Below are 72,089 nucleotides of genomic sequence, written 5' to 3' on the forward strand. Positions count from 1 at the left end.
GCTCGCACCGGGTAATTTTGACGGGCTCCCGATGGGGGCCATGTGGAGGTGTGACTGGCACGGCTGAAAATAATGCGCATAGCCGCAATCCTTGAGCATGAAATGCAGGAGGCATTCCTGTGCACCTCCGACGTGTGCGCAAAGACATTTGCAACAACGATCAGAGAGTCTGATTGGTGAATAATAATCCGGCCGCATAGCCCAGTGATCAGCCGGTTGAACCCGGCTAGGTGGGGATTTGGATGCTATAATTGGCGCGTAGCTTGCCTTTCTTTTTAGAAGGCCCCCTGTCATACCGGCACCAACGCACATCCCCCCGCTTCCGTCTGTGTGGTGAATCTATTCTTCCAGTGCGCACTTTCTGTCCGGTGTTACTGCAGCGAGGCCTCCTGAGATGGGACGCTGTGCTTGCCAGGGCCACTATCGCTTCGCCAGGAGTGAATGCTCTATGGATGCTGAGCGCCGACCACCTGACGGACCTAAGCAAGTACATCAACGAAGAACTGTGGGAGAAGGGCCAGCTGCCGTCGGCTTGGAAACACGCGAACATCATCACTATCCCTAAGGCAGGAAAGCACTATAGAGAGTCTCCGTCCAATCTCCCTCACTCCTTTGCAGGGAAAGGTCTGTGAACGAGTAATTCATCTGAGGCGTCCAAATGACATAGACGAAAACAACCTATGTCCTTCCTGCATGCTGGGCTTCCGCAAGAGACTCTGCATCCAGGATGTCTTCCTCCCTATCAAAGAAGTCATAAATACCATCCCCAAACACGGCGAAAACATCCTACTCGCAATAGACTTGAAAGCAGCATTCGACAATTTAGGCCACCACACAATATTACAAGAATTAATCAATATCAACTGCGGGGAGAAAATCTTCAACTATGTGAAGGCATTCCCTTCAGATCGCACATCCACCATAGGAATTGGAGAGATCCGATCACCAATGGTACCCATGCACAAGAAAGGCACGCCGCAGGGCTGTAAAGCCACTCAAATGCTGTTCAACACAGGAATGCTCAACTTAACCAAAAAGCTCTTAACCCGCGAAGATATCGGCTTCACCTTCTACGCGGACAATATCGCCATATGGGCTACACAGGGATCCTTGGCGTAGAAGGAAGAAGCTCTGCAAGCAGTTATAGGTGTACGGTCGAAGAATTTGCCGAAGAGGCAGGTCTTCATTGCTCCCCGGAGAAATCCGAACTTATCAGGTTACAAAGGAAAAATAAGTCCCTAGGAGAGATTCAAATCTACCTACGAAGCAAGAAAATTCAGGAAAAAGAAAAGATCAGAGTTTTGTGGCTGTGGTTACAAAGCAATCTGAGAGAAGATCATGCAGTCAAAACTCTCAAGGCCACGGGCAACCAAATATCAAGATTGATTAGAAGGGTATTCTGGCATTGAAAAGGAATGAGGGAGGAAAACACCCTCCGCCTAGTCCAAGCCCTATAGTCGTAAGCAGGATTACCTACGATTGCAATCAAGAGATAAGAATCGTTGATAGGAGGGCCATTATTGATGCCATAAGGGGAGACTATAACACTGACCTGAACATCCTGCCAACGACATCAACGGAACGTCTTTTGGCACTCGGGGTACACAACACCTTCGAGGAGCTCAGGGAGGCGGTTCTGGAGGGTAAAAAAAACACCTAACCACAACACAAGCAGGTAGAGATATTCGGACCAAACTGGGGCTATGGCAGGCACTACGAACTAGTGAGAGCAAGTCCAAAATTTCGACACCTGCAAGAGAAAATATCTATGTAAACCCGATACCCAGACACATGCACTGTTATAAATCGGGTAGCATGGCCGGTTGGTTCGATGCAGAGTAGCGTTGTTCGGCCGGAGAAAGGATGAGGAAGGATGGAAGCTGACATTTGGGGAATGAAGACACGAACAGGGCTGCCACCAGTTGTTATAAATCGGGTAGCATGGCTGGTTGGTTCGATGCAGGGTAGCGTTGTTCGGCCGGAGAAAGGGTGAGGAAAGATGGAAGCTGACATTTGGGGAATGAAGACACAAACAGGGCTGCCACCAGTTGTTATAAATCGGTTAGCATGGCTGGTTGGTTCGATGCAGAGTAGCGTTGTTTGGCCGGAGAAAGGATGAGGGAGGATGGAAGCTGACATTTGGGGAATGAAGACACAAACAGGTTTACTGCACTTAGGGAAACTTATTCAAATATATTACGAAAGAAAGAACCAACAGTCAAGAATTAAAAGTTCCTAGTGTCGAGCGACGGGATGAGCCTGTCGCCAAGGCCCAGAGCCACTGGATGAGCCATCTCGCTAAGGCCCAGAGCGATCGTTCGTACTCAGGACGCTAGTTAAATACACTGAGGCTTCGCCTCTTTCACCACACAAGACACAGGTCGGAAGAGTTGCCGACCGCACGTAGCCCGCAGAGCCCCGTGGGATTGGGAGAGGAGGATTCGGAGGTCAGCTGCTACTTCATCCGAAGCTGTCAATCACGGCCCGCTTCCCCCTCCAACTGTACACCTTCGGCCGCGTCTTGCGAGGAACTGCAGACGAAGGAAAGGTAATCTCCCCCTCTTCGTGTGCGTGGGAAAGATGGCAGCGGCTGCTTCCCTGGGAGGCACTTTTTTTTCGCAGGGGTCCTCGTGGGTCAACGGTCTGTCGAAATTTCCGCTTCCACGTGGTCATCCTGGTCGTTGAATTTTCGCTTTAATCGCTGCCGGGCGATGAATCTTCGTTTTAATCGCCAGTGTGGATCCCGTTCATAACGGCACTACGAGCGGCAGAGTCAAAGCACTGGCAAAAAAAAAACTATCAAATCAGCTAGGCCACACCGCCGCTGTCACCGGCCTCCCCCGCGCCAAATTTCCAGCTGTAGAGTGTGCAACTCCTCACGACGTCGACGCTCCTCTGCTTCGATTTCTGCACACTGTGACCGATGACGTGCTTTTTTTCTCTCTCATTTTCCCCATTCACTGTATCGTTCGTCAAGGTAACGGCCATCGATAATTTCAAGGGGCTACACCGCTGAAAACACCCGTAGTGTGTTTTTTCTTCATCTCCTTCATAGCTGCACGAAACGAGAGGAAAGGGGGGAAAGAGCGAAAGGCTAACATGCAACGGACCGTATATCGTTATGCCGGTGTAAGGTCACATGTCCCCGAAAGTCGTGCATGCCAATAGCTTTCAGGGCGCTTGGAAAAAAAAATTAGGGGCACAATTAAGCTCTGCCTTATGGGTATGACGCGACAGCGTTAATGGCTCCCTCCAGCTGCCTGGGACCCTCTTTGCATATCGCTTCGCAGGCTGAAGCCACTATACATTTTACAAAGCAGTTTTGGAACTTTTCCCTGCTTTTTTTTTCTTTCTACAATTCCACAGCACTTTAGGGTAGGTAGAATAAATAAATATCTAAGGAGCACCATTCACATACAACTGCTTGTGCAAATTGTGCACATTCTTTTTCTTTCTGCCGGGAGAGTCCCCGGTTCGTGGTATCACTGGTGGTGCACGGTCGGACCGGCTCGGACCAGTCCATCTTGGACATTGTTGAGGCCAACCCATTCAAGCACCTCGTCTACCTCTCACTCAAGCTGTCTCGTGCACCAGACGCGGTCATCCGCAAGCATTCGACGACAACCATGCACCTGCTCAAGGTATGGGCTTGGAAGCCATGCATCTTTTGGATTTGTCTGCAAAGCTATAGTTGCGTGCATGGGCTCCTGCATCGCGCCCATTCCTAGTTAACGTATTCTTACTCATTTGTCTCTAGTGTGCATCTTGCCTCCTGAGCAAACTCTTCTTTATTGGGCAAATATGTACCTTAAAAGAAAGAACACGCGATGGCAGAGATTGTAGTGACAATAATTTGCATGCCTCGCTGTTATTGGAATGAGAATGGCCATGACACTGTTGACTGCACTGTATTTAAACACAACTTGGAACATTCTTGATAGTACATTTACATTGTCCAAGGCAGTTCCAGACATTGCAGGAGTGGTCACGCTTGACAACTGTTCTGAAACGATCTAAGCACGTCTAGTGAGCCTGCGCAAAATAGTGGACCCCACGTGATGAACAGAAAATGACTGTGTTGCATGCGAATAGCAGTAAACAAATTACCACTTGAATGAAAGTGAAACAGAACTCATCGCATTATTACGCGGCTTGCGCCCTTCGAAACCAGTGTACTGTGGTGGAATTTTTCTTTTTGGACATCTGGGGCTAAACCACTGCACCAAGCACATTCCATTAACAACCACTCCAATGCCCTTAATGTCATCATCAATGTCCGGAGCTTGAATCGAATTATGGAAAAAAATATTGAATTTTTGTGCAAAAGCACTACTTAACAGGGTCAAACCCAATGAAGAATCTTGTGTGAAGCCTCAGAATAATATGGGTAATTGGGTTAGATTGGAGGAGCGTTGCACAAGCTGCAAACAATGGGAGGAAGCTCAGGTAAGTTCAGAGGAGCGTCACGCCAGCTGTAGCCAATGGGATGAGGGCGTAGCGCCAGCTGCCGCCGAGTGGAGAGATGGTGTGACGATGAAGAGCGAGAAGCGTGGTTTCGCGCACGGGCAGATGCCCGAAGGAAGAGGCGAAGAATGAACTCATGTTTTCACACGTCTACTCAGTTTAACTAAGTTAAAACCCTACCAATTTTTTAACTCCACATTTTCTGGGAATAAATATATCTTTTCCGCTGAACAAACTGCAACAAAGCCTGCATCTCTCTTAAAGTTTTTCTTTTGAGCTGTGGACGCTGGCTGGTATTTTACCCTTGCGATCCTCCTCCATTCAATGACGAAAACAGAAGGCTCGAGGCGGCACTGAGGACCTCTGAGACGGACTTCCACGCACGCCTGCACCAGTACCAAGAGGTGACGACGGAACGGTCACGGGAGCTGGAGCATATCCGCTCCCTCCATGCCTCCCAGCTGGCTTCGCTGCGGGAGCTGCACGAGCGGGAGCTCACAGCCGAGAGGGAGCAGCACGAGCGGGAGCTCACGATCGAGAGGGAACAGCACAAATGGGAGCTCACGGCCGAGAGGGAGCACCACAAGCACGAACTGGCAGCCGAGAAGGAGAGTGCACGCAAGGTTAGCAAACCAACAAAAGGGGGGCTAGTCATTAAAATTAGCAGCGTAAAAACAGGCAGGCGCAGAAGCAAGGCATAAAAAAAGACAAAGGTAGGTGCTGACTAGCAGCTGAAGTTTATTCTACAGTCGAGCCCGCTTATAATGAACATGAGCGTCACGCGGCATCCGTTCGTTATATTCCGAAGTTTGTAGTAAGTGGCACAGCTTTAAAGAGAGTTGCTTGTCAAAAAACAAATTTTTTTCTTTGCAAGAAAGTCCGTGATGGACGTCTGTTTTTGCAGCGCAGATGCGATGAGTGAGGTTTCCAGTTTATTTAAAGGAGAAGCGTGCTCTTCGCCGAGGCACTTGGCATAGACAAGTTGTCTGAGGCCCTCTATGTAGGCCATTGCTACGGGCGCGCTTATGGACGCTGGCTCCGAAGTTTCATCCTCATCCGATTCCTCCGCGTCACTCTCGTTCGCACTTCAGAAACAATGTCCTCGCTTGTGCACGGTTCCGCGGTGCCGGCGTTGTCAGCGACAGAAATAAAATCATTCCAACCGACGTCATGACTCCCCATGTTGGAGTCGACAATGCGCTGCCACAAATCGCCGCCGGGCTGGTCATCTTCTGAAGCATCAGGCTCGGCATCAGACACTCGACGAAGCCGGCCTTGCAGAAACATTTCCGCTCGCCAGTGGCCGTCACCTCCGTCCAGGCCGCTTGCGTCATCTCTACCGCTGAATACAATGGAAATGGGCACGGTGTTCCCGTCCGCCATCCCGAATAACAACCAGGGCCCGAGATTTGAAAGAAGCCAACAAAACGTCCGCACCACAACAAGAGGGACCAAAAAAAGATATCTTTTTTTCCCTGCGGGTATTTTTCCTGTAGACGCAGCATCTTCTAAAATCACGATCCGTTTGAAGGCTTTTGCGCCATTCCGCTTACACGGCCAAATAATTTTCTATGCTTGAGACGCTGTTCAATCCATTTCTGGTCTTGACGAAGATGCTCAATAATGCCTTCTATGCTCCTCTTCTAAAAGCTCCCATTCTCTCCTTGCTTCTAGACATTCCTTTCTATCGCTTAATCTTTTATGAAGGGCTGAACCAGCGCTGGTGGAAAGTCAAAATGGTAGCAATGCGAGGGCACTGTTCGATGGCATAGCTGCACAGATTTTTGCTGGCTTGTTTGTTTATTTTTACATACAGCCTCGAATGAAGCTATGGGGGAAGGAAATAAAAAATGTGGAAACAAATCAAAACAATTCGCGGAATCTGAGATACAGTTGAATCTTAATGTAATGAAGGGGCCCGGTGATTACTTCACGAAAGCCGTAGCTTCGTTATAGCCCGCATTGACTGAGCTTGCAAGGGAAATCGTCATTACTTCGTTATATCCATTACTTCGTTATCAACCGTTTCGTTATAACGAGGTCCGACTATAATACGGAAGCACTAATAAACGCACAACAAAAAGATGGCAGGTACAAATAGCAGAATCGAAAAAAACCCTTCATAGGCAGAGCATGAGTAGGGCCAGAGCGGGATTTCCAAACTTCTTTAGAGCACAAAAAAAAAACTATCTGAACAAGTGATTGCAAGGACTTAAGGTTGATGTTCAGTGCGTGATAGGCTCCTAATTGTGATGGTCTATAGAGGTTTCCAAATGACTCGGATCGCGTAAGGTTTATTAATGTGTTCAAAAAGTTTGGACATTCAATGCAATCTCGTAAGTAAAGTGAGTCAGCCTCAGATCAGACAGATGAGAGACCAATGAATTAATGTTTATTAAGAGAGGATTTGCAAACATAAACGGCATTAGTGGATAGCACGCAATGCAATTACGTCTGAAACGTTCTGAAAGAAGTGTATTGCTCATTTTTGGTCTAGAGTCAATCTGCCAATGTCTAGTATGCCAGCCTTCAGCGCCGTATTGAACTGCTCGGCAAATTCCACGATGAACCGGACACGACGGTGTACTCTTTGGTGAGGCTGACTTGCAGAAGAAACAACAAAGCACCACAGCGATGTTGGAGACGCGAGATATATCCTCGTCCACTGTTACATGTTTCTGCAAAAATAATGGGCTGCATGGTTTTCCTGCTTAGCGTTTTTTTGTTTGTTTTTCATGGTTGGCTGTTTACAAAACACCGTAAGAAATTATGAGGCACCCATTCAGACGAAGAAAAGCAGACGTTTGTCAGAAGCAAAATTACGCTTTATGCTCAAATTTATCCTGTGAACAGATACATGCGTAATTGCAAGTTTTAATATTTCTGAAAATTCGTGCCTTAAAATATTTCAGATTCTGCAACAAAACTAAATTCATAGTTGTGTAAACTATGATCGGATGGGGGGCTTAAAGTGGATGACGCCGCAACTTCAGAGGACTTAATGAATTTCTTCTTAGGTTACGAGAATTTTGCGATATTCTGGCGCATGAAATAATGCCACATATGAGTGAGTTTATTCAGAACGAAAGGTCCTAGGCCACTGGCTGGCAGGCACGTAAAATGTAACTGAAAATGTGAGCTTCTTCCATTTAAAATGACCTGGCATGTGGATTTCAAAATAATTTTGTACTTTGCTTTCGTTGCAAGGCTATGGTTTATTAAAAATATATTCACAATTTCAGAGCAATTATTTCTGAGTTTTCGTAGAAAGTGTTGTGGTCAAAATTAACCAATTGCTACTGTACTCAGATACAACTCAAGAACGTAGCTGCCAATTGCACTGGAAGGAGGCACTCCGAGTATTGGTGTGGACCTATTTTCATGCCGTAGTGATCGACCACCTTGAAGTCTACGTCATTACAAGATATATACATCGCAAGGGTAGTTTGTGAGCAATATAAATGTAATACCCCTGTCACACGGACACTGTAAAGGTACTTTGAACTAATGCTCCATTACTCTAAGGACGAACGCGCGCCGCCACACGGACGCGCCAAAGGACACCTAGCTCAAAGGAGCTTCGAAACAAGGCAGCTCGAGTTCGTCCTTTGAGGCTTCAAGGGAGTACTCTCTCTCCCAGCGAGTTAACAGCATAAATAAATTGAGAAAAGCAACGTTCAGTTTTCATTTTATAAATTCACTTCATAAGATTAGTGGTGTTTTAAAATATAAGATCATTTGTTTTGTGGCAATATCACCACGCTATACTCTCGTTCCAAATATACGAGCGTCACGGTAAATATGCCGCCATGTCGGCCATGTTGTTTGTTGTTTGTAGCGAGTAGCGACGGAGAGCAGCTCGTCACATCTGCGGTGCTGTTGCCACTAGACTCAGGTCGCCACTGCTCGCCCACGATTATCGCACATCAAGACTGCACTGCTCTTTTTTTTTAATACAGTTTCGTGCTTGTTTTTTTTGTGTGTGTGTGTGCGTTGACAAAATGAGTGGCGGTGAACCTGCGGCGTCTGGCAGTGCCAAACCGATAAAACCGCGCGCCACGTGGACCGAACGGGAGACTTGGGCTCTCATCGCGATATGGGAAGAGCATTTAGATAGCCTCAGGGCAGAGAAGAGATACGCCAAAGTATATGAGGCCATCGCGCAAGGCCTCGCCCGAAGCGGGATTAATAAATCACGCAAACAAGTGCAATCGAAGATTGACAACCTCACCCAAGCATACAGGTAAGTCCTTTGTTGGTCTAGACTTTGGTGTTCCGGGCTGGTTGCTAGTGCGTTTACAGGAATCAATGCGGAGGTGCTGCACGGTTTCGTGAAAGTTTGCGGAGTGAGTTCACAAAGGATTGAGGCGCATTGTAGTCGCCGAGAAGTGGGGATGAAAGGTTTTATTGGAAGCGGCATCACAGTCAGTTATAAATGAATGTGCAACTGCATTTAATGTCCTGACCCCCAACCCGATAGCTATATTACGCTGCTCTTCCGAGATTGCCTTTTCACCGTAAACAATTACATTTTGTACCTAGATCTTTTTGCATGCAGCGAGCTCTTACCACTCACCATTTCCTGCTTATTCTGGCGCTTATGTGCAAATAACAAATGACTTAAACTGTTTCAGGAACTGTGCCAAACAAAGGACAACGGGCTCAGCGCCAGTTGCATGGATTTATTTCTCAGAAATTCACAGGTTTCTGGGCAGCCTGCCAGCCAATGACCATTCATTGGTTGAAGAGAGTATGACAGTACAACAGGTGGGCAGCAGTTTTTTTCGGCACTGCATTAATGCTTGCAATTAATAACCCAAGTGAACGAAAATGCAGTCCATGCCACTACACTCACTTTTACATCAAACCTTGTGCACATTATTGGTTGTATAGCAGCACAGAAATGACACCATATATTAATAGGCACAGAGCACTTCCATGGTCTCCTACATACATTTCCAGACTCATACATTCACTGCTTTCTCCAAAAATGAAATTCTTCATTAATGCAAGGAATTCCGCATGTTGATGTGAACTTGTTCCCTGCTGAAAATGTTATACGATTACTGTTCCATACAAAAGGCTGTTTGTATGCTACGGGTACAGTGCAATAATTTTTAATTGCAATTCAGTGCAACTCTTGAGAAGAAAGTCATTTTTTGAAGAAGTCTGCACAAAAGTAGTTACGTCGAGAACGTTTTGCTGCTTTCATTGCCACCAATACATGGATTATGATAAGCACATGTTAATTCTCTCACATTCGTTTTTTCAGCTCATCGCCAGCATGGAAGCCCGCACAAGCCCCTCTAGGAGCACAACTGAGGATTGGGATGCCCCAGTTTCACCGCATACACCTGCCTCTTGCGCAGCTGTATGCGAGGACAATGCTGAAAATCAGGAGCCAGCAAGCAACCAGAGGCAGCGATCACGCAAGAGGAAAGCTTATAGCTCAAGCTTCCAGCAGCAGCTGCTTGAAGAGCAACGCCAGCTTCTAATTGCGCTGGCAGCTGCCTCAGAGAAGGAGGCTCAGTTAATGGAACGTCACGTGAATGCACAAGAAAAGCTTGTAGATTTAATGGGAAATTTTTTTAATAAAGCTTAAAAGGAGTAGGCGCACCTAATGTTTGCACGCTTTATTTTTGTTCTTTCAAATGATGCTTTAAGCATTACATAGATCACCCCGTGGTATTTGCCTACATCTGCTATATCATTTATAATTCAATTTCTTCTTGACACTGTTTCGGTTTCATCAACCGAACAATGGCTGCGATGTGCAGTTTGTGTTTAGGCCACGTGATGCACGAAAAAACTGCAATATAACTGCTGCTACGTAGTTTGTCATTATTCCCGTTCTTGAAGAATGCTGGTCAAATGTTCCAATGAATTGTAACTGTGTATCAGCGATTATATTGCACTTTTTTTTTCTGCCCCGTCACTTACCATACACACATCACAGCCATCGCTCGGTTGATGAAATCGAAACAGCATCAAGTTCAAATTGAATTTAAAGTTATTTAGCAGCTGAAGGCAATAAGCCACACCATGACAGATGTATTGAAATGTATAACCCATCATATGAAAGAGAACATGCAAATAAAGTTAGGTGCATATAGTCTTTGTTTCCATTAACAGTATTCAAGTCGTGTAGTACATATTTTAGGACTCGAATGACACTGTAGACAAAGTACAAATTGGACCTCAATGTGCAGTACACATGGATTTGCAGCCTGAATCGGCAGCAATTCACAAAGCACCGCAATGTGCCACGACAAAGAAAAAATTACAAAATCATGGCCCACAGCACCAGCAACATGCTTTAGAACAAACTTGTGTTGCCCAGCCTCTGCTCTTCACAGCCTATGTTAAGCAGACACTGAGTACAAATGAGTTAAAAAAAGCTTTGGGACAAATGAACATGAAACAGTAATACTAAACGTGCGTGTTGTTTAGCCCAACTCTCCATCAGTAGGTCTATTATTAGGCACTAGGCAGAGAGATTAATTGAAAATCCCTTATTATGAGATGAAGGCATAAGGCCACTGTGGGGGCAAATGGGCATAGGATAAAAATCTGTTGAAGACTACATTATTCAAACAACACAAAGAATGACACATTCTTTCCGCAGACATGTGTGCCAAAACAAATATTTCTAGTGTTGTTCAAACTGCCGGTAGTACTCGACAAGTGCTTCCCTAACATCTGCACCATTTGCAGTTACAACATCAGAGGAATGTGCAGGCTGCACATGCACAGCGTCATCAATTTCTACCTCGTGCAACCACTGTTGTGCCACAGAGTCATTAAAATGCTCACAAATATTGTGGAGCACGCAACACGCCCTTATTATTTGTGCCACACTCTTGACGTTGGCATCCATTCTTTTTGAAATGAGCCTGAACCTTGCTTTAAGCCTCCCAAATGTGTTTTCCACAACCCTTCTGCACTTGGACAGGTGGTAGTTGTAGCTCCTGTGCCCATCGCAAGTATTCAGGCTTCTGAATGGCTTCACTAAGTTTGGTGTCAGTGGAAATGCTTGATCACACAGGATCAAGGGTGGCACAATCACTCTGTTGATGGTGGCAGTTGGCGCACTGAATATCGGTGACTCAACCATCGTGGCCAACGTGGAGTTCTGGTATACATATGAGTCATGGCACCGCCCCGGTGAACCAGCGCTCACGAACCGGAAATGGTACTTGTGGTCAACAAGGGCCAGTAGAATGACACTGTACCTGTAAAGCACAATATTTCATGACCATACAACAAACTGCATTCAGAAAGAGTCATCAAATATGTACTCTCATGAGGACAGCAATGAAGGAAGAATATTATAAAAAGAAGTAACACGATGCGCACATGGAGTGCTTCAAATTGCTTGCTAATGTCACAAGATGCATTCCTGCCGTTTTTTCATATGCTTCCACATCAGTAGTTCATACGTTTGTTCTATCCTATCTTGACCATCAAACAATGACCTCAACACATACGCTTAGAAAACTCACATTTACAATGGCTATATATTGTTTTACAGACGAAGAGCACAATATATGTAACCATGAAAAGATGGACATTTCATTTACAACTGCTATGAGTTTTTTTTTCACAAGTGGCAATGAGCATAGTATGTGAGAAATAAAAACGCGGCGTCTCCAATGTATGACTGCTACAAGTTAATTGTGCTGGTGTCAAGCAGCACAGTACATGCAAATATAGTGGACGTCTCCGGCATGATCCTTTCAATAATATCAGAACTCGTTGACTACTTACCATCCTTTGTAATTATAATAGTCACTGGCATGCTCCTTCGACCCCGCAGGGGGGCGCCTGCAGCTTGCAGGCGTCGCGACGGTGAGCGGCGACACCGCGGGTTCCCGAGCATCCGCATGGACATCCCCGCAAGGGGATGATGGTGAACTGTGCATCACCACGGACCCGAGCACCCGCGCCTCGCCGTGCGTGGCACCGCCGTGTCCGGGGAAAGGGGATCCTGGTGGTTGAGCCGATGCCGAGCGTTTGGACCCTTAAGGCCCCTTGGCGGAGGCAACACACCACTTTGGCCCCAGCTTCCTGCAGACGGCACCTCCGGCCTGACCCGACCGGGGGGAATCGCAGTCGCCTTTTCCTATCCTCCTCTCCATCTTTCACTTTCCTATCTCTGTCTCACAACTCTCCTATATCCTACTCGCTTTTTGGTTTTTCCTTTTTTCCTGGCGGCGAGGGTTAACCTTGTGTGACCAACTACCCTGAGTTGCGTCATATTTGGTTATAGTTGAGGTGTACAGCTTGCGTGGGCAGGACTTGCTGTCAAGTTCCTGTCCCGTCCCCTTGTTGGACTCCGTGGTGGGTGGCTGGCACCATGACCGAAAAACAATTTTTTTATGGCTCCCCAACTTTCAAAACCTGATCGCTCTCTCAAAAGAGGGCGGAACGAGGCAGACAACTTCTTTTAAAAAAGAAAAGTAACTTTCCCCAAATATCATGTGATCCACAGTGAACAACAAGATAAACAGGCAAGAATAATATCCCCCTTCCTTGTGTCAAAGTGCTTGACTGAAACCTTAGGCATTGGCTATAAGCTGTCAAAAATGGCCAGCGGCGACTTATTGCTCGAACTGTGTGACAATGTCCAACAATCTAAGCTCTCCAACCTAACGTCCATAGGGGAAATCCCGGTCTCCATGACTCCTCATCGCTCACTTAACACTGTCCGAGGCGTAATATAGGAAAATGATTTTCTTCACATAACTGCAAAAAGAAATGCTCGAAGGGCTCATCGACCAAGACGTCATAGATGTCCACCGAATCAAAATCCGGAAGGACAACAAGGAAATAGACACAAAACACATGATCCTGACGTTCAACACCAGCACCCTGCCCGACACAATCGACGTGGGATATTTGAAAATCAATGTAAGACCATACATACCAAACCCTCGCAGATGTTTCAACTGCCAAAGGCTCGGGCACGGCTCACAGAGCTGCCGCGGTCGCAAAACGTGCGCAAAATGTGCCTCGAACGATCACCAGTCTGATGTATGTGACGCAGCCCTGTGCTGTGCAAACTGTGAAGGAGAACGTGCTGCATACTCCAGGGCGTGTCTGTCCTGAAAGAAAGAAAAAGAGATAATCACCATAAAGACAAAAGAAAACATTTCTTTAAAGAAGCGAGAAGGCGTTTTGCGCTTACAAACACATTCTCCTTCACAGCAAAACAAAACTTCGCTGATGTGGTGCGCAGGGGCGTAGCACCACACAGCACTCCGGCACCTGCCAAGGCCGCTCCCACCGAGCCGATGGCAGGGCCATCCATGCCCCAGGCAGGGTCAGCGAAAGCTGCCCTGTCATTGCCAAAGCAGGGACCGCCGGTCCATGGGTCGGCATCCCGCAGGACCTGCCCTCGTCGGGAGAAACCTGAAACTAACACAACCGCGACTGCGCGGTCCTCCAGCACCTCTGTTGAGGTGATGGATACAACACCCACTCCGCCTCCATTACAGCGGCGGAACAGCTTTCTTGAGCGAAAAAAAGACAGGCCCCTCATAATGGGCCCACCACATAAGTAAATCTCCTTTGATTTTCTCTCAAAAATACAAGCATGGCTTTTTTAATTCAATGGAATTGCAGAGGACTTATGCGGAATTATAGTGTCAGAACACATATTTTAGGGTCAATGTTACCCATAGTTTTATGTCTTCAGGAGACCAATCTTGGTCCACAACATGTGCATATCCTGAAACATTATCAAACTTTTAGACGCGATCGAGAGCAGGCAAATCGACTCTCAGGAGGCGTCGCAATTGTCGTCCAAAGCGGCGTCCCTGCTCGAGAAATCAAGCTCAATACAAAACTTGAGGCGGTTGCAGTCAGCATCGTCAGCTATAAAACACTAACAATCTGTTCCGTATACATTCCTCCACATTTTACATTAACAGTCCATGACCTAGAAGAATTGATAGATGAACTTCCAGAGCCATATCTGGTAGTTGGGGATTTTAACGCTCACTCCCCTTTTTGGGGAAGCGAGCGCTGCGACTCTAGGGGGCAAACAATCGAAGATTTTATCCTCTCAAATAACATCTGTCTTTTAAATACAGGAAAAGCAACTTATTGTTGCTCAAGCTCGGCAAAAATGAGCTTTCTCGATTTAGCTTTCGCATCACCATCGCTTTTTAACGATTTTAAATGGGATGTTTTAAATGACCCTCTGGGAAGTGATCACCTACCTATTATCATCAGCTTCTCATCGTCTACTGCAGTCATCCCCACCAGACCACGGCGCTGGAAACTTCACCTCGCCGACTGGTCACTTTTTACAGCAAGTGCCACACTAGAAAAAGAATTTTGTGAAGATCTCAGCATAGACGAAATTAATGGAAAGTTTACTACATGCATAATATCGGCCGCTTCACTAGCCATACCACAAACAACAGGACTCGTACACAAAAAACATAAAGTATGGTGGACACAAGAATGCACATTGGCAAAAAAACAACAAAATAAAGCTTGGGGCTCTCTGCGTCGTCGGTATCCCACAGCGGAGAACTTGATTGCCTTTAAGAGGGCCAAGGCCAGAGCGCGATTCGTTCGGAGAAATGCCGAGAAATCCTCGTGGCAGAAATATGTGTCCTCAATAAACAGTTCAATAACCTCAAAAAAAATGTGGGAAAAGGTTCGAAGATTCAGTAGTGACCATACCCCTTTCACACTTCCTCTATTGACTACACCCGGGACACAAACATCATTAGAACAGGCCAACTACTAGGTGAGCATTTTGCTGAAGTTTCCAGTTTGTCCAATTACACAAACACGTTCCAGAAGTACAAAGCAATAGCAGAAAAACAAAAACTTCCATTTGCAGCAGGTATGCACGAGGACTACAATCAACCCATCACACTCCAGGAATTGATTAGGGCATTATCTTCTGGTAAAAAAGACAGCAACATGCCCAGATAATGTGCATTACGCTATGCTTGCCCATCTGAGGCTGCCGTGCAGGCATTGTTGAAATTCTTTAACAAAATATGGACAACTGGAAATATACCTGAGGAGTGGAAGAAAGATATAATAGTACCTTTTCTGAAACCCGGAAAACAACCAACAAGTCCTAAAAATTACAGACCGATAGCCCTCACCAGCTGCATCGCTAAATCTTTCGAAAGCATAATAAACATTAGACTGACCTTCACACTTGAATCTCGTCGACTCTTAGATTTACATCAATGTGGATTTAAGGAAGCATGCTCGACCACTGATCACCTTGTCCGCCTAGAAAACACCATCCGGGAGGCGTTCATCCACAAACAGCACTGTATCGGGGTCTTCTTCGATTTGGAGAAGGCCTATGATACCGCGTGGAAGTTCGGCATCCTCCATGACCTAGCAGAGCGAGGGATCCGCGGCAGGATGCTGAACTGCTTGAACGACTTCCTGACTAACCGCACATTCAGAGTCCGCCTGGGAGCAACTCTATCAATGACATTCACCCAAGAGAATGGCGTACCCCAGGAATGCATTTTAAGTACGACACTCTTTATAGTAAAAATGAATTCTTTGGCCAAAGTAATACCTAAGTCCGTAATGTATTCAGTTTATGTAGATGACATACAGACTGTCCTGCGAGAGACAAATACAAATCACACTAAATAAACTGGCTGCTTAGGGAGAGAAAAATAGATTCAAGTTCTCCCCTCAAAAAACGGTAGCTGTTTTGTTCTCATTACGACGAGGCCTACAGGTCGATCCCAATCTGTGCTTGAATCAAACCACACTGCCAGTCAAACAGGAACATAAATTTTTAGGCGTCACTTTTGACAAGAAACTTACATTTCTGTCACTCATTAACAACCTGAAAAAGAAAGCATCCCAAGCCCTCAATGTATTAAAGGTACTCTCGCGAAAACGGTGGGGGTCCGATAGAGCATGCCTATTGCAAATATATCGCTCTTTGGTGCGCTCCAAGCTGGACTAGAGGTGTGTGGTATATGGTTCGGCAAGAGCATCCTACTTGAAACGACTGGACCCTGTTGATAATCTTGGTTTGCGCCTATCAACTGGAGCATATAGAACATCCCCGGTAAATATTCTTTACGTTGAAGCTAATGAGCCCACACTAGAGGATAGAAGAGTCACACTAACATGCACGTACATCCTAAAAACCCGTTCTTTCCCTAAACATCTCTGCTATCCCATTGTTACCAAGTGCCCATCTAGGAGATTATTCAATAATAAACCACATTTTATCAGGCCACTAATAATGCGCTTTGAAGATAAATGTGAAGACTTAGCAGTGCTGGACGCCCTACCTAATATTGCACAAAGACATGAATATCTACCACCGTGGTACAGCCTTCCTTTCGGTATGTGACTTCACATTGACACACGTAAACAAAGAGAAAATAGCACACGAGCACATACTGCAAGAGTTCTTTGCACTACAAGAAAAATATGACTCACGGAATTTTACACTGATGGCTCAATAACAGAAAGTTATGTCGGAAGCGCAGTAATTCAAGGAACAAAGGAAAAAAATGATACGATTGCCACAGTATGCATCGGTATTTACTGCGGAGTGTTATGCCATCATTGTAGCTGTAGAACAAATAGTAAAACAAAACATAAAAAATAGCATAATTTACACCGATTCACTGAGTATGCTAAAAGCGCTGCATTCTACAAACGCTGCTGAACCCATAATAGGAAATATCATAGATAACATAGTTAAAATTACAAAGCAAAAACATAACATTATATTCTGCTGGGTCCCTAGTCATGTTGGAATTTTAGGTAATGAGAAAGCAGATGCTTGCGCAGCACAAGCTAGAATTGGCCATATAAAACAAGTTAACATAGCACAGAGGGATTTTTCTAAATTACTGCACAGCAAACTCAGGAATAAGTGGCAGATTTCATGGGACGAACAACAAACTACATTCTATAAAACCTGTTTTGGGAGAATGGAGATCATGTACACATCAGGAGCGTTTCATAGAAGTTATTTTGTGTCTACTACGCATTGGACACACACACCTTACTCACAACTTCTTACTGACAAAAAAAGACAAACCTCTCTGCGAAATGTGTGGCGATGAACTCACGGTAAACCACATTTTAATTGTATGCAAGAAACTGGAACAACATAGGAAAAAATATTTCACAACATTGTACCATGAATACATCCCACTACACCCCATGTTACATTTAGGAGATCAAGCACTGGTTGATTTTTCAAGCATTTTTAAATTTCTCAGAGAAGCCAATGTTTTATACAAACTTTAGATATAAAAAGCGTAACCTTTAACAAAAGCTCTAACCGTGTGTTTGGCGCATCATAGCCTCAGTTGCTTTTGCGCCATTAAAATCATTATAACTAACTAACTAAGCTCCTTCGGTGGCGACACTGCGATGTGACATCCGTCCAGCGCTCCAACGGCTTGCGGGAACCCACACATAGCTTCAAATTCTTTTATGTGAGCACGCATGTGGGCATTTTCACCCACTCGTGTTCCAGCGTAGCCACGACAGTCTCACAGAATTCTCTGTAGAGCTCGTTGACTGTTGACCGCCCAATGCCAAAGACGTCAGCGACAGCTCTGTCCTCTGCGCACGAGCAGAGCTTGTACAAAGCGACTGCGACGCGTTTCTCTACGGGGATGGGCTCACGCATGTTTTTGACTTGTCGCTCCATTGCTGGTCGGCAAACATCTACAAGATAGCGAAAACTTGTCTCCGACACGCAAAAAGATTGCCGGAAGTGTCGGCTACCTAAACCAGGCAGCGTGTCTTCAAACCACCGTTCGTTACGGGGGTATGCCCACACTTGCCGCCGCACTGTGCGCCGAGACGAGGCCAGTGCTATAAGCTAGGCGTTATTCGCCAATAGACGCCGCCTTATTTCACGCACCTTTCGCCTTGATAGCGCAAGATCCACGGACGACGACAAAACCACACTCATTGCAAGCGCAATTTCAAATTTGCTCTCGTCGTCGCGTGGATCGTCACTCATTTTGATGGAGACCGCCGAAAACAAGGCACACCAGAAAAACGTGACCGCAAAAACAACGATCGCAGGGGCAAAAGAACCAAAGGGAACAACCGAAGAACGAAGCTGAGCCTGAGCCAGACTGAGCGAGTAGGGCTCAGTGTGGCCAGCACTGTGATGTTATGCTCTGTACTTGGAAAGTCATGTCATTATTGCAGTTAAAATTGCGTTGCTATAACACAATACGGTTATAAAAGTAATTTGCTAAAAAAATGTGACATTTCTGTATTTCCATCTGCAGTGAGGTTTGCAATTTTAATAACGCTTTTCGCCGATGAGGGCACTAAAAACTTCTTGCGAAGGTCGTTCCGCGACCGTGTAGCACGGACGAACTCCCTTGAAGTATAGTGCTCCTTTGGGAGCGTAAAGGAGCATTAGTTCAAAGTGCCTTTAGAGTGCCCGTGTGACAGGGGTATTAGAGGCACAATCATAGCGCAGCGAAAGCTCCAGCCAGTGTTGTTCACTGCTGTCACTCGATTGGCGATGGCTTTCTATAACCGGTACGAGTCTCTTAGGCCCCGCTGTGTGAGCCACGTGAGAGAGATTAACATTGCATTGTTCCGATAAGTCCCGTTTGAACACACGCACAACATTCCTACTGATGTGATTTCCGGCATACAGTCTTGGAAAGCAGTTCTTTCAAGAATCCAGTGCCACTTGCAAGATGCACGCACAATGGCATCTCCACAACTGCCAGAAGAGCAAGTTTTGCTTGCTACCTCATCGAATTTGCCGTACCGCTAAGTATACAGAGACTCTTGACAAGAACTTAACACCAGGGCGCGCTAATATACACAGAAAGCATAGTGAGTCCCAAGCTGAACGTATATCCTGACTTGAAAAAGCTCTTGAAAATGTATATCCCGAAAAAGCTCTGCTTGCATCTAGTTAGCGTATCACAGGTCAGCAGCGGCAGATGCAATTCGAAGGCACCTTGCAGAATTCCCACAGGATATTTCACCCAAGACTAACAGCAATTTGAAAAAAAGGGCTTTCTGAGTTACAACAGCGCTTTGCTTTTTTGCATGACATTGTCAGCGGTGCAGTGCATCACAATGCAGCTAAGACATGCTTACAAGAAGGCTGGTTAACTAATTCTCATTAGTTAATTTGTATTTCTAACTCTGACTATTAGGCTTCTTTTTTCCCAGAGGCTTGACGCAAATGATTTCTAATATCTCTAAACACTTCCACTCACATCTTCGTAAGAATTTGCGTATTTTTAGGTCAGCGGGCAACAACTAAGCTTTTCCAGTGATCAGCGAAACGTCGACGGTTTGCTATACAGCTACGGTGACAGTCGCGCAGTGCTGCAAGTATAAACTCGAGGTGACCTCTTGCCAGAGGTGACCGGCTGCAAAAGAGGACCACTTTTGCAAAAAACAAGTACTGTTACTGGATGTTATTGGGCTCCCTTCGAGAGTCCTTCGAGGGCATCCTCTAAGAAAGTATTATTCGTAAATAATACTTTATGCCAGCAGGCACACTGTCGCAATAAAAATAAACAAACTTCCTACCCTGGTTCTTCTCTTTCGCGTAATGCCTGTTTTCTTCCTCGTTTTATTGTAGTGAAGTTTATATATCGGCTACGCACAACTGCGTAACACCGATCTGGACAGAAAAAAAAAGCAAACGATTTTGAGAAGCAGTAATTTGCTCATGGTGAATTGTTTATTTTATTTAGATCATACTGTTAGCCTCGTCAAAGGCTGTTACAGGAAAGTGCAAAATTGACAAGCAAAAAGCACAGAAATATACGAATGTAGGTGCAGGAATTTAGCAAAATAAATAAAGAAAAGACATTGCCACCGCAAAACAAGACAGCGTTTCGAGTGCCAAGGCCAAAGTATATTCAAGGGAGGATTGATGTTTGAAATAAAAGGGTACAATGCCACAATTGCACGAGGAAAATTGAGAATAAAAAGAGGTGTTTCTGGCAAATATTCAAACAACAAAAATTACACTAATGAAAATGCTGGGAGAAATAATACATGACAAAGGTCAAGAAGGATGAGCGGTACTTAGACTCGGTAGAAATTCATTTACTGACGGGCTCCTGATTGTATCACTTCTTAGTGAGTTCCATTCCCTGACTGCTTGCGGGAAATAATATCTAAATGTGTAGCGACCGAATCTAAATTCAGTTAAATTTTTAGAATGACTTCTGCGTGTGTTTCTTGTTAATGACTGGGATAGGTGTTGAATTACGCCTAATTTCAGGGCTCCACTCGAAAGTAGGTAAAGAAACTTCAGGCGTGAAAAACAGCGGCTACTGATAGTGGGAAGACAAGCTTGATGAAGCGATGGTAGGCAAGAACTGTACGTCAAAACGCTCGAATATGTGCAAAAGGCCCGGTAAGTACCGAACTAAACGGGTAACATATTAAATAGTGGGTTACCGATATTTCTAGTTAGTGTGTCTTCGGTGAGCTCTTGTTAACTGGGCCTTTCAAGGATAGTAATCTGTAACGGTTCTTTTGGCTCTTCTACCATTGGTATATGGTGAGGACTTGTGACGTCATGATTCACAGCTAAGCAACCAACCTCACTGGACTGTTCCTGTATTGGAGGCGGATCTGGCCAATGCCGAAGAAGCGAGCGAATGAATCGCGAAAAAGGTCCTCCGCCGAATACGGCGCGAAACGTTATATAGTTCGCTGCAGCCTTCCATTGAAGCTGTTGCTGTTGGGTGTTCGCGCCCGGGCAGAACAAAAAATTCGAACTGCTTTTTATTATTATTTCAAGCAGGAAACGCTTTCAGGCCCTGTAGTCTGCATAATCAAGTGACCTTAGTCTGGAAACCTTGCCGAACCTGAAAGCACCAAGGGAGCCCATGAGCGCTGCCTCTATCCAAGAACACAAGCAAGCGAATCAGCAGCCAAAGGGTCTAACCAATTTAGACGAGTGCGGCAACGGCCATCGATGAGCTCCTTCTTCAATGCACTACACCTTTCATTCCATTCCATCCTTACTTCTCTCGATGACGAGAGCGACTAGAACAGGCGACGAGGAAATATGCATTAGGCGCGAGAAACCTGCATGGTCTGCTATGATGATCAGAAATGTGAATACAGGATTATTAAAGAGACACTTAAGACAATTCGATAGAATTTTCGTTGTTAGTAAAAATCAATTCTGTGCCTCTTTCTAACTACGTTGATGTTTGGCCGGCAGCGAAACAGCCATTTGATGCTGAGAAAATTGCATTTCAATCTCTCCGCCACGGGATGCATTCTTGTGGCGTCTACGCCAAAAAGTACTCCGTGATTACCGTGTTAAAAAGAACGCCGAGAAAGGCTAGCCTCTGGGATCGGAGCTAAATCTGTCATACTTGCGAAATCGCTCGGCAATAACGACAAACGGCTTAATTTTTTTTCTCCGTTTCAAGGTTATTAAGGCTTCGTTTTCAGTGAAAGTAATGTTTTATTCGTTAGATTCAAGTAATCAGTCAACATAGGCAAAGTTCAGGTGAACCGTAGGATCCCTTTAAATTCTCATGACATTGTCACGGATCGGAAACTTTAGTATATGTACCACGTATTCCAGCAAGGATTGGTTTGGTTTACGGGATTTAACACCCCGGTGTTCAACAATGAGTTACGAGGCAAGCCGTAGAGGATGGCTCGGATGTATTTCGACCAAATGGGGTTCGCTAACGTCTTACGCTGCCTTCGCACAGCACACGGGCGTATTTACATTTCGTCTCCACCGAAATATGGCCGCGGTGGCTGGGATTCTATCCCGCTACCTTGGACGCAGCAGCAGGACACCATATGCGCTGAGCCACAGCGGTAGATGTGACGGAGAACTTTTAGTCATCCTTAAAAATATAGCATGTGAGATAAAAGAGCATGCTTCTTCGGAATATTAATGTCATTGGAACGGAAAGCTGAGCGATTTAAAGTTCCCGGATTGAATGTTTTGTTATTAGAGTTTCTAAGAGAGACGGGACACATAAGTGCATAGGACAAGCGCTGTTGTAACAACTGGCTCTCGCTTCGCAAAAGGGTCGTTCTTGTTTATCGTCACATCCACATGCGATCGAAAAACCAAGACAGATAAATCTAAGTACCACCGGCATACCATGTCTGAGATGATATATCTCATTATTCCAGAGATTCGCTGCTTATGCAGTGATCAGCCTCTTTCCTGGTAGACAACGCTTCTCGTATGTCTCTGAAATTGCGTGTCTGGCTTAACAAGAACTCGCGTGTTTTCTGGGGGCTGGATAAGAACCACAGCATTTGGAGGAATTAGCCAGAAAGCCAGAAGTCATAGGACCGATAATCTATGCTTAGAACCGTTCGGACACCGCGTAACGTACGAACTGGGCCTCTTGAAGGTAGAGGATCCTTGAGTCTCATCATCTCCCCATTGTGGGGTTGCCACGTCAGGATCCTCTCCCCCAATGGTGCTTTCGCATGGCTACACAGGCTTCTAACTCTGGATCTTGAAGTCCCCACAGACTCTTGTGTTCGCTGCGATGTCCGCTGCGGTGTTCGCGAAATTCTTTCAAGCTTATACCATAGAGGAACAGCACGAAAGGAATGAGGAGACAAGAAATACGACCAGCACTTCGTCATCTTGTGTCCTCTTTGCTTTACCACTGTTTCGTGATGGGTAGTAACCGGTAACCACTCTCGCAGTCGTCAGTCCTACTTCTTCCGAGTACTGCAACGGGCTGCCCATCATCTCTATCATGCACGGTAATGAGCGACTGAGTGACAGACGTATACGCTGCGACGCTGTGGCGTCAGAGTAGATCCAACGTCGAACGGCGCGAAAGCGGCCCACCTTCTCTACAGTCGAACGCAACTCAAGACCGAAATGCAGCTTCACCTCAAAGATTGCCCTCCAGGGAAAGGCGTCGATCGATTATCATGACGTTGTGGATAAAACATTAATACGTGGTTGATCACGTGTCAACAGCCAGTTCCTGCGGTGTCAAGCTGGCAGGTTCAAGGCGATTAGCAGTGACGTCACGAGAACCGGTCGACGCCATTGGCTGGAGGGTCTCCCTTAAAGAGGCATCCGTAACTTTGTTCTTGAGTTGTATCTGAGTATAATATAGGCAGCGCTTTTGACGCGAATTTTAACGCAATTGAATTTAAAGTATCACACAGATTAGATGAAGCACAAGGCAATCAAATTGGAACAATGCACACCGTCAGTCCCGCTCATACCCAGCAATAATGGACAAAAGCATTTTGTAGTGATAGCTACATTACGGTAGCATTTCGAGCCTTCAGCGTGGCGGCGCTGCCACCTGGTTAGTTACGTGGTGCGGAGCTGCTCCCGGCGGCACCGTGCCGTGACTGACCACGTGATTTGTCACCATGGAGGAAGAAAAAAAACTAGGAGCAAGTGTGACATGAAGCGCTCAGCCTCTTCAAGCCATCCTCCAATCTTACGCCGCTGCCGAGGGTCCTTTTGCGCACTGACTCTGGTGAAATAGCCCCTCCACAGCTACCGGACTGCCAACCAGATTGGATTGCGGGGCTTTTTAGTCTGACGCAATACAGCGAGAGAGCGAAACCGAAATTCGGCTAAGAGCTACCGCTGCCTTGTCACTTGAGGGCCTATTTCCCATGATGCTTTCAATTATATTTTTTTATGACTTGGCTTCAAGATTATGACATCACGCCCCCTCCTAGTTTTTTCTCTCTCCATGTTCATCACCTGGTTGGTCACGTGACCACCCACGTGGTGCAGAGCAGCAGTTCCTGCTGGTGGCGCGTCGCGCCGGCGAAACCGCGCTGCCACAGCTGTGCACATGCGCCGTGTCAAGTGGGACGAAGATGGAGAAGGAACGCCCAGCGAAACGGAGCGGCGAAGGAGGGAGTTTGCAATTCAATTGAGCAAGTTCCACTCGGCCAGCTGTAGCTATCGCGTCACTCCAGGTTTAACCAGAGCTAAACCACTGCCAATTTTTTTGAGTCACTCCTTCCTTTGAGTCACTCCCTTCTCTTACGGCGTGGTTCAGGTGTCCAACGATATATGACAGATACTACGCCATTTCCATTACCCAAAAACCAATTATTATTATTAAACCGCTTATGAACGCAATTTTTTTTGTATAATGGAAGATTTCGCTAAAACAAGCAATATGTCCACAAATCACCCTATGGCACTCTTGTATTTTCTGCTTTATTATCGTTTATGCAATGGTCAAGTGTTCCCAATTATTTTTCTACAGCAGCCTTAACTGTTCAATGCGACCGGCAGAAACATTTTTTAAAAACGGACCATTCATTACCTTGAATAATTCCATACGAGTGTCGTACATTTTTCTAATTTTCAAAATATTTGTCCGAAAAATTTATACATTGTTCAACCATTGCTCAATTTAACGCACTCCCATCAGAGATGGTTCACTTATCACTGATCGAAACATTGTAACAACAGCAGAAGGTTCCGCAGCAAATATCAAGCGATGGCATTCCTGGCTATCGCTCACTCGTGAGGCCTTTTTCTCATAATGTTGTGGTTGTCCGCCCGGACACTGATGTGCGTGACAAGTAGCTTGTGTATTTTCATGCGATAGCGTTAAGGGTAGTGTTCTGCAGAAAATCCGGTGTCGTCGGCGTTGTGAGCAAAAAATCTGCGAAGCTGCCACCTAAGTCACGTTACCTTATGGCTTCATCGCAACCTTTGCACTGGACTGTGAGCAAACTGATTATAATGATAGTTCGCGACAGGTTGCTCGGCAAGAGCAACCTTGGTCGCACAAGCCGTACCGGTGGCCGGTGGCAGCACCTGCCATCGCAGGGAAGTGGCGCATCTCTTAACTGCTGCACCACTGCGCCAGGAGTATTATGAGGACTCCTAGAAATGTATGACTGTACAGTCTAGAATCACCAATTCCGCATGTATGGGCATTAGCTCATTAACGCTGTCGCGTCGTACCCTTAAGGAGGAGCTTTTGTGACCCCTACATTTTTTTTAGCGAATGTTTTACTGCTCCCTTCCGTAGCATGTTCGGCATATGTTTCATATGGCCTTGAACCGAGGATAACCACGTGACATCGCCGAGCCCCAGGTGCGCCGGCTCATCAATCTTCAATTTTCTTCGAAAGCAAAGGAAAGGCGCATAACTGGCCCCCTGGAACAGTGGACACCGCAGTCACACTTTAAAGGGGCTTTGAAACACCTACCGAGGAGAACACAATTCGCTCAGTCACTGCTCTATAGGTTGTCATGAGCACTTCAGCCATATAAAAATTAGCTGCGGTTTAACTACTGCTGAACCTGGTTAGAGAGCGGAAGCTGTGGTGTATCGGGCAAGTAGACGCGGCTTGGCGTATGTAACGTTGAGTGCGTTCATCACGACGGCTAGGCAGCACGCCCACACTGCCACCCTGGCAGGGGGCGGTTAAATTAATGGTACACTGCGAGAGGTTGGTCCCCCAATGAACGCTGCACCCTATTGCTGCAGTGCCGCTCTCTGCCACAACGTTGCCAGTGTTGATGCATGCAGCTCACGTATATCTCTCTCACCCCTGCCACGCACCTGAAAGCGCGATTGAGGCGTCCACTGACCAAGTAGTAGTAGTAGAGTTTTTTTATTAAAATAATAGTAAACAGAAAAGAAAAGATTTTTGCTAGCCCCGGCATCTTCCATCGATACTGATGCACCTCAGCTGGGGCAGCGGAAATAAAGGATAGCAGGCAGAATGGAGAAATGAAATGAAAGAGGTGAGGGGAAGGGAAGAGACTATAGGGGGAGAAGTAATGTACACAAACTATTTACACAATAAGAAATGTGTCCAGGTTGTGCGCGTGATTAGTTCATGTTGGAGGAATAAAAACACACACGCACAGCACTGTGTTGACTACAACTGGAGTGGGGCGTCCAGTTATTAATCGTTCAAGGTAGAACTCGCGGAGCGTTCGGTCACTGCGTGTAACTACCTGGCGGAGAACAGACGGGACGTCAAGCCCGTGTGTTCGAAGAATGCACAGATGCTCACCAAGGTTCGCTCACTGGTGCGCGCACTGCCCTGCGGCCACAATAGTGTCTTGAGGGAGTCTGGTAGTATGCCCAGCGGCCTATAGGCTGCAAGCATGTCACGACGAGCTTCGGCGAACGTGGCATGTGGAAGACTTTGAAGTAATGAGCGCCAGCTGCTTGGTTTACTAGAATTTATATGAATGACATTACAGCGAGGTACCCCTATGGAATTACGAACTTTACGCTTCAATAAACTACCATTATTGGCCGACATCTTCGAATTATAAGTGACGTCACCAATCGATCACCAAATGAATAAATCAGTGACATCACCAATCACCAATTCGATACACTAATGACGCAAGCAATCAATCCCAAATTGGGTTGCTATATCGATTTACTATGGGGGCCGCCATTTTGAATTGCTCCGACAGAAAATTTCACGGCGAAGGGAGGCGGTAGCAGACGCCAAGAAGTCGAGAAACGTGACAAGTAAGAGCTAGCGCTATTAAAAAATGAAAAGCACAAGCAAGGTCAAGGTATTCCCAGGAAAATCACTATTTTTTCAAAGACCGGCTACCGTTATCATTTGTCTCAAATGTGGGTGGACACCGGAAACGAGCAGTGAGGGAAGGGATAAAGGAGGGAGTGAAAGGAGAAAGGTGCCGTAGTGGAGGTCTCCGGAATAATTTCGACCACCTGGGTATCTTGACATGCACTGACATCGCACCTCACACGGGTGCCCTTTGCGTTTCGCCTCCATAGAAACGCGGCCGGGTTCCGACTACGGTACTCCGGCCTAGTAGCCACCGCGGCGGAGCATAAAGCGCTGATTATCAACAAGTCATCGAGTGGCGATTATCAACAACACGAGTTGGACAAAACGCCCGTCGCGGTGGCTCAGTGGCTAGGGCGCTCGGCTACTGATCCGAAGTTCCGACCGCGGCGGCTGCGTTTTTATGGAGGCTAAACGCTAAGCCGCCCGTGTTCTTTGCGATGACAGTATACGTTAAAGATCCCCAGGTGGGCGAAATTATTCCGGAGCCACTACGGCACCTCTTTCTCCCTTTCTTCTTTCACTCCCTCCTTAATCCCTTCCCTTACGGCGCGGTTCAGGGGCCCAACGATATACGAGACAGATACTGCGCCATTTCCTTTCCCCGAAAACCAATTATTATTGTTATTAAAACGCCCGACACGACTTCCACCACGCCTGATGGCCCAGTGCCATGTGTCTTGGCAAGTGACTCATTTTCATTAATTTGTCGAGAGGCAGCGGCTGGGCTGGTTGAAGGCTGTAATACATGGAGCGCGACTGCCTGCGGTCATAGAGAGATATCCTCCAGCACTACAGACTGTAGCGAGCAAGGGACCTGCCGGCCATGAAATATTCAATAATTTCCACCTAAAATGTCAATTTTTCTCGCAAACCAAGATCTCCACTACGGCACCTCTTTCTGCCTTTCTTCTTTCACTCCCTCCTTTATAACTTCCCTTACGGTGTGGTTCGGGTGTCCACCGAAATATGTGAGACAGTTACTGCGCCATTTCCTTTCCTCAAAAACCAATTCCTGTCGCAAACCAAAACCGCGGCGTCCCGGCGCGCGTCTGTGCGAAGACAGGACGCATGTCAGACGCGTCTTTTTTTGGTTGTTGTTTTTGGCGGGCCAATAGCACGCGAGCATGATCACGTGACTCGCCCACGTATGTAGACAGTCCACGAAGGGAGCAGAGAGCGAGCAGACTCCGCTGCATACAGTTCAGAGGTGCGAGAGCCGGCTGTTCGTGAGCTCAGGCAAGGTGCGTATTGTTATTTTCTGCTTCGCAATATTTTCCCGTGCTTTTATTTCACATCCCTCTGAAGGAGATTTTTAAGTTCCTGGTGTGTTGAGGAATTTGGCAACCAGTTTTTTTTGCCAATTGTTTGAGTCTGTCGTTAGGCCTAATGACGGTTTTCACCCGAGGTGTACATGTACCATGTGATTATCATGCTCCTTTGCAATGCAATTTGGATCTCGATTTTTGCTCACTCACGATGTATTGCTTCTGTATTAGTAAATCCAAACCGATTCCGCGCGTCGGAAGTTCTTTTCGAATGATTTATACGGGCGAAACGGGCTTCTGCATTTCCGGGAGCGTTGTAGAATGCGTTGAGACGCGACTTCGAAAAATCAATTGCACGAGAAAGTGGGTCAATAGCGGATGTTTCAGGAGAAGATATGACCTCCGATTATTGCGGAAATGCATTTTGTAGTTCGACAATCTTTCCCAAGTGTCGGAATTTTTGTTGATCTTGGTGCAGAATGCTTTCAGATCTGCTAAGACTGAGCGTTCGAAGAGTGCACGGAGGCCAAGCTTTGTTGTGGGCATGCTTGCTTAAACGTCGCATTTCTTCTCTGCGTTATCGAGTTGTTTTTAAACCTCGCTGACTGCTTATTGTCACGATGCAGTAACCGAGATGTGCCACTTACGTATAAATATCTTTCTGCGCGTATTAGCTGGGAGAAGTTACTAGAACGAACGCTTGTCAGAAAAAAAAAATGAGCAGTCCATAAAGAATAGTAGTGCGGGAACGTAAGCTGTGTAAGGTTAAGCTGAATTAGATTCGAGTTCTGCTTAGCGTTACGCGGCTTTCAGACTAACGTTCGAGCAACGCGCCGGCATTTGCTGGCCTTGACAAAAAAAAAAAAAAGCCGTGGGCAGCTGTGAATAAGAACGCCCTGATGGCTGGCGTTTGGCAAAAATTGGGGATGTCTTATTGGAATACTTTGCTTAATTTCGTGCCCATTTCTGATTTTGGACGACGAGCTCATCCGACTGCCACGAAAGAAGGGAACTGCGAGTCAGTTTAGCGTTTCCTGAAATTTATAGGCTTTCACAACTTTTTGCTATGTGTGATCTTGGTTGTTTTAAGGCCGAAAGCTGCGTTGTGCGTCGACTACAAACCTGGATCGGGATCCGGTTTGGCGTTGTTGCGTTCGAACTACTACTGCACACGCTATCTCCCCCTCGAACGCTGCGTGCCCTTGGCTGGTTGTGCCGTTCAGTTCGAGGTTTAACGCGATGGCGTTAAGGAGCTCGTTTCGCAAGAAAGTCGGCGTTGTGTCTTAAGAATTTTTTCCAATTATTTGTAGTTGATATTTGTCATTTCGACTTCTGTTCATTTTTTATTTCTTTCTATTGCATGTCTGTCAATTTCCTTTTATTTCTTATTGTTTTTATTTTTCATTTTTTAAATGTTTTTTGGCTTTTTATTCTGTTTTATTTTGCTGATTCCATGAGTTTGAGTGTGACACGTTTCTGCGAACATCCCCGCTGGCGAGTCATGTGTCTATAAAGGTTTTGGCCTTAAAAAAAATCGCGTAGACACTGGGAATGGAACCATGGTCTCTCAGATCGCGAGGTGAGTACGCGCTACGAAGGCTCGTTGGTTCGAGGTGATTAGAAGACGGACTTAGTGAATGCGTTGGGATCTCTGACTTCGTGAAGTGTCTTTCTGTACTGATGCGCACATGAGTAATGAGTGTGCAAATTTTGAAACGGGACCCCATAAAAATCGCGTTCTGCTTTAAAATGCATTTCAATTTACTGCTGTGAGCTGTTTGAACGCAGCGCCATCTATGTTATAGAGATGAATTAAATGTGAATAGCTTGCACTGAGGCACGATAAGTGCTATAATGGCTGTGTTCGGTTTGGGGTTATGAAGTTCGGCGTTCCAAAGCGATTCAGGTTATTAGGGACGCCGTACTGGAGGGCTTCGGTAATTTCGCCGATCTGGGGTTCTTTAATGTGAACTGGCATCGCATAGGGGTTGTGGATTTAAATTTAGGGAACCAGCAGACGAAATCATTGAAGACGTCAACTGGTCCGAACTCTGTGCCCAGTGGTAACATGACGGTGGTAACATGCCCCTGCGCGCGGCAGCTTGCGTGCAACACATCGCGACCTTTCTTGGCATTGCAGACGGGCAGGCAGCGGTGGCCGGACATGTGTGCGTCATGTTTTGTGCGGGTGGCAACCATTGCGATGTCGTTCTTCTCGCACCGTCCGAGCGCCTGTGATGTAGTACGCGTCCGTGTGCTCTTGTGTTCAACGAACGCGACACCAGCGGGGACGCAGGCCTCCATTACAGCCTTTGTCTTTAACTGCAAACTTCCTCCCTTCCCTGACAGCATGGTTGAGGTGTCCACTGATATGTGAGGAAGTTACTGCGCCTTTCCTCTGAAATCGCAACGGAGACGCACAACGGCCAATTCAGGGAGCAGCGTCACTCCTGCCCATTCGCGACCTCTTTGGGCGGCGGATGGGCTTTCTTCAGAGGACTGCTAGAGACGCCGAGCCATATGTTTCATGGGCAAGTCGTTGCGCCGAACGGGCGATGGCGTTCCGTGGACTCCCTGGCAGCGCTGCAACGCGCTGTCGGGTTCCGCACTTAAAGCCGCCGCTTAAGCGTCCTGCAATGTTTTGTGCCACCTTGTTAAATTTGTTTCTATTTTGCAAGCCTGTAATCTTCAATGCAGTTGTACGTTATGCCTATGTAAGCCCGGAATGTCGCGTGTTTGCGCGTTCTACTTTACTAGCGTAGACGCTCCTTGACATCCGATAGAGGGCTCTCCTGCCGAGTTATCCGTTACGCGATCACGTGATCACCGATTGCATCCACCCCGAGCTTTGCTGTTCGTGCAGCTTTGTCGTGAGACGCTGCCGCGCGCTTGAAACGTCTCTTGGACGCTATACGTAGCTGCGAGCTACGTGCAGCGTTCGTGGATTCCCGGCGTGTTTCATATGAGGCGAAAAGGAATATCTGCACAGGAACGCCCTCGTGTACTTGAGCTATCGGTGCACTGTTGAGAGCCACATCTTTTCGTGGAAATGAGGAGGAGCCGTCGAACCAGACACGTATAAAAGCGCAGTCTACTCCATCCCGTCGTAATTAATTGGCAGGAAGAATATCCGCCGAAACCATTAGCCTTGCAGTGCATTTCAGTGATTGCATGGATGCCTATACATTTTGGCTGGTGGAACAAAAATGTTTATTATAGAGCGACGGGTGACTGTCAGATCCTTGATGCGAAGAGTTCTGGTAGTACCAAGCGATTATGGATTTTAGTGTGTGACGTAGCAGTTGAGGTATACTCATTTGGGAAGGAATTAAACGCCCTCGTCAACGGCTTAGTCGCGTTGTACCTCTACCCGAACTAGCCGGAACGCAATGTCGCAGGTAGTGTCTAATTAATATTTGCGATTGAAAATCAGCTAAGCCGTACACGGAAACCCATATTTCGGTCGGGCCTTATACCCAACCAGTTGGACACCCAGATAGTGCTCTTGAGCCGTGAATGCCACCATTTGAAGCACGATGCCACGTGAGTCAGCTTCGTTGCTGTTGTCCCTCTGCTGCTGTGTACTGTCGCGCTGCATCGAACGGAAGATCATGCCTTTTGAAATCCAAGTTTGTTTGTTTTGGTTTGATTTATGGGGTTTATTGTTCCAAAGCGACTCAGGCTATGAGGGCGCCGTAGTGGAGGGCTCCGGAAATTTCGACCACCTGGAGTTTTTTAACGTCCAACGACATCGCAAAGTACACAGGATTCTAGAATTTCCCCTCCATGAAAATTCGACCACCACGGCCGGGATCGAACCCGCGTCATTAGCCGAGCGCCATAAACACAGAGCCACCACGGCGGCTGAGGTGCAAGTTGTGTTATCCCCTGAAAGACATGAAAGCGCGTGTGTGCTGAACGTCAGCGCTCGTGTAGGGGTGCTATGCAGTCTCCTCCCCATATATGGTCCCTTTGTCCTGCTTGTATTTTAAAAGTGACGATTGTGTCTGTTCGCCGCCGCAGGGCTTCTGCTGCCCACTTTCCCGCTCTGGGAGTCGACGAGGCGAGGACATATACCTAAGCGGTCTCGCCCTTGAGCTGTCTTGTGTACAACACCACTACACCGAGTGGGCATCGCTGTAGCTCGGCGTTTTTTTTTTTTTTGCAGAGCCAGATGGACGAAAACAGTGGCGATAAAGCACCTCCGCCCGTCGGTCGCGCTCGCGGCCGTTCGCGCGACAGGGCACGGACCGTGGTCGTATTGCCCGGAGCACAGGCGGCACATACGGTGCCTCAATTTCCTGCTGCCATGGCGCCGCTAGCGGCTTTGCCAAGGGAGCCTGGTGTTTTGAGGCCTGCGACGGTGACCTTGCCGTCGATGCCCACCCTCGACAGCGTGGCGGGCCTGTCGTCCTCCTTCGACAGGATGGCCATCGGACAAGGGGCGCACCTCCAGCAGACGGCGGCGATGGCCCCTTCAGCTGTAGTGAGTTATCTTTTGTTTACGGCGACAGCTGTTAAAGGGCTGTTGCTTATGTTTTAGCCCTTGGTCTATGGGGTTTAATGTCCCAAAGCGACTGAGGCTATGAGCGCAGTGAAGGGCTCCGAAAAGTTTGACCACTTCGGGTTCTTTAACGTGCGCTGACATCGCACAGTACATGGGCCTCTAGAATTTCCTCTCCATGGAATTTCTACCGCCGCGGCCGGAATCGAATCGACATCTTTCGTGTCAGCAGCGCGCCATAATAAGCCACAGCGGGGCACCCCTGGGTTTTGCGTCGTAGTAGCAGTAATGCGCAAAGGAAAGATGGTTGCCACGGAAACCGTTTGAAGAGCGTCCGGCGAGCGTGGAATGTGCAGAGTATGGAGAGAGCGAAGGGGTGTGCAATCTGAAGCATTTCATTCTATAACGACATCTGTTAAATTCCCGTTACCTGGGTTTCGCGTCGTATACTGCTAGTAAAGAACTTCAAAGTGACGCTGCTCTGTAACTATACGCGTATGCATGTCGCTCTGAAATTGTAGCGCATTAATCTAATGGCGGGGAGCTGCTTCAACTGGAAACGAAGCTTTTCTACGCTAAGATAGAGACGTGGAGCGCAGGTGTCGCCTTTGCCGTCTGTGGCAAAATGAGGATACTCGGTACTGTTTATAGTCGCAGAGCTCTGAGGCTGTGCCACACAGTCGTTCACATTCAAAATGTGATCACGGCAACCCGCCGCGGTGGCTCAGTAGTTAAGGCGCTCGTCTACTGAGCCGGAGTTCCCGTGTTCAAAACCGACCGCAGGGGCCGTGTTTCGATAGCGGCGAAACGCAAACGGCGCCCGTGTGCTATGCGATGTCAGTGCAGATTAACGATCCCCAGTTTTCCGAAAATTTTCCGGGGTTCACTACAGGACCTTTTTCTTATTTCACTCTCTCCTTTATCTCTTCCCTTATGGCATGGTTCGGGTGTCCACCGAGATATGTGAGACAGGTACTGTGTAATCTTCTTTCCTGAAAAACATATTTTTTTCATTTTCACACGGTCAGATCGAGTGGCAAGAAGGATAAAACACCGTTTTATATTAACGCGACAGCGGTAAGGAGTTAGTGTCGCAGAAAAGCCGTTATCGTCGGCGTCTTTGGCCGTGAGCGAAAAATGGCGCATCTCGGTGGACACCTGAGCCGCGCTGTAAGGGAAGGGATTTTAACGGGACAGCAATAAGGATTGATTGATTTATGGATTGGTGGATTCATTGAATAATTAATTGATGGATTGATTGACTGGTTGATTGATCGATCGGTTGATTTTTCTTTCCCCACGGCATGATTCGGGTGTCCAGCGAGAAATGTGAGACAGGCTTCATTTCCTTTCCTTGAGAGCAATTGTTCATTTCATTTTCCTTCCCTTACAGCCCGGTTCCACCGAGATATGTGAGACAGGCGTCCTTTCCTTAAATTGTCCAACTGGCCGCGCAGGCGATGGCGTTCCGTGTACTCCTCAGTAACGCTGCGACACACGCAGTCGCGTCTCACTCTTAAAGGGAGTATGCAATCAATTAGTCTTAAGCAGTAAAAAGATCCTGTGCATATAGCACTAGGGCATGCTAGTCATCCATTTGATACGACATCAGCCAGGTACTGGGGTGAAGGGGGAGGGACGGCAAAGAAAGGAGGTTTGTAGGGCTGCTCGCCGCTGAAAGAGACAGTGCCTAATAATGCATAATAAAGATGCATGTATAGTACCCCACATCAGGAATATATTGGGGACGCCGTGGTTGAGGAATGCGGGTTCACCGGGGTTCTTTAATGCGTGCCGACATCGCACAGCCGGCTTTTTTTTTTGGACTTTGCCTCCATCCGAATGGGCCCCCTCGGCTGGGATTCTGTCCGTCAACTTGGGCTCAGCAGCCAAAAGTATATGAATTGTAAATTTTGGTGTTTAATTAACGTCTCGAAGCAACATGTAGGCTATGGGGGACGCCGTAGTGAAGTGCAACGGATTAATTTCAACCACCTGGGACTCTTTAAAGTGCGTTGACATCGCATAGCTCACAGGCGCCTTTTGCGTTTCACCTCCGTCAAAACGCGGCCGCCCTGCTTCTGATTGAACGTTGGTCTTCCAGCTTGGCAGGAGAGTGTCCCAACCACTAAGCCGCCGCGGCGGGTCTATTTCTAGGCTTACAGACCATCTGTAATGGGCAGCGTGTTGTACAATACACTCACGTGCATTAACGTTTCTGGTGTGGAATGAACTTATAAAGTACAGCAACACGTCTCATACTTTTCAATCTCTGATTACCGCACATGTGTAGAGCATTTAGCCCTTGACTGACTCTGAAGTGCCAGTCTTCTTCCCACCACCCACTGCGTGAACTACTGGCTGCTTTTCATACATAATGCTTTGAGCGGTGTTGATGTAGCCTTGTGACTCCTGTACTTAGTGATGTTAGTCCAATATGGTCAGGGTGGGGGTTAAAAAAGCAAAGCATCTAAATGACTGCACTCAATCGTATCCACAACTGCTCTTGATGAATATACTCAGGTCACTACCACGCTCCGATTCGTCTCTGAGCAGCATCCGCTTCCGGACACCAAGCACTGATTCTCATTCAAGGTGAGTGCATATGATTTATGGATCCAAAAGTAATAAAAAAATAGTGTCTTTCTTGGCCATGTTTCAGGCCATGTTTCAGGTATAATTGACCCCAGAGGTGGTATGCACTGTAATCTCTGCTTGTAGCAGTATGGTGATTATGTTAAAAGAAACCTGCTTTGTTCGCAGATTCAAAGACATATTTTAATCCAGCGGTAAGGGTGAGTCCTTTGTTCTTTAGGAAAAGCATCAAATACTTAATGTGGCGCACATTTACACAACTGCATGCCCAATCAAAAATCCAAGCAAAGAGCACTTAAATGTTAAAGTTGCAGTGACCTTCCAACAACCATGCTTTTAAAGCTTGCTTTTAATTCTTGTGAAGAGGGTTCTAGTTTTCACATTAGGTACCTGCTGTATGTATGAATGGAATTGATTTCTCTTTCATCACAGTGTGCCAGCATTATTTAATTGCATGATTCTCTTGGGCAAGCATCGTCGTTCTCAAGAACTTTGAGAAATAAGTTGTAGAAGTGACCATTCAGTTAAATCTAATCGCCATTTGCTTAAACGTTGTTCTGGCCATTACCACAGCTAGACTCTCTGACAAGAAAGTGCAGGCAAGAAACAGGTGTGCAGAGAATGTTTTTTGGGCACATCTCCCATTTCTAGATTCAGGCATCCAGCAATGTCTGGAAGTACAGTGTGTATGGAACTGGCGATAAGATTCTGATAGCAGCTTTTGTACAGGTTTTGCAGTAAAAGAAATTTGAAATTTTAGCAGAAGTTTTTAGGTTTTCTATCAGAGAAAATGGCATTTTATAGCAGAAAAAAATGGTTCGCACCAAAATTTCAGTTCTTGCAGGACATAAAAAAGGGGATTGATAAACTTCAGGTTTATTTGGCAAGTTCAGTGTTCACTGTGACCATAGTAAAGCAAAAAAATGAAAAACCCTATTCCCAACTGCTCTCGTTAAAATGCTATTTCCTAATAAAAAAGGATAGCCTGAAATAAACAAATGGAAAAACGATTTTGCTGAAGACTGTGTAATTTTTATTAATGGTGAACAATAACAAAATGTGAAAAAATCAACACAACACGCTGGCGAAGTTTGGCGCAGAAGTTCCTCCACTGCAAGTAACATGATAGTGGCACCTTGAATATTCCAATATTTGTCATGAGTTTTCTGTCAGTGGAAGCAGACAGCTCCATTGGCTCCAAGGCAATGTCAACACAATGTACCACTCAAAACTTCGCTTGATATTCTCTACGTGGTCACATTGTCGGGGATATGACATCAGCAATCATATCGCATTAGGTTTCTACTATACTGAATCTCATGTAAACCAGAGCATATGGACTAGAAAGGTGTATTTTCCTAATGTAACAGACAGGCCATGTTGTAATCAGTAGCCATGCAGGATGAAGTGCCAGTGCCTTTTGTGAGATACTATATGCAAACAGCAATTCACTGCCGTAATGCGATATTATTAGCATACCGTAAATTATGGTGTACAACCTGCATGCTAGACGTTTAAAAGTTATTTGGGGCTTTGTGGACACTATGCGATTCTATATACAAGGTGCGATCATAAGAAAAAATATTTTTGCAGCGAAAATTGAGTCCTGCAGACTATACCCAGGGTGTGTGTGGACTGTATACCAGAGATTACTAAATTCATTCAACACACCGATCTCGATTCAAAATAGTGAAAGCATCGATTGAAGACTGTTGCATGAGTTTGTGTACATGGTGGTGCAGCTGCGCTAGCTAACAAATCTGCGCCAATATTTTTGTTGCAATCAATATTTAAGTTTCACCATGGTGGAGCAATTGGAGGGAGAGTAATTGGAAGGCTAACTTTGCCGGTAGCTAACAACTCAGCTACGGTGAATCATACGCCCCATTAAATTCGAGGAGCCAGAACTAGTGAGGCTGGGCATTACTGAAAGAGCTTCAGAACAGCGAGCCTGTTTTAAACAGTTGGGTCCACAGGGCTTCCTAGACATCACCAAAATTGCTGCGCTTCACTGATACCTACAAAGATGAGAAGTGTGTACAAAGCAGGGTGCATAATACCACGACACAAAGTCAGCTAATTGAATTTTCAGTTTATTGATAGCTACTGAAAACACCGTATGGGATAGGCCAGAAAAACAAGCAGTTGTGTGAGTACCTCCAAAAATGTCTCAGCACTTCATTTGTGTCTCTTGCCATTTCTTATGTCTCGTCCCTTTTCCTATTGCCATGCGCCAACCAGCCCAACTTAGCACTTCGCTGAACTTCCAGAATTCAATGAGAAACTGCTACTGATGGCAGTTAGGAGCTCACGATGCTGGTCTGATTTTTTTCAGGTTCCCAGTGAGCAGGTGCTTCTCAGAAGACCACACGCGCTCTGGGAAAGCTTCACCTTCCAGGAGTTAGAACACAACGAGAACTGCAACATATTATTATAGCTACCTGTTAAAAGTTCTTGTTGAAGTTAAGTTTAAAGTCTTGTTCCAGTTACAAGTTAGTTAATTTAAAGTTCTTTTTTAAGTAGCGTGGTTCTTTAACAAGATGGCAAAGTATGCCTGAACAGCTGTGTGCATGAAACAGCTTCTGAGAATAGAACACAGCAATAACTGCAACACATTTAACGTAGCTAGCTGTTAAAGTTCTAATGAAATGTTAACGTTTTTTTCCAGTTAAAAGTTAGTTTTAGGCTGTTGTTGAAATAGCGTTGTTCTTTAACAAGATGGCAAAGTGTGCCTCCTTTGTTGTGTACCTAATAAAACAAAACTTCACTTTATCTCAAGAAAATTGCCCTGCAGACTCTGAAACCCAGCTTGTGCCAGCAGCACCAACACAAAGAACTGAACATCGCATAATCAATCCCTCGCGAAGTGAATTTTACAAGAAACTTGTGCGGGGAATGCAAAATGAGAGGAACACAATTTTCACATCTCACCTTACTGAATAAAGAACACAGAATGGCTTCAGAAAGCTTTAAAGGAAGCGTGAAATTTTTTACCCATTTGTTAAGCGGAAACTACCTACTTAACCATGCAAATTTGTTAAAAAGGCCAAAACAAACCTCTCTGTACAATTGCATAATGAGGTAAATCAAGAACATGAACTGAAATTAGGCGTTTCCAGAGATTTACTGTTAGCTATCAACTAGAACAAGCAAGTTGCCTGGCAGAGCTTTGCGAGTCACTTTGTTTGCCATCTCGTTTTCATAATGAACTGAAATTACACGTTTCCAGAGATTTACTATTAGATGTCAACTAGAACTTGCAAGTTGCCTGGCAGAGCTTTGCGAGTCGCTTTGTTTGCCATCTCGTTTTCATAATGGCAGTGTGCTGGGGATATCTAATGTCAAAGGAGATTGGCTGATGGTTAGTTTTCCTAAACAGACTTGAGAGATTTTTGTAGGACTGGTTTCAAGCCTTTGAATGTCACCCATCGCCCATCTATTCGTCACAACATTTATTATAAAGATATTTTCTTTGATGCCGTGCAGCTCTGCCACTGTGGAGACTGTTGTCCATTGAAGGTGATAGGAGAGAATTTGCCCTGCAGAAGTGGCACACAGAAACCAAAGGAGGAGCTGTGGTTTCAACATATTTAGAGTGAATAAAGTTTATTCTCGCTCTCCTTTGAACATGAACCATGGGTGAAGATTTTGCTCTCTTGCGAGAATTTTGAATTATTTAGGTCAGAGCTGCTTGCAGTAGCACAGCCTGTGGCACACGGTTCTTTGCAATAATGCGGGACATAAATCACATGATCGCTTTTGCAAGTGCGTGTAATAAATCATTTGCACTAGCAAATGCAGGTATAAATGCGTGCAGGCATAAACTGATCTTCCAAGCGCAACAGCTGTTGCAGTAATATGAGGCTAACATGGTTTTCCTACTGATGTTGGCTTCAGCTGTTGTAACAGCACATTGCCAGGCATCTTTTTCCTGAGTACCGTAGAATACAGTATCTGAGCAATAATATCACCACCCCCCCCCCACCCCCCCGCAAAGATGAAAAATTTCTTTAGCTGCATAATATGTTTCAGATGGAAAATGTCTTTGCGCAAGCGTGAAACAAAAGCTGCTTGAAATGTACAGTGGGAGTCATAAAGGCATGAAAAAACCATGGTAAATCTCAATTTCGGATGAAGTAAGTGCTAGGATGTACAACAAAAAATGCAGCACTACCTAAGGATCGCAAGCGGCATTGCCTGTTGATATTTTGGCACCACCGTAATTCTGATTCAGAGTTGTCAGATTGGAACCAGATGCAATCACTACCTGTGAGTAAACACAATTGATGGCTAGCCATGACACTGCCTGCACTTCCTCGTACAGTCTTCAAGTTCTCGGGAAGTTCCGCTTTAAAAAGTCCATCCCTAATCAACAGGGGCTTTTGCATGTAAATGGTCACTTTTAGAGTACTTGCAATTGAGTTGAACAAAATGGCAATATGACCTTTCAGACATTTGTTCCATTAACAATGGGTCAAGCTATGAGGTGGGGGTCAATACGCGCACTGCCATATTTACCCGATTTTGACACGCACTTCTTCGTGCTCGAAAATTGAGCCGTGAAACAAATGCGCGTTAGAATCGGATGCAAAACCGAAACCAAGCTATGAACCGTCCCATCACAATGTGCTGATTGCACTTTTCTCCGCTAGTAGTTATAATTCTGGAGACAATAGAGACCTTTAATATAGCGCATGAGCGCTTACGTACGTTATACGCAAGCATTTAGCAGGAGGTTACAGCAGAAGTCGCATGAGCACACTTTTAGTTTATTATATGCCTACAAGAATGCAACGATAGCACAGGCAGCAGTGGCGCCATTTGGTGTTGAGTTCTGGAAATAATTTGTGACAAATTTTTCACACTTAGCCAAGGTTATCCAAGTCGTATAGCGTAGACAGCCAGTTCCATGGCCTGTACAGTCGAGCCACGGCCTAATTTTTTTTAGGTTACTGAACCGAGAAAGCTTTTTAATAACATCATACTGATTTTTTTCGAACCTTTCTGCCTACCACCGTAACGACTACACTTGGCAAGGCTATGACCACTATGATTACCTGGGCGTAAAAGTCCAAATCAAGGCAATCCACAGGCGGCGGTCGCAGAATCGAAAACAGGTTAAGTTTATCCCTCATTCGTTCTACTGTCAGTGATAGGAGGAAAAGCGAATATCACGCGTACCATTTAAAGTCAATGAATATGCCTAAAAACCGAATAGCATTGACGAATTCTCTCCAAAGCGGGGGATGTGGGCGATGCGAATTTTAGAAGCTATTTTTCTTAGCGCAAGCAGCAGCACGCACGCTAAATTTGAAAAACAGCGTACGTAATGCGAACGTAAAAGCTCAATTTGAAATATCGTTTGGCGCATGCACAGTACGAAGAACACTATTTTATAGACCTCCTGCATGTTTGAAAACAAACGACGTGGCGCTGGACTCGCTAGCGGGCTCGTGGTATGCAAAAGATCGGGGAGTGGCGTTGCGTATAGGTGTTGAGCGCGGGTTTTCAAGGGTGGTAGGCGCGTTTCCAGTTTCTGCGAATCACAGCAATGGTTGATGCTTCCAACTTAGTAAGTTGTCGAAGTACACGAGCTCGCGTTGGCCACGTGCGGCGTATTCAGAGAAATAGTTTGCCACTTTGTATTGTGTATATGGTTAGTAGTAAACTTGTAGAAAGTGTTCCTTCCGTTGGTTTATACGCTAGGCATTGAGTAAAACAAGTTTTGACACTCTGCACTAGCCGGAATGATTTTACTTCGGGACAGTAGTGAGGCGAAGCGCTGGTGTTGCTTCGTCGGAGCAGACGTGCGCTCATCGTCTGTTGGCATACGTGTCGCGCTGTGCGAAAAGTGGGGACAGCGTCGTGTCTCTGATCTCCTCTGTCTCGCTTAAGCGCTGTTTTTAGCCGCATGACCACGCACCAGCCATGCCGACTTGTCCTCTTGTTTAGCTGGTCGATTTGGTGAAAATTTTTTATTTCTAGAATTATTGTCTTTCCTAGCCCTGGAGTCTTGTTTCGTGATGAAAAATTATACCAAAATATTGAGTACAAATTTATAAATTACGCTTTTTAGATGTGTGGTCATCAAAAATTGTGAGGTAGTTTCTTTGATTTCAGTGCCGCATTTCTTTGACCAAAGCGAAAGCGAAGAGGCCATAAACGAGGGAATGAACTTTAAGGTTCGTTTTCTGACCTCTCACATTTTCTGCGACTGGATCACTCACCTTCGTAATTCCGTAACGCATGAAAATAAAATGATTCCATTTGTCACAAACTTTTCCTGAGACGTTGAGGAACGTAATAAATATCTCGATTTTTTTTCCTACACGGGCAGTACTATGTTAGTTTTTTTTTGTAAGAAACGTTTTCATGTAACTATGCATGCATATATGTTCTGATCATCTAGAAAAATAACTAATCGCGTCATCATACAGTACAGGGCTTTGTGTACATGCTGGCATACAAAAAACTGCGCACTATCTACTCAATTATTTAAGACCTTGGGGTGACTTGACGAGGGTGTTAATTATAATTACCCAGAACTGCACCAGGTATAGCTAAAAATAAAAGGCATTACTGAAACTAGCGTAGGAATTTCATATTTGCACCAAGTTTAGTTACATATCGCATGCATAAATAACGAAAACACTTTTCATTACCGCGTCCCCTCTCAATCTCGCCACGTGTCTGTTAGTAGCACGCCTGCGGCTGCTTCTTTCCAAACAAGCATCGCGATCATGTACTACCTCATGAAACCTGACACATGCATGGTGCATTGAAAAAGCATATCGCGTTTAGCACACTTGAGGTGCGCTATTCTAAGCACGCCAACGCGACCGCGCAAGATTGACACAACTTACCAGACTTCTTTCTACTCGAATCAAATATTTACGTCATCGTATCAAGAAACAGTTTCAAGTAAATTTAACATTTTCAGAAGCGCTAAAACACCGAGGACGCAGAGGGAACAGACAGGGACGAGCGCTCGTCCCTGTCTGTTCCCTCTGCGTCCTCGGTGTTTTAGCGCTTCTGAAAATGTCAAATCTGCACCAACTAGCCCGATCCGCTACCCTTCTGAAGTAAATTTAAGTGTCATAAAACACGCCATTAAAACACGCTGTGCTATTAACAAAAGAACGCATTCCTTGGGGGCGAGTGAACCTGCCGGCGCCCCGTGCACTCAGGCTCAAGGTGATAAATACGTCTGCAGCTACATATGCTTTTTTTCCTGGCGCAATTATCAGCCTACTATCCTGATGTTTAGGGGAATGAACGCAGTCTCTTGCATGCTATTAAGTCCATTGAGTGGCAGTGCCGATCGACTCCCAGACTTCGCGCTTTACTACCGTGGCCCAATGCCTATTAGCCAGTTTCCTAACGCGGCATTTATGTGCGAGAAACCTATCGAGGCTAATTTAATTTTTTTTATGCTACTACGCGGATCCAGCAGTGACGCAGCTGGTCAATACATGCTGCTTCTGCAGTGCACAGGCTTGAAGCAGCCGCCGGTAGCTGCGGTAAGCACGGGCCAGCGGAACCTGTTATGCCTACCATGCGAAAGTCGCTGCTGACATCAGCGCCAGCGCATCTTCGTGACGTCGCGGGGTGAAGGAGGTCTATGGGCACCGTGCAGGAACCCAGGTGGCAGCACTCTCGGCAAACAGACAGCGCCGCCGGTGGCCGCCGGAGCAAATCCGTTGGGAGAGTCGCGGCCGTCGGAAGGTTTTCGGGATTGTTGCAGCAAGGTGGCGGCAATTTCGGCTAGTTGGAGTGACACAGCGATGGATAAACAGTGCGGGAACATGAATACACCAGACAGAGAGACAAGGACGAGTCCTGGCTTTATGCTGGGCGTTTATTTCCAAGTAGGAAAGCACGAGAAACAGAGCAGACGACACAAGGATAAGGGTGCCCAAGAATAAGGAGAAAAACACAACAAAACCAAGGAGAGGGGATAAGAAAATGCGATGCAAAAAGAAGTAGAAAAATACAGAATAAGATTTGTGGCCGCCCCCACGTGTGGTACAGCGCGACACAAAGCCAGCCACAAGCACGTGGACCGAACGGGACGGCCGGGGGAAGATTGTTGTGAGAGGTGGGGACGTACTTAGTCGAAAGCTAAAAGAAAAAGGACGCTGCCAAGAAGGTGCCCCTGGAGGAGGAAGGAAAAGGTGCGGAAGAAGAAGAAAAGGAATGAACGGACGGGGAGCTGAAACGGAGAAGTGGAAACAAAATACGAGAAGCTGACGAAAGGTCTGAAAATTCGCGTACGTCGGCCGGCTCTCCCTGTCTGTGCGAATAATTGAGGTAACTCACGTAGTAGACAGGCAGAATTATTTTCAAAGGTTTCAATTGTCTCTCCGGTGGGGCACATTCCTCTTCTCCTGATGACAGAACAGTCCTTAAAGGACGGCATGTAGCGGCGGTCTCCACAGCGAACATCAACAAGACGCCATTTGATCATTCCCTCCACATCGCACTGGTATGCGCACAGGAGGTAGCTGATTCAGCATATTAGGCAGACTCTTACAAATGTTCCGATTGGAACATACGAATTCGAATTTTTTTTTCACTTGCCGTCAAGATACACCTGACTTAAAAATTTTTGTTTTCCCGTCTGTATGGTTAGAGAGGAAATCATCGCAACTATAAAATTTTTTATCCTTTTACTTAAGGACTGAATTATTATTGGAAAATGGACACATTTTAGCCTGTGTCGAAGCCGAGTGTTTGTGGGGCACTTCCCCGGAAAAAAAAAGTTACAATCATCAAAAGAGAACAAAAGTACTGACAAAGACTTGCTTTACAATTAGAGGAGAGCACTGCAACAAGACAGGAAGAGGAGAGTGAAGGAAAGGTAGAAAAAAATGAGAAGGGAGGGGGAGGTTGTCAAACCACTTGAGAAGGGAAACGGCGGTGGAGCTGGAAGAAAAGGGTGTAGGTGCGGAGAAAAAAAAAGAACAAAAAGTGTAAGGACGCTCAAAAAAAAAAACTAAAGCAAATGAACCTATTTTATTCAAGAAAGAGAAATAAAAGACAACGTATTGAAATACAATTCTAAGCAAGAGAGACATCAGAAAACAACGCATTGAAATACGGGAAGCTGATCAGAACCTTACATCGGCCAACTTGCCAGATTTGAAGAAGAAGCGGCATTTCTCGGTAGACGGAACAATGACGTAGTCTTGTGCAGTAATTTCAAAGGGATATGTTGTTTATTTTATTTGCTCAGATATGACAGCGAAGTTTGGTGCCTGACAGCGGCGCCGGCTACTTCTTTTCACATATTGGAAGAAATCACTTGTATTCGCGACCTAAATGTCAAGCAAATACAATATACACACTACGAATCTGGTGATGCGGTTTCCGTATTTCACGGTCACTGCAGCGAACGCCAATGTGCCAGTTCATTACTTTTTCTACATGGTGCTGGTGCTTACGCATGCTATAGCGGACACAGTGACCCGTTTGGAGAATATAGACCAAACCACGGAGCGTTATGGAATAACTATCTACGTCGGCGCACGCCACAAGACGCGTTCTGCGGTTCCTAGTGCAGGCCCTTTCCTTCTGTCGGGTAGGCTAAATGGCAACAAAAAATACGAGTGCAACATTGTGGAATAGCTTGATTCTTTTAAGATGGCGAGAAAAATTACGAATGCAGGGGTTTGTAGAGTGCCTTATTTTTCTCTTTTAGGAACAACGTCATGCGGCGAATACTGACATGATTGCCGGCTCACTGCCCGTCGGGACGAGAGCCATCCACTGTTCCTGTCGCTTTTCTTCGTAGAACTTGTTTGCGGACGTGAAAAACATTGTCCCTGGCGAGTTCAAGTATGTGCTATTGCAGACTCCTGCGCTGCAATTCATCTGCGACCACAGAATATCACCAAAACAACAAACGAAGAATACGACGCGCTCCCGGGCAGTTTTGCCGCATCTGAGCGGCGCGGGCCGGCGCGCGTCTCCCACCCGGTCTGCCCATTTCGCCGCGAGGGGCGCGCGCATCGCGCCGGAGTTACTCCTGCACGGTGCCTATAGTGTTCGCTATGCCTTTGCGTATGTCTGCGTACGCCCTACTAACAGTCTCCGAACCACGAATGACCAACCTGCAGTGCCCGGGCGGAGCTGTGATTGGTCCATCAAGCGCCTAAAAACTGCTGCTGTAAGCCGCTTCGGCCACTACAAGCATGAAACCACATTCTGAACGACCAAAGGCCCCTGTTTGGCTGATAAAATTTCTTCGCCAAAGCGATCTCGACGTAGGGCAGTCAGCGAGACCTCACGAGAAGTGGGGGGGGGGGGGGGAGACGCAGCCTGACGCCAGCTGCGGCGCCTACTACCTTTGTCGGCGCCGCCCCAGCTTCCAGAAATTTCGTGCTTGGTTTTTCGATCGACAGACCGTGCACACGCGTCGGCGGCTTGGTTAATGTGCTTCCGCCTTCGGCGATCGTCTCTCCCCTGCTCCCCCAATCCCTCTGAATGGACTCCTTATTGAAATTGTAATGTTGAAAGGAAGCTGTGCCGGCCGTTGCTCGTGGCATTTTGCCGCGCCGCGTAAATCAGCGTGTGCCGAATCGTTCTTCTCCCGTTTGCGACCGCGTTTCAATTCAAACAGTGATGTGTGATGTTGAGTAAATGGTGCAGCGTAAGAGCAAATAGTGTGTAGTATGGTGTGCTACGTCGCGTGCGATTCATGACCAATCCCGCGAAAGTTAAGGACTCTTGAGAAGTGGAGGGGAGACGGCGAATAAGGCACTGAATTGCGCTACACAACCCACTGAATTCCAAGCAACTGCAATGGACCCCCGTCAGGCGGCGAATTTATAACGTCATTTCGGACGAATGACATTAGCCAGAGCTGACTTCCTCGCTTGCGCCGTTGGCACGTGACTAAAGCTGTAATGTCATTTGCTAATGTTTCCAGTGAGGATTCCCCGAGGAGAGGCGGCGGCGGGTCGCTGTGCGCGCTGCACGCAGAAGACTAAACCCATGTCCGCCTCCGTTCGGCCCTGCGTGTCCAATCGGCGGTCGCCTATGGTTGAAATACCGCAGCAGCTGCGCTCAAACATCGCATTACCGAGAAGTGTAATCGCCGGCCAGTTTTTTCATGCTCACGCCCTCCTCCGTGGCATTCTCCTGCGGATTTAATTCTGTGCAGAGATGGCTATTGGTTAGATTCTTTCAGGCGTCACACAGCTACCATGGCCGCGGTCAGTCAGCAGCCTCGCTCCGGCGGGCCAGGTACATACGTCGTAAGTAAGCTCCGGCCCCTGGCGAATTCCCGCGCGTCTCAGCGATGGGGCAGGCGGGAGATCGCCGACCTTTGAGCGTGCAAAAAATGACAAGAGGAGAAGGAAAGGCACGAAGACGCCGAAGTTCAAATTTTGACCACACATAACTCAGCTTCTGCAAAACAAGGTAGAACGTTGGGCCAGTTGGTACTTCATTTTTTTCCATCGTCAAACAGCGCACAAAAAAAAAACACCAGAAACGCTCTTGTCCATGTCGTTCCTTCCAAGTGTCCTGGTGTTTTTTGTGCACTGTTTGACGTTGGAAAAAAATGTTCGAGAAAACGCATTAAAAAGTTGGAGGACGCTTAAGCTTCGCCTTAAAGAGCGGGCCGCGACAGCGTGTTGCAGCGCTGCCAGGGAGTCCACGGAAGGCCATCTTCCGTTCGGCGCGACGCTTTGCCCGCTGGAAACACCATTGAATGGATTGTTCTTTTTTTAATCGTTTCAATAAATTTTTGATCAATTACACACTATAAATTTTCTTAATAATATTGTAATAAAATGGATTGAGGCGTACCTAACGCGCAGACAGCAGTTTGTTTTTCTTAATAACGTTGCCAGCTCAAATAAAAATGTACGATCAGGTGTTCCACAAGGCTCTGCGATAGGTCCTTTGCTTTTCTCTTTGTATGTTAGCGATATGAGCACCGGCTTTTCACCAGAGGTAACGATTAAACATTACGCAGATGATACTATTATTTATTGTACCGTAAAATCTTGTGATGATCAGAAGAGACTGAATGACCATCTGGACATAATCAGTACCTGGTGCAAACGGTGGCAAATGGATGAACACAGAGAAGACCGTTTGTATGCATATGACGCGTAAAAAACAGCCCTTTGTATTTTCTTATAAAATTCATGATGTCATTCTAAAAGATGTCGCTGAGTACAGGTACTTGGGCTTGTGTCTCAGATATGATCTAAATTGGTCATCGCATGTAGATCAGGTTTGTGATAAGGCGATCAGAAAGCTTTGGATGCTACGGAAGAAACTAACTGATGCCACGCCAGATGTCAAGTTGTTAGCATATAAAATGACAGTCCTGCCACTATTTACTTACGCAAGCCCCATTTGGGAGCCATACACTGAGCAGAATATTTTGAAATGTGAACGTGTGCAGAACAAAGCTATTAGGTTCATTTATAATGCCTATTCTAGAATACAGTCAGTTTCAGAACTAAGAATTAAGGCTGGATTAACCACTGTTAAGAAGAAAATGGAAAACAATAGGATTGTTTTCTTTTATCATATTTTACGTGGCTATTACAAAGTAAACCTCGAGAGGTACATTGTAGCAGACAGTTCCATCCAGTCAAGGACAAAACACAGTAAACATATCAAACCACTGACTTACAGGACAGACTCTTTTCATTATTCTTTTCTCATGAGGACAATATACGACTGGAACAAACTACCCAATGGAGTTATAAATTCTGAGACTAAGGGCTTTGAAGCTGCACTACGGGAATATTCTATGAGGGCATAAAAACATGTCTTGTATACTAGCCTTGTTACCTGTCACCCTCTAAGTGATCTATGTACATTGCTCTCTGTTTTCTTTTATTTAACTTCTGTCAGTCGGACCTACTCTTAATTACAATCGTTGTACTTTGCTATTACGGCCACGCGCCTCTCTTCTTCACATTGCACCACAGCGGCTGACGTTTTTGTGCGCTATTCAAATATTTTTTTTCCTGCCGTCAGTGACGTGCAAAAATTCCTAATGTTCAAGGAGTCGTTTTGTTTTTGATTGTATTGTGCATGCAAAAGTTCTAACAAGATGTGTACTTTGTAAAACTGCAACTCCTGCCTAGGCCTGTGCCGGCAGTATGAATAAATAAATAAATAAATAAATAAATAAATGAAAATACCATCATTAATCATTGGCTTCTTAATTCAGAGCAATTTGACACCAAGCTTTGAACCCCTTTTTCCATTTTTCATTTCTTTGATTAATCAATTACAATGATTCCATAAAACTCGTCATCGCCAATCACACACCAATCAATCGTCAATCACTAGAACCACAAATTACCATGATACGATTTCTTTTACGCAGCCCTCGATTATTTCGGACACATGTAAGGTGCCGACTACTAGTACGCCGACGGCTTTTCGACCGAACGAGCTGCATACGCTGTCGCGTAAAAATTCTTGCTTGAGGATATTCGTGAAGCTGCGTCTTTTAACATCCCAGGAATATCGCACCTTTATTGAGAGCCTCTTTAATTAGGGAATCCACATAAATCGGAATGCTAGCAGCCAACGCCCAAGCAAGGCTATGGTGCCGGACGCTCGCACCGGGTAATTTTGACGGGCTCCCGATGGGGGCCATGTGGAGGTGTGACTGGCACGGCTGAAAATAATGCGCATAGCCGCAATCCTTGAGCATGAAATGCAGGAGGCATTCCTGTGCACCTCCGACGTGTGCGCAAAGACATTTGCAACAACGATCAGAGAGTCTGATTGGTGAATAATAATCCGGCCGCATAGCCCAGTGATCAGCCGGTTGAACCCGGCTAGGTGGGGATTTGGATGCTATAATTGGCGCGTAGCTTGCCTTTCTTTTTAGAAGGCCCCCTGTCATACCGGCACCAACGCACATCCCCCCGCTTCCGTCTGTGTGGTGAATCTATTCTTCCAGTGCGCACTTTCTGTCCGGTGTTACTGCAGCGAGGCCTCCTGAGATGGGACGCTGTGCTTGCCAGAGCCACTATCGCTTCGCCAGGAGTGAATGCTCTATGGATGCTGAGCGCCGACCACCTGACGGACCTAAGCAAGTACATCAACGAAGAACTGTGGGAGAAGGGCCAGCTGCCGTCGGCTTGGAAACACGCGAACATCATCACTATCCCTAAGGCAGGAAAGCACTATAGAGAGTCTCCGTCCAATCTCCCTCACTACTTTGCAGGGAAAGGTCTGTGAACGAGTAATTCATCTGAGGCGTCAAAATGACATAGACGAAAACAACCTATGTCCTTCCTGCATGCTGCGCTTCCGCAAGAGACTCTGCATCCAGGATGTCTTCCTCCCTATCAAAGAAGTCATAAATACCATCCCCAAACACGGCGAAAACATCCTACTCGCAATAGACTTGAAAGCAGCATTCGACAATTTAGGCCACCACACAATATTACAAGAATTAATCAATATCAACTGCGGGGAGAAAATCTTCAACTATGTGAAGGCATTCCCTTCAGATCGCACATCCACCATAGGAATTGGAGAGATCCGATCACCAATGGTACCCATGCACAAGAAAGGCACGCCGCAGGGCTGTAAAGCCACTCAAATGCTGTTCAACACAGGAATGCTCAACTTAACCAAAAAGCTCTTAACCCGCGAAGATATCGGCTTCACCTTCTACGCGGACAATATCGCCATATGGGCTACACAGGGATCCTTGGCGTAGAAGGAAGAAGCTCTGCAAGCAGTTATAGGTATACGGTCGAAGAATTTGCCGAAGAGGCAGGTCTTCATTGCTCCCCGAAGAAATCCGAACTTATCAGGCTACAAAGGAAAAATAAGTCCCTAGGAGAGATTCAAATCTACCTACGAAGCAAGAAAATTCAGGAAAAAGAAAAGATCAGAGTTTTGTGGCTGTGGTTACAAAGCAATCTGAGAGAAGATCATGCAGTCAAAACTCTCAAGGCCACGGGCAACCAAATATCAAGATTGATTAGAAGGGTAACCTGGCATTGAAAAGGAATGAGGGAGGAAAACACCCTCCGCCTAGTCCAAGCCCTATAGTCGTAAGCAGGATTACCTACGATTGCAATCAAGAGATAAGAATCGTTGATAGGAGGGCCATTATTGATGCCATAAGGGGAGACTATAACACTGACCTGAACATCCTGCCAACGACATCAACGGAACGTCTTTTGGCACTCGGGGTACACAACACCTTCGAGGAGCTCAGGGAGGCGGTTCTGGAGGGTAAAAAAAACCCCTAACCACAACACAAGCAGGTAGAGATATTCGGACCAAACTGGGGCTATGGCAGGCACTACGAACTAGTGAGAGCAAGTCCAAAATTTCGACACCTGCAAGAGAAAATATCTATGTAAACCCGATACCCAGACACATGCACTGTTATAAATCGGGTAGCATGGCCGGTTGGGTCGATGCAGAGTAGCGTTGTTCGGCCGGAGAAAGGGTGAGGAAAGATGGAAACTGACATTTGGGGAATGAAGACACAAACAGGTTTACTGCACTTAGGGAAACTTATTCAAATATATTACGAAAGAAAGAACCAACAGTCAAGAATTAAAAGTTCCTAGTGTCGAGCGACGGGATGAGCCTGTCGCCAAGGCCCAGAGCCACTGGATGAGCCATCTCGCTAAGGCCCAGAGCGATCGTTCGTACTCAGGACGCTAGTTAAATACACTGAGGCTTCGCCTCTTTCACCACACAAGACACAGGTCGGAAGAGTTGCCGACCGCACGTAGCCCGCAGAGCCCCGTGGGATTGGGAGAGGAGGATTCGGAGGTCCGCTGCTACTTCATCCGAAGCTGTCAATCACGGCCCGCTTCCCCCTCCAACTGTACACCTTCGGCCGCGTCTTGCGAGGAACTGCAGACGAAGGAAAGGTAATCTCCCCCTCTTCGTGTGCGTGGGAAAGATGGCAGCGGCTGCTTCCCTGGGAGGCACATTTTTTTCGCAGGGGTCCTCGTGGGTCAACGGTCTGTCGAAATTTCCGCTTCCACGTGGTCATCCTGGTCGTTGAATTTTCGCTTTAATCGCTGCCGGGCGATGAATCTTCGTTTTAATCGCCAGTGTGGATCCCGTTCATAACGGCACTACGAGCGGCAGAGTCAAAGCACTGGCAAAAAAAAAACTATCAAATCAGCTTGGCCACACCGCCGCTGTCACCGGCCTCCCCCGCGCCAAATTTCCAGCTGTCGAGTGTGCAACTCCTCACGACGTCGACGCTCCTCTGCTTCGATTTCTGCACACTGTGACCGATGACGTGCTTTTTTTCTCTCTCATTTTCCCCATTCACTGTATCGTTCGTCAAGGTAACGGCCATCGATAATTTCAAGGGGCCACACCGCTGAAAACACCCGTAGTGTGTTTTTTTCTTCATCTCCTTCATAGCTGCACGAAACGAGAGGAAAGGGGGGAAAGAGCGAAAGGCTAACATGCAACGGACCGTATATCGTTATGCCGGTGTAAGGTCACATGTCCCCGAAAGTCGTGCATGCCAATAGCTTTCAGGGCGCTTGGAAAAAAAAATTAGGGGCACAATTAAGCTCCGCCTTATGGGTATGACGCGACAGCGTTAATGGCTCCCTCCAGCTGCCTGGGACCCTCTTTGCATATCGCTTCGCAGGCTGAAGCCACTATACATTTTACAAAGCAGTTTTGGCACTTTTTCCTGCTTTTTTTTTCTTTCTACAATTCCACAGCACTTGAGGGTAGGTAGAATAAATAAATATCTAAGGAGCACCATTCACATCAAACTGCTTGTGCAAATTGTGCACATTCTTTTTCTTTCTGCCAGGAGAGTCCCCGGTTCGTGGTATCACTGGTGGTGCACGGTCGGACCGGCTCGGACCCGTCCATCTTGGACATTGTTGAGGCCAACCCATTCAAGCACCTCGTCTACCTCTCACTCAAGCTGTCTCGTGCACCAGACGCGGTCATCCGCAAGCATTTGACGACAACCATGCACCTGCTCAAGGTATGGGCTTGGAAGCCATGCATCTTTTGGATTTGTCTGCAAAGCTATAGTTGCGTGCATGGGCTCCTGCATCGCGCCCATTCCTAGTTAACGTATTCTTACTCATTTGTCTCTAGTTTGCCTCTTGCCTCCTGAGCAAACTCTTCTTTATTGGGGAAATATGTACCTTAAAAGAAAGAACACGCGATGGCAGAGATTGTAGTGACAATAATTTGCATGCCTCGCTGTTATTGGAATGAGAATGGCCATGACACTGTTGACTGCACTGTATTTAAACACAACTTGGAACATTCTTGATAGTACATTTACATTGTCCAAGGCAGTTCCAGACATTGCAGGAGTGGTCACGCTTGACAACTGTTCTGAAACGATCTAAGCACGTCTAGTGAGCCTGCGCAAAATAGTGGACCCCACGTGATGAACAGAAAATGACTGTGTTGCATGCGAATGGCAGTAAACAAATTACCACTTGAATTAAAGTGAAACAGAACTCATCGCATTATTACGCGGCTTGCGCCCTTCGAAACCAGTGTACTGTGGTGGAATTTTTCTTTTTGGACATCTGGGGCTAAACCACTGCACCAAGCACATTCCATTAAGAACCACTCCAATGCCCTCAATGTCATCATCAATGTCCGGAGCTTGAATCGAATTATGGAAAAAAATATTGAATTTTTGTGCAAAAGCACTACTTAACAGGGTCAAACCCAATGAAGAATCTTGTGTGAAGCCTCAGAATAATATGGGTAATTGGGTTAGATTGGAGGAGCGTTGCACAAGCTGCAAACAATGGGAGGAAGCTCAGGTAAGTTCAGAGGAGCGTCACGCCAGCTGTAGCCAATGGGATGAGGGCGTAGCGCCAGCTGCCGCCGAGTGGAGAGATGGTGTGACGATGAAGAGCGAGAAGCGTGGTTTCGCGCACGGGCAGATGCCCGAAGGAAGAGGCGAAGAATGAACTCATGTTTTCACACGTCTACTCAGTTTAACTAAGTTAAAACCCTACCAATTTTTTAACTCCACATTTTCTGGGAATAAATATATCTTTTCCGCTGAACAAACTGCAACAAAGCCTGCATCTCTCTTAAAGTTTTTCTTTTGAGCTGTGGACGCTGGCTGGTATTTTACCCTTGCGATCCTCCCCCATTCAATGACGAAAACAGAAGGCTCGAGGCGGCACTGAGGAGCTCTGAGGCGAACTTCCACGCACGCCTGCACCAGTACCAAGAGGTGACGACGGAACGGTCACGGGAGCTGGAGCATATCCGCTCCCTCCATGCCTCCCAGCTGGCTTCGCTGCGGGAGCTGCACGAGCGGGAGCTCACAGCCGAGAGGGAGCAGCACGAGCGGGAGCTCACGATCGAGAGGGAACAGCACAAATGGGAGCTCACGGCCGAGAGGGAGCACCACAAGCACGAACTGGCAGCCGAGAAGGAGAGTGCACGCAAGGTTAGCAAACCAACAAAAGGGGGGCTAGTCATTAAAATTAGCAGCGTAAAAACAGGCAGGCGCAGAAGCAAGGCATAAAAAAAGACAAAGGTAGGTGCTGACTAGCAGCTGAAGTTTATTCTACAGTCGAGCCCGCTTATAATGAACATGAGCGTCACGCGGCATCCGTTCGTTATATTCCGAAGTTTGTAGTAAGTGGCACAGCTTTAAAGAGAGTTGCTTGTCAAAAAACAATTTTTTTTCTTTGCAAGAAAGTCCGTGATGGACGTCTGTTTTTGCAGCGCAGATGCGATGAGTGAGGTTTCTAGTTTATTTAAAGGAGAAGCGTGCTCTTCGCCGAGGCACTTGGCATAGACAAGTTGTCTGAGGCCCTCTATGTAGGCCATTGCTACGGGCGCGCTTATGGACGCTGGCTCCGAAGTTTCATCCTCATCCGATTCCTCCGCGTCACTCTCGTTCGCACTTCAGAAACAATGTCCTCGCTTGTGCACGGTTCCGCGGTGCCGGCGTTGTCAGCAACAGAAATAAAATCATTCCAACCGACGTCATGACTCCCCATGTTGGAGTCGACAATGCGCTGCCACAAATCGCCGCCGGGCTGGTCATCTTCTGAAGCATCAGGCTCGGCATCAGACACTCGACGAAGCCGGCCTTGCAGAAACATTTCCGCTCGCCAGTGGCCGTCACCTCCGTCCAGGCCGCTTGCGTCATCTCTACCGCTGAATACAATGGAAATGGGCACGGTGTTCCCGTCCGGCATCCCGAATAACAACCAGGGCCCGAGATTTGAAAGAAGCCAACAAAACGTCCGCACCACAACAAGAGGGACCAAAAAAAGATATCTTTTTTTCCCTGCGGGTATTTTTCCTGTAGACGCAGCATCTTCTAAAATCACGATCCGTTTGAAGGCTTTTGCGCCATTCCGCTTACACGGCCAAATAATTTTCTATGCTTGAGACGCTGTTCAATCCATTTCTGGTCTTGACGAAGATGCTCAATAATGCTTTCTATGCTCCTCTTCTAAAAGCTCCCATTCTCTCCTTGCTTCTAGACATTCCTTGCTATCGCTTAATCTTTTATGAAGGGCTGAACCAGCGCTGGTGGAAAGTCAAAATGGTAGCAATGCGAGGGCACTGTTCGATGGCATAGCTGCACAGATTTTTGTTGGCTTGTTTGTTTATTTTTTCATACAGCCTCGAATGAAGCTATGGGGGAAGGAAATAAAAAATGTGGAAACAAATCAAAACAATTCACGGAATCTGAGATACAGTTGAATCTTAATGTAATGAAGGGGCCCGGTGATTACTTCACGAAAGCCGTAGCTTCGTTATAGCCCGCATTGACTGAGCTTGCAAGGGAAATCGTCATTCCTTCGTTATATCCATTACTTCGTTATAAACCGTTTCGTTATAACGAGGTCCGACTATAATACGGAAGCACTAATAAACGCACAACAAAAAGATGGCAGGTACAAATAGCAGAATCGAAAAAAACCCTTCATAGGCAGAGCATGAGTAGGGCCAGAGCGGGATTTCCAAACTTCTTTAGAGCACAAAAAAAAAACTATCTGAACAAGTGATTGCAAGGACTTAAGGTTGATGTTCAGTGCGTGATAGGCTCCTAATTGTGATGGTCTATAGAGGTTTCCAAATGACTCGGATCACGTAAGGTTTATTAATGTGTGCAAAAAGTTTGGACGTTCAATGCAAACTCGTAAGTAAAGTGAGTCAGCCTCAGATCAGACAGATGAGAGACCAATGAATTAATGTTTATTAAGAGAGGATTTGCAAACATAAACGGCATTAGTGGATAGCACGCAATGCAATTACGTCTGAAACGTTCTGAAAGAAGTGTATTGCTCATTTTTGCTCTAGAGTCAATCTGCCAATGTCTAGTATGCCAGCCTTCAGCGCCGTATTGAACTGCTCGGCAAATTCCACGATGAACCGGACACGACGGTGTACTCTTTGGTGAGGCTGACTTGCAGAAGAAACAACAAAGCACGACAGCGATGTTGGAGACGCGAGATATATCCTCGTCCACTGTTACATGTTTCTGCAAAAATAATGGGCTGCATGGTTTTCCTGCTTAGCGTTTTTTTGTTTGTTTTTCATGGTTGGCTGTTTACAAAACACCGTAAGAAATTATGAGGCACCCATTCAGACGAAGAAAAGCAGACGTTTGTCAGAAGCAAAATTACGCTTTATGCTCAAATTTATCCTGTGAACAGATACATGCGTAATTGCAAGTTTTAATATTTCTGAAAATTCGTGCCTTAAAATATTTCAGATTCTGCAACAAAACTAAATTCATAGTTGTGTAAACTATGATCGGATGGGGGGCTTAAAGTGGATGACGCCGCAACTTCAGAGGACTTAATGAATTTCTTCTTAGGTTACGAGAATTTTGCGATATTCTGGCGCATGAAATAATGCCACATATGAGTGAGTTTATTCAGAACGAAAGGTCCTAGGCCACTGGCTGGCAGGCACGTAAAATGTAACTGAAAGTGTGAGCTTCTTCCATTTCAAATGACCTGGCATGTGGATTTCAAAATAATTTTGTACTTTGCTTTCGTTGCAAGGCTATGGTTTATTAAAAATATATTCACAATTTCAGAGCAATTATTTCTGAGTTTTCGTAGAAAGTGTTGCGGTCAAAATTAACCAATTGCTACTGTACTCAGATACAACTCAAGAACGTAGCTGCCAATTGCACTGGAAGGAGGCACTCCGAGTATTGGTGTGGACCTATTTTCATGCCGTAGTGATCGACCACCTTGAAGTCTACGTCATTACAAGATATATACATCGCAAGGGTAGTTTGTGAGCAATATAAATGTAATACCCCTGTCGCACGGACACTGTAAAGGTACTTTGAACTAATGCTCCATTACTCTAAGGACGAACGCGCGCCGCCACACGGACGCGCCAAAGGACACCTAGCTCAAAGGAGCTTCGAAACAAAGCAGCTCGAGTTCGTCCTTCCAGGCTTCAAGGGAGTACTCTCTCTCCCAGCGAGTTAACAGCATAAATAAATTGAGAAAAGCAACGTTCAATTTTCATTTTATAAATTCACTTCATAAGATTAGTGGTGTTTTAAAATATAAGATCATTTGTTTTGTGGCAATATCACCACTCTATACTCTCGTTCCAAATATACGAGCGTCACGGTAAATATGCCGCCATGTCGGCCATGTTGTTTGTTGTTTGTAGCGAGTAGCGACGGAGAGCAGCTCGTCACATCTGCGGTGCTGTTGCCACTAGACTCAGGTCGCCACTGCTCGCCCACGATTATCGCACATCGAGACTGCACTGCTCTTTTTTTTTTAATACAGTTTCGTGCTTGTTTTTTGTGTGTGTGTGTGCGTTGACAAAATGAGTGGCGGTGAACCTGCGGCGTCTGGCAGTGCCAAACCGATAAAACCGCGCGCCACGTGGACCGAACGGGAGACTTGGGCTCTCATCGCGATATGGGAAGAGCATTTAGATAGCCTCAGGGCAGAGAAGAGAAACGCCAAAGTATATGAGGCCATCGCGCAAGGCCTCGCCCGATGCGGGATTAATAAATCACGCAAACAAGTGCAATCGAAGATTGACAACCTCACCCAAGCATACAGGTAAGTCATTTGTTGGTCTAGACTTTGGTGTTCCGGGCTGGTTGCTAGTGCGTTTACAGGAATCAATGCGGAGGTGCTGCACGGTTTCGTGAAAGTTTGCGGAGTGAGTTCACAAAGGATTGAGGCGCATTGTAGTCGCCGAGAAGTGGGGATGAAAGGTTTTATTGGAAGCGGCATCACAGTCAGTTATAAATGAATGTGCAACTGCATTTAATGTCCTGACCTCCAACCCGATAGCTATATTACGCTGCTCTTCCGAGATTGCCTTTTCACCGTAAACAATTACTTTTTGTACCTAGATCTTTTTGCATGCAGCGATCTCTTACCACTCACCATTTCCTGCTTATTCTGGCGCTTATGTGCAAATAACAAATGACTTAAACTGTTTCAGGAACTGTGCCAAACAAAGGACAACGGGCTCAGCGCCAGTTGCATGGATTTATTTCTCAGAAATTCACAGGTTTCTGGGCAGCCTGCCAGCCAATGACCATTCATTGGTTGAAGAGAGTATGACAGTACAACAGGTGGGCAGCAGTTTTTTTCGGCACTGCATTAATGCTTGCAATTAATAACCCAAGTGAACGAAAATGCAGTCCATGCCACTACACTCACTTTTACATCAAACCTTGCGCACATTATTGGTTGTATAGCAGCACAGAAATGACACGATATATTAATAGGCACAGAGCACTTCCATGGTCTCCTACATACATTTCCAGACTCATACATTCACTGCTTTCTCCAAAAATGAAATTCTTCATTAATGCAAGGAATTCCGCATGTGGATGTGAACTTGTTCACTGCTGAAAATGTTATACGATTACTGTTCCATACAAAAGGCTGTTTGTATGCTACGGTACAGTGCAATAATTTTTAATTGCAATTCAGTGCAACTCCTGAGACGAAAGTCATTTTTTGAAGAAGTCTGCACAAAAGTGGTTACGTCGAGAACGCTTTGCTGCTTTCATTGCTACCAATACATGGAATATGACAAGCACATGTTAATTCTCTCACATTCGTTTTTTCAGCTCATCGCCTGCATGGAAGCCCGCACAAGCCCCTCTAGGAGCACAACTGAGGATTGGGATGCCCCAGTTTCACCGCATACACCTGCCTCTTGCGCAGCTGTATGCGAGGACAATGCTGAAAATCAGGAGCCAGCAAGCAACCAGAGGCAGCGCTCACGCAAGAGGAAAGCTTATAGCTCAAGCTTCCAGCAGCAGCTGCTTGAAGAGCAACGCCAGCTTCTAATTGCGCTGGCAGCTGCCTCAGAGAACGTCACGTGAATGCACAAGAAAAGCTTGTATATTTAATGGGAAAGTTTTTTAATAAAGCTTAGAAGGAGTAGGCGCACCTATTGTTTGCACGCTTTATTTTTGTTCTTTCAAATGATGCTTTAAGCATTACATAGATCACCCCGTGGTATTTGCCTACAACTGCTAAATCATTTATAATTCAATTTCTTCTTGACACTGTTTCGGTTTCATCAACCGAACAATGGCTGCGATGTGCAGTTTGTGTTTAGGCCACGTGATGCATGAAAAAACTGCAATATAACTGCTGCTACGTAGTTTGTCATTATTCCCGTTCTTGACGAATGCTGGTCAAATGTTCTAATGAATTGTAACTGTGTATCAGCGATTATATCGCACTTTTTTTTTCTGCCCCGTGACTTACCATACACACATCACAGCCATCGCTCGGTTGATGAAATCGAAACAGCATCAAGTTCAAATTGAATTTAAAGTTATTTAGCAGCAGAAGGCAATAAGCCACACCATGACAGATGTATTGAAATGTATAACCCATCATATGAAAGAGAACATGCGAATAAAGTTAGGTGCATATAGTCTTTGTTTCCATTAACAGTATTCAAGTCGTGTAGTACATATTCTAGGACTCGAATGACACTGTAGACAAAGTACAAATTGGACCTCAATGTGCAGTACACATGGATTTGCAGCCTGAATCGGCAGCAATTCACAAAACACCGCAATGTGCCACGACAAAGGAAAAATTACAAAATCATGACCCACAGCACCAGCAACATGCTTTAGAACAAACTTGTGTTGCCCAGCCTCTGCTCTTCACAGCCTATGTTAAGCAGACACTGAGTACAAATGAGTTAAAAAAGCTTTGGGACAAAGGAACATGAAACATTAATACTAAACGTGCGTGTTGTTTAGCCCAACTCTCCATTAGTAGGTCTATTATTAGGCACTAGGCAGAGAGATTAATTGAAAATCCCTTATTATGAGATGAAGGCATAAGGCCACTGTGGGGGCAAATGGGCATAGGATAAAAATCTGTTGAAGACTACATTATTCAAACAACACAAAGAATGACACATTCTTTCCGCAGACATGTGTACCAAAACAAATATTTCTAGTGTTGTTCAAACTGCCGGTAGCACTCGACAAGTGCTTCCATAACATCTGCACCATTTGCAGTTACATCAGAGGAATGTGCAGGCTGCACATGCACAGCGTCATCAATTTCTACCTCGTGCAACCACTGTTGTGCCACAGAGTCATTAAAATGCTCACAAATATTGTGGAGCACGCAACACGCCCTTATTATTTGTGCCACATTCTTGACGTTGGCATCCATTCTTTTTGAAATGAGCCTGAACCTTGCTTTAAGCCTCCCAAATGTGTTTTCCACAACCCTTCTGCACTTGGACAGGTGGTAGTTGTAGCTCCTGTGCCCATCGCAAGTATCCAGGCTTCTGAATGGCTTCACTAAGTTTGGTGTCAGTGGAAATGCTTGATCACACAGGATCAAGGGTAGCACAATCACTCTGTTGATGGTGGCAGTTGGCGCACTGAATATCGGTGACTCAACCATCGTGGCCAACGTGGAGTTCTGGTATACATATAAGTCATGGCACCGCCCCGGTGAACAAGCGCTCACGAACCGGAAATAGTACTTGTGGTCAACAAGGGCCAGTAGAATGACACTGTACCTGCAAAGCACAATATTTCATGACCATACAACAAACTGCATTCAGAAAGAGTCATCAAATATGTACTCTCATGAGGACAGCAATGAAGGAGGAATATTATAAAAAGAAGAAACACGATGCGCACACATGGAGTGCTTCAAATTGCTTGCTAATGTCACAAGATGCATTCCTGCCTTTGTTTCATATGCTTCCACATCAGCAGTTCATACGTTTGTTCTATCCTATATTGACCATCAAACAATTACCTCAATACATACGCTTAGAAAACTCACATTTACAATGGGTATATATTGTTTTACAGATGAAGAGCACAATATATGTAACTATGAAAAGATGGACATTTCATTTACAACTGCTATGAGTTTTTTTTTACAAGTGGCAATGAGCATAGTATGTGAGAAATGAAAACGCGGCGTCTCCAATGTATGACTGCTACAAGTTAATTGTGCTGGTGTCAAGCAGCACAGTACATGCAAATATAGTGGACGTCTCCTGCATGATCCTTTCAATATTATCAGAACTCTTTGACTACTTACCATCCTTTGTAATTATAATAGTCACTGGCATGCTCCTTCGACCCCGCAGGGGGGCGCCGGCAGCTTGCAGGCGTCGCGACGGTGAGTGGCGACACCGCGGGTTCCCGAGCATCCGCAGGAACATCCCCGCAAGGGGATGATGGTGAACAGTGCATTACCACGGACCCGAGCACCCGCGCCTCGCCGTGCGTGGCATCGCCGTGTCCGGGGAAAAGGGGATCCTGGTGGTTGAGCCGATGCCGAGCGTTTGGACCCTTAAGGCCCCTTGGCGGAGGCAACACACCACTTTGGCCCCAGCTTCCTGCAGACGGCACCTCCGGCCTGACCCGACCGGGGGGAATCGGCAGTCGCCTTTTCCTATCCTCCTCTCCATCTTTCACTTTCCTATCTCTGTCTCACAACTCTCCTATATCCTACTCGCTTTTTGGTTTTTCCTTTTTTCCTATCGGCGAGGGTTAACCTTGCGTGACCAACTACCCTGAGTTGCGTCATATTTGGTTATAGTTGAGGTGTACAGCTGGCGTGGGCAGGACTTGCTATCAAGTTCCTGTCCCGTCCTCTTGTTGGACTCCGTGGTGGGTGGCTGGCACCATGACCGAAAAACAATTTTTTTATGGCTCCCCAACTTTCAAAACCTGATCGCTCTCTCAAAAGAGGGCGGAACGAGGCAGACAACTTCTTTTAAAAAAGAAAAGTAACTTTCCCCAAATATCATGTGATCCACAGTGAACAACAAGATAAACAGGCAAGAATAATATCCCCCTTCCTTGTGTCAAAGTGCTTGACTGAAACCTTAGGCATTGGCTATAAGCTGTCAAAAATGGCCAGCGGCGACTTATTGCTCGAACTGTGTGACAATGTCCAACAATCTAAGCTCTCCAACCTAACGTCCATAGGGGAAGTCCCGGTCTCCATGACTCCTCATCGCTCACTTAACACTGTCCGAGGCGTAATATGGGAAAATGATTTTCTTCACATAACTGCAAAAAGAAATGCTCGAAGGGCTCATCGACCAAGACGTCATAGATGTCCACCGAATCAAAATCCGGAAGGACAACAAGGAAATAGACACAAAACACATGATCCTGACGTTCAACACCAGCACCCTGCCCGACACAATCGACGTGGGATATTTGAAAATCAATGTAAGACCATACATACCAAACCCTCGCAGATGTTTCAACTGCCAAAGGTTCGGGCACGGCTCACAGAGCTGCCGCGGTCGCAAAACGTGCGCAAAATGTGCCTCGAACGATCACCAGTCTGATGTATGTGACGCAGCCCTGTGCTGTGCAAACTGTGAAGGAGAACATGCTGCATACTCCAGGGCGTGTCTGTCCTGGAAGAAAGAAAAAGAGATAATCACCATAAAGACAAAAGAAAACATTTCTTTTAAAGAAGCGAGAAGGCGTTTTGCGCTTACAAACACATTCTCCTTCACAGCAAAACAAAACTTCGCTGATGTGGTGCGCAGGGGCGTAGCACCACACAGCACTCCGGCACCTGCCAAGGCCGCTCCCACCGAGCCGATGGCAGGGCCATCCATGCCCCAGGCAGGGTCAGCGAAAGCTGCCCTGTCATTGCCAAAGCAGGGACCGCCGGTCCATGGGTCGGCATCCCGCAGGACCTGCCCCCGTCGGGAGAAACCTGAAACTAACACAACCGCGACTGCGCGGTCCTCCAGCACCTCTGTTGAGGTGATGGATACAACACCCACTCCGCATCCATTACAGCGGCGGAACAGCTCTCTTGAGCGAAAAAAAGACAGGCCCCTCATAACGGGCCCACCACATAAGTAAATCCCCTTTCATTTTCTCTCAAAAACACAAGCATAGCTTTTTTAATTCAATGGAATTGCAGAGGACATATGCGGAATTATAGTGTCAGAACACATATTTTAGGGCCAATGTTACCCATAGTTTTATGTCTTCAGGAGACCAATCTTGGTCCACAACATGTGCATATCCTGAAACATTATCAAACTTTTAGACGCGATCGCGAGCAGGCAAATCGACTCTCAGGAGGCGTCGCAATTGTCGTCCAAAGCGGCGTCCCTGCTCGAGAAATCAAGCTCAATACAAAACTTGAGGCGGTTGCAGTCAGCATCGTCAGCTATAAAACACTAACAATCTGTTCCGTATACATTCCTCCACATTTTACATTAACAGTCCATGATCTAGAAGAATTGATAGATGAACTTCCAGAGCCATATCTGGTAGGTGGGGATTTTAACGCTCACTCCCTTTTTGGGGAAGCGAGCGCTGCGACTCTAGGGGGCAAACAATCGAAGATTTTATCCTCTCAAATAACATCTGTCTTTTAAATACAGGAAAAGCAACTTATTGTTGCTCAAGCTCGGCAAAAATGAGCTTTCTCGATTTAGCTTTCGCATCACCATCGCTTTTTAACGATTTTAAATGGGATGTTTTAAATGACCCTCTGGGTAGTGATCACCTACCTATTATCATCAGCCTTTCATCGTCTACTGCAGTCATCCCCACAAGACCACGGCGCTGGAAACTTCACCTCGCCGACTGGTCACTTTTTACAGCAAGTGCCACACTAGAAAAAGAATTTTGTGAAGATCTCAGCATAGACGAAATTAATGGAAAGTTTACTACATGCATAATATCGGCCGCTACACTAGCCATACCACAAACAACAGGACTCGTACACAAAAAACATAAAGTATGGTGGACACAAGAATGCACATTGGCAAAAAAACAACAAAATAAAGCTTGGGGCTCTCTGCGTCGGTATCCCACAGCGGAGAACTTGATTGCCTTTAAGAGGGCCAAGGCCAGAGCGCGATTCGTTCGGAGAAATGCCGAGAAATCCTCGTGGCAGAAATATGTGTCCTCAATAAACAGCTCAATAACCTCAAAAAAAAATGAGGGAAAAGGTTCGAAGATTCAGTAGTGACCATACCCCTTTCACACTTCCTCTATTGACTACACCCGGGACACAAATATCATTAGAACAGGCCAACATACTAGGTGAGCATTTTGCTGAAGTTTCCAGTTTGTCCAATTACACAAACACGTTCCAGAAGTACAAAGCAATAGCAGAAAATCAAAAACTTCCATTTGCAGCAGGTATGCACGAGGACTACAATCAACCCATCACACTCCAGGAATTGATTAGGGTATTATCTTCTGGTAAAAAAGACAGCAACATGCCCAGATAATGTGCATTACGCTATGCTTGCCCATCTCTCTGAGGCTGCCGTGCAGGCATTGTTGAAATTCTTTAACAAAATATGGACAACTGGAAATATACCTGAGGAGTGGAAGAAAGCAATAATAGTACCTTTTCTGAAACCCGGAAAGCAACCAACAAGTCCTAACAATTACAGACCGATAGCCCTCACCAGCGCCATCGCTAAATCTTTCGAAAGCATAATAAACATTAGACTGACCTTCACACTTGAATCTCGTCGACTCTTAGATTTACATCAATGTGGATTTAAGGAAGCATGCTCGACCACTGATCACCTTGTCTGCCTAGAAAACACCATCCGGTAGGCGTTCATCCACAAACAGCTCTGTATCGGGATCTTCGATTTGGAGAAGGCCTATGATACCGCGTGGAAGTTCGGCATCCTCCATGACCTAGCAGAGCGAGGGATCCGCGGCAGGATGCTGAACTGCTTGAACGACTTCCTGACTAACCGCACATTCAGAGTCCGTCTGGGAGCAACTCTATCAATGACATTCACCCAAGAGAATGGCGTACCCCAGGGATGCATTTTAAGTACGACACTCTTTATAGTAAAAATGAATTCTTTGGCCAAAGTAATACCTAAGTCCGTAATGTATTCAGTTTATGTAGATGACATACAGACTGTCCTGCGAGAGACAAATACAAATCACACTAAATAAACTGGCTGCTTAGGGAGAGAAAAATAGATTCAAGTTCTCCCCTCAAAAAACGGTAGGTGTTTTGTTCTCATTACGACGAGGCCTACAGGTCGATCCCAATCTGTGCTTGAATTAAACCACACTGCCAGTCAAACAGGAACATAAATTTTTAGGCGTCACTTTTGACAAGAAACTTACATTTCTGTCACTCATTAACAACCTGAAAAAGAAAGCATCCCAAGCCCTCAATGTATTAAAGGTACTCTCGCGAAAACGGTGGGGGTCCGATAGAGCATGCCTATTGCAAATATATCGCTCTTTGGTGCGCTCCAAGCTGGACTAGAGGTGTGTGGTATATGGTTCGGCAAGAGCATCCTACTTGAAACGACTGGACCCTGTTCATAATCTTGGTTTGCGCCTATCAACTGGAGCATATAGAACATCCCCGGTAAATATTCTTTACGTTGAAGCTAATGAGCCCACACTAGAGGATAGAAGAGTCACACTAACATGCACGTACATCCTAAAAACCCGTTCTTTCCCTAAACATCTCTGCTATCCCATTGTTACCAAGTGCCCATCTAGGAGATTATTCAATAATAAACCACATTTTATCAGGTCACTAATAATACGCTTTGAAGATAAATGTGAAGACTTAGCAGTGCTGGACGCCCTACCTAATATTGCACAAAGACATGAATATCTACCACCATGGCACAGCCTTCCTTCGGTGTGTGACTTCACATTGACACACGTAAACAAAGAGAAAATACCACACGAGCACATACTGCAAGAGTTCTTTGCACTACAAGAAAAATATGACACTTACACTGAATTTTACACTGATGGCTCAAAAACAGAAAGTCATGTCGGAAGTGCAGTAATTCAAGGAACAAAGGAAAAAATGATACGATTGCCACAGTATGCATCGGTATTTACTGCGGAGTGTTATGCCATCATTGTAGCTGTAGAACAAATAGTAAAACAAAACATAAAAAATAGCATAATTTACACCGATTCACTGAGTATGCTAAAAGCGCTGCATTCTACAAACGCTGCTGAACCCATAATAGGAAATATCATAGATAACATAGTTAAAATTACAAAGCAAAAACATAACATTATATGGGTCCCTAGTCATGTTGGAATTTTAGGTAATGAGAAAGCAGATGCTTGCGCAGCACAAGCTAGAATTGGCCATATAAAACAAGTTAACATACCACAGAGGGATTTTTCCAAATTACTGCACAGCAAACTCAGGAATAAGTGGCAGGTTGCATGGGACGAACAACAAACTACATTCTATAAAACCTGTTTTGGGAGAATAGAGATCATGTACACATCAGGAGCGTTTCATAGAAGTTATTTTGTGTCTACTACGCATTGGACACACACACCTTACTCACAACTTCTTACTGACAAAAAAAGACAAACCTCTCTGCGAAATGTGTGGCGATGAACTCACGGTAAACCACAATTTAATTGTATGCAAAAAACTGGAACAACATAGGAAAAAATATTTCACAACATTGTACAATGAATACATCCCACTACACCCCATGTTACATTTAGGAGATCAAGCACTGGTTGATTTTTCAAGCATTTTTAAATTTCTCAGAGAAGCCAATGTTTTATACAAACTTTAGATATAAAAAGCGTAACCTTTAACAAAAGCTCTAACCGTGTGTTTGGCGCATCATAGCCTCAGTTGCTTTTGCGCCATTAAAATCAATATAACTAACTAACTAAGCTCCTTCGGTGGCGACACTGCGATGTGACATCCGTCCAGCGCTCTAACGGCTTGCGGGAACCCACACATAGCTTCAAATTCTTTTATGTGAGCACGCATGTGGGCATTTTCACCCACTCGTGTTCCAGCGTAGCCACGACAGTCTCACAGAATTCTCTGTAGAGCTCGTTGACTGTTGACCGCCCAATGCCAAAGACGTCAGCGACAGCTCTGTCCTCTGCGCACGAGCAGAGCTTGTACAAAGCGACTGCGACGCGTTTCTCTACGGGGATGGGCTCACGCATATTTGTGACTTGTCGCTCTATTGCTGGTCGGCAAACATCTACAAGATAGCGAAAACTTGTCTCCGACACGCAAAAAGATTGCCGGAAGTGTCGGCTACCTAAACCAGGCAGCGTGTCTTCAAACCACCGTTCGTTACGGGGGTATGCCCACACTTGCCGCCGCACTGTGCGCCGAGACGAGGCCAGTGCTATAAGCTAGGCGTTATTCGCCAATAGACGCCGCCTTATTTCACGCACCTTTCGCCTTGATAGCGCAAGATCCACGGACGACGACAAAACCACACTCATTGCAAGCGCAATTTCAAATTTGCTCTCGTCGTCGCGTGGATCGTCACTCATTTTGATGGAGACCGCCGAAAACAAGGCACACCAGAAAAACGTGACCGCAAAAACAACGATCGCAGGGGCAAAAGAACCAAAGGGAACAACCGAAGAACGAAGCTGAGCCTGAGCCAGACTGAGCGAGTAGGGCTCAGTGTGGCCAGCACTGTGATGTTATGCTCTGTACTTGGAAAGTCATGTCATTATTGCAGTTAAAATTGCGTTGCTATAACACAATACGGTTATAAAAGTAATTTGCTAAAAAATGTGACATTTCTGTATTTACATCTGCAGTGAGGTTTGCAATTTTAATAACGCTTTTCGCCGATGAGGGCACTAAAAACTTCTTGCGAAGGTCGTTCCGCGACCGTGTAGCACGGACGAACTCCCTTGAAGTATAGTGCTCCTTTGGGAGCGTAAAGGAGCATAAGTTCAAAGTGCCTTTAGAGTGCCCGTGTGACAGGGGTATTAGAGGCACAATCATAGCGCAGCGAAAGCTCCAGCCAGTGTTCACTGCTGTCACTCGATTGGCGATGGCTTTCTATAACCGGTACGAGTCTCTTAGGCCCAGCTGTGTGAGCCACGTGAGAGAGATTAACATTGCATTGTTCCAATAAGTCCCGTTTGAACACACGCACAACATTCCTACTGATGTGATTTCCGGCATACAGTCTTGGAAAGCAGTTCTTTCAAGAATCCAGTGCCACTTGCAAGATGCACGCACAATGGCATCTCCACAACTGCCAGAAGAGCAAGTTTTGCTTGCTACCTCATCGAATTTGCCGTACCGCTAAGTATACAGAGACTCTTGACAAGAACTTAACACCAGGGCGCGCTAATATACACAGAAAGCATAGTGAGTGCCAAGCTGAACGTATATCCTGACTTGAAAAAGCTCTTGAAAATGTATATCCTGAAAAAGCTCTGCGATGCATCTAGTTAGCGTATCACAGGTCAGCAGCGGCAGATGCAATTCGAAGGCACCTTGCAGAATTCCCACAGGATATTTCACCCAAGACTAACAGCAATTTGAAAAAAAAAGGGCTTTCTGAGTTACAACAGCGCTTTGCTTTTTTGCATGACATTGTCAGCGGTGCAGTGCATCACAATGCAGCTAAGACATGCTTACAAGAAGGCTGGTTAACTAATTCTCATTAGTTAATTTGTATTTCTAACTCTGACTATTAGGCTTCTTTTTTCCCAGAGGCTTGACGCAAATGATTTCTAATATCTCTAAACACTTCCACGCACATCTTCGTAAGAATTTGCGTATTTTTAGGTCAGCGGGCAACAACTAAGCTCTTCCAGTGATCAGCGAAACGTCGACGGTTTGCTATACAGCTACGGTGACAGTCGCGCAGTGCTGCAAGTATAAACTCGAGGTGACCTCTTGCCAGAGGTGACCGGCTGCAAAAGAGGACCACTTTTGCAAAAAACAAGTACTGTTACTGGATGTTATTAGGCTCCCTTCGAGAGTCCTTCGAGGGCATCCTCTAAGAAAGTATTATTCGTAAATAATACTTTATGCCAGCAGGCACACTGTCGCAATAAAAATAAACAAACTTCCTACCCTGGTTCTTCTCTTTCGCGTAATGCCTGTTTTCTTCCTCGTTTTATTGTAGTGAAGTTTATATATCGGCTACGCACAACTGCGTAAAACCGATCTGGACAGAAAAAAAAGCAAACGATTTTGAGAAGCAGTAATTTGCTCATGGTGAATTTTTTATTTTATTTAGATCATACTGTTAGCCTCGTCAAAGGCTGTTACAGGAAAGTGCAAAATTGACAAGCAAAAAGCACAGGAATATACGAATGTAGGTGCAGGAATTTAGCAAAATAAATAAAGAAAAGACATTGCCACCGCAAAACAAGACAGCGTTTCGAGTGCCAAGGCCAAAGTATATTCAAGGGAGGATTTATCTTTGAAATAAAAGGGTACAATGCCACAATTGCGCGAGGAAAATTGAGAATAAAAAGAGGTGTTTCTGGCAAAGGTTCAAACAACAAAAATTACACTAATGAAAATGCTGGGAGAAATAATACATGACAAAGGTCAAGAAGGATGAGCGGTACTTAGACTCGGTAGAAATTCATTTACTGACGGGCTCCTGATTGTATCACTTCTTAGTGAGTTCCATTCCCTGACTGCTTGCGGGAAATAATATCTAAATGTGTCGCGACCGAATCTAAATTCAGTTAAATTTTTAGAATGACTTCTGCGTGTGTTTCTTGTTAATGACTGGGATAGGTGTTGAATTACGCCTAATTTCAGGGCTCCACTCGAAAGTAGGTAAAGAAACTTCAGGCGTGAAAAACAGCGGCTACTGATAGTGGGAAGACAAGCTTGATGAAGCGATGGTAGGCAAGAACTGTACGTCAAAACGCTCGAATATGTGCAAAAGGCCCGGTAAGTACCGAACTAAACGGGTAACATATTAAATAGTGGGTTACCGATATTTCTAGTTAGTGTGTCTTCGGTGAGCTCTTGTTAACTGGGCCTTTCAAGGATAGTAATCTGTAACGGTTCTTTTGGCTCTTCTACCATTGGTATATGGTGAGGACTTGTGACGTCATGATTCACAGCTAAGCAACCAACCTCACTGGACTGTTCCTGTATTGGAGGCGGATCTGGCCAATGCCGAAGAAGCGAGCGAATGAATCGCGAAAAAGGTCCTCCGCCGAATACGGCGCGAAACGTTATATAGTTCGCTGCAGCCTTCCATTGAAGCTGTTGCTGTTGGGTGTTCGCGCCCGGGCAGAACAAAAAATTCGAACTGCTTTTTATTATTATTTCAAGCAGGAAACGCTTTCAGGCCCTGTAGTCTGCATAATCAAGTGACCTTAGTCTGGAAACCTTGCCGAACCTGAAAGCACCGAGGGAGCCCATGAGCGTTGCCTCTATCCAAGAACACAAGCAAGCGAATCAGCAGCCAAAGGGTCTAACCAATTTAGACGAGTGCGGCAACGGCCATCGATGAGCTCCTTCTTCAATGCACTACACCTTTCATTCCATTCCATCCTTACTTCTCTCGATGACGAGAGCGACTAGAACAGGCGACGAGGAAATATGCATTAGGCGCGAGAAACCTGCATGGTCTGCTATGATGATCAGAAATGTGAATACAGGATTATTAAAGAGACACTTAAGACAATTCGATAGAATTTTCGTTGTTAGTAAAAATCAATTCTGTGCCTCTTTCTAACTACGTTGATGTTTGGCCGGCAGCGAAACAGCCATTTGATGCTGAGAAAATTGCATTTCAATCTCTCCGCCACGGGATGCATACTTGTGGCGTCTACGCCAAAAAGTACTCCGTGATTCCCGTGTAAAAAGAACGCCGAGAAAGGCTAGCCTCTGGGATCGGAGCTAAATCTGTCATACTTGCGAAATCGCTCGGCAATAACGACAAACGGCTTAATTTTTTTTCTCCGTTTCAAGGTTATTAAGGCTTCGGTTTCAGTGAAAGTAATGTTTTATTCGTTAGATTCAAGTAATCAGTCAACATAGGCAAAGTTCAGGTGAACCGTAGGATCCCTTTAAATTCTCATGACATTGTCACGGATTGGAAACTTTAGTATATGTACCACGTATTCCAGCAAGGATTGGTTTGGTTTACGGGATTTAACACCCCGGTGTTCAACCATGAGTTACGAGGCAAGCCGTAGAGGATGGCTCGGATGTATTTCGACCAAATGGGGTTCGCTAACGTCTTACGCTGCCTTCGCACAGCACACGGGCGTATTTACATTTCGTCTCCACCGAAATATGGCCGCGGTGGCTGGGATTCTATCCCGCTACCTTGGACGCAGCAGCAGGACACCATATGCGCTGAGCCACAGCGGTAGATGTGACGGAGAACTTTTAGTCATCCTTAAAAATATAGCATGTGAGATAAAAGAGCATGCTTCTTCGGAATATTAATGTCATTGGAACGGAAAGCTGAGCGATTTAAAGTTCCCGGATTGAATGTTTTGTTATTAGAGTTTCTAAGAGAGACGGGACACATAAGTGCATAGGACAAGCGCTGTTGTAACAACTGGCTCTCGCTTCGCAAAAGGGTCGTTCTTTTTTATCGTCACATCCACATGCGATCGAAAAACCAAGACAGATAAATCTAAGTACCACCGGCATACCATGTCTGAGATGATATATCTCATTATTCCAGAGATTCGCTGCTTATGCAGTGATCAGCCTCTTTCCTGGTAGACAACGCTTCTCGTATGTCTCTGAAATTGCGTGTCTGGCTTAACAAGAACTCGCGTGTTTTCTGGGGGCTGGATAAGAACCACAGCATTTGGAGGAATTAGCCAGAAAGCCAGAAGTCATAGGACCGATAAGCTATGCTTAGAACCGTTCGGACACCGCGTAACGTACGAACTGGGCCTCTTGAAGGTAGAGGATCCTTGAGTCTCATCATCTCCCCATTGTGGGGTTGCCACGTCAGGATCCTCTCCCCCAATGGTGCTTTCGCATGGCTACACAGGCTTCCAACTCTGGATCTTGAAGTCCCCACAGACTCTTGTGTTCGCTGCGATGTTCGCTGCGGTGTTCGCGAAATTTTTTCAAGCTTATACCATAAAGGAACAGCACGAAAGGAATGAGGAGACAAGAAATACGACCAGCACTTCGTCATCTTGTGTCCTCTTTGCTTTACCACTGTTTCGTGATGGGTAGTAACCGGTAACCACACTCGCAGTCGTCAGTCCTACTTCTTCCGAGTACTGCAACGGGCTGCCCATCATCTCTATCATGCACGGTAATGAGCGACTGAGTGACAGACGTATACGCTGCGACGCTGTGGCGTCAGAGTAGATCCAACGTCGAACGGCGCGAAAGCGGCCCACCTTCTCTACAGTCGAACGCAACTCAAGACCGAAATGCAGCTTCACCTCAAAGATTGCCCTCCAGGGAAAGGCGTCGATCGATTATCATGACGTTGTGGATAAA

At 45.9% G+C, this 72,089-nt stretch overlaps 1 protein-coding gene and 1 pseudogene across 1 annotated transcript; one reads left to right on the forward strand and one right to left on the reverse strand.

Annotated features, from left to right (window-relative positions):
• Positions 1-11,113: 11,113 nt before the first annotated feature.
• On the reverse strand, positions 11,114-18,148 carry LOC144121658 (uncharacterized; annotated as a pseudogene).
• Positions 18,149-28,195: 10,047 nt separating this feature from the next.
• Positions 28,196-38,148, forward strand: LOC144100484 (uncharacterized). Its single transcript, XM_077633427.1, has 4 exons — positions 28,196-28,253; positions 32,446-32,763; positions 35,305-35,376; positions 37,712-38,148. The coding sequence occupies exons 2-3, from the start codon at positions 32,452-32,454 to the stop codon at positions 35,362-35,364; spliced, it is 372 nt and encodes a 123-aa protein (XP_077489553.1). The 5' UTR covers positions 28,196-28,253; positions 32,446-32,451; the 3' UTR covers positions 35,365-35,376; positions 37,712-38,148.
• Positions 38,149-72,089: the final 33,941 nt, after the last annotated feature.

The sequence above is a fragment of the Amblyomma americanum genome, chromosome 1 (assembly GCF_052857255.1).
Source record: "Amblyomma americanum isolate KBUSLIRL-KWMA chromosome 1, ASM5285725v1, whole genome shotgun sequence".
Lineage (NCBI taxonomy): Eukaryota > Metazoa > Arthropoda > Arachnida > Ixodida > Ixodidae > Amblyomma > Amblyomma americanum.

What these genes read in the sequence shown, in the direction of transcription:
- LOC144100484 (XM_077633427.1), top strand. Translation starts at nt 32,452, where the DNA reads ATGGACGAAAACAGTGGCGATAAAGCACCTCCGCCCGTCGGTCGCGCT. An exon ending in CGATGGCCCCTTCAGCTGTA is followed by an intron (nt 32,764 to 35,304) that starts GTGAGTTATCTT and finishes GAATATACTCAG; the next exon opens with GTCACTACCACGCTCCGATT.